General features: G+C 44.8%; 4 protein-coding genes, 1 non-coding gene and 2 pseudogenes across 19 annotated transcripts; 4 read left to right on the top strand and 3 right to left on the bottom strand.

Moving 5' to 3' along the window:
* The first annotated feature begins 16,142 nt into the window (after window positions 1–16,142).
* LOC100834230 lies at window positions 16,143–26,435 on the top strand (annotated as a pseudogene).
* Window positions 26,436–30,156: 3,721 nt separating this feature from the next.
* On the bottom strand, window positions 30,157–38,351 carry LOC100833305 (iron-sulfur assembly protein IscA-like 2, mitochondrial). Of its 6 annotated transcripts, none has more exons than XR_002960496.1 (7): window positions 38,024–38,351; window positions 37,394–37,524; window positions 37,090–37,198; window positions 35,794–35,883; window positions 32,690–32,936; window positions 32,516–32,597; window positions 30,157–30,381 (listed from the first exon to the last, which is right to left on the bottom strand). XR_002960496.1 is itself a non-coding variant. In XM_010239758.3 (5 exons), exons 1-4 carry the CDS (start codon window positions 38,195–38,197, stop codon window positions 35,800–35,802), a joined length of 498 nt encoding a protein of 165 aa, XP_010238060.1. In that variant the 5' UTR covers window positions 38,198–38,350; the 3' UTR covers window positions 33,040–33,430; window positions 35,794–35,799. The 6 variants fall into 6 exon arrangements, 1 of the variants encoding a protein (XP_010238060.1); XR_001407484.2 differs by having other exon boundaries at window positions 32,516–32,605; window positions 32,814–32,936; XR_001407485.2 differs by having other exon boundaries at window positions 32,814–32,936.
* Window positions 31,124–35,276, top strand: LOC100833612 (carotenoid 9,10(9',10')-cleavage dioxygenase). The gene is given in 14 exon segments (XM_003576365.4): window positions 31,124–31,355; window positions 31,566–31,712; window positions 31,844–31,946; window positions 32,043–32,302; window positions 32,385–32,564; window positions 33,302–33,380; window positions 33,474–33,555; window positions 33,715–33,777; window positions 33,862–34,000; window positions 34,127–34,454; window positions 34,576–34,640; window positions 34,719–34,874; window positions 34,974–35,078; window positions 35,081–35,276. Coding segments are annotated over 14 exon segments (1,929 nt in total). The 5' UTR covers window positions 31,124–31,181; the 3' UTR covers window positions 35,129–35,276.
* Window positions 38,352–39,823: 1,472 nt separating the features above from the next.
* TRNAY-GUA lies at window positions 39,824–39,910 on the bottom strand. Its single transcript is given in 2 exon segments — window positions 39,824–39,859; window positions 39,874–39,910. It is a non-coding gene; the product is annotated as a tRNA-Tyr (tRNA).
* A 1,039-nt stretch (window positions 39,911–40,949) lies between these two features.
* Window positions 40,950–52,270, bottom strand: LOC100846759 (nucleobase-ascorbate transporter 2). 10 transcript variants are annotated; one of them, XM_010239757.3, is made up of 20 exons: window positions 51,832–52,270; window positions 51,631–51,742; window positions 51,424–51,558; window positions 51,240–51,337; window positions 50,964–51,140; window positions 50,743–50,843; window positions 50,222–50,297; window positions 49,167–49,411; window positions 48,918–49,014; window positions 48,738–48,824; window positions 48,465–48,523; window positions 48,292–48,383; window positions 48,140–48,217; window positions 47,868–48,028; window positions 46,470–47,492; window positions 45,489–45,659; window positions 45,326–45,391; window positions 44,091–44,153; window positions 42,487–42,772; window positions 40,950–41,263 (listed from the first exon to the last, which is right to left on the bottom strand). In XM_010239757.3, the coding sequence occupies exons 3-15, from the start codon at window positions 51,515–51,517 to the stop codon at window positions 47,280–47,282; spliced, it is 1,578 nt and encodes a 525-aa protein (XP_010238059.1). In that variant the 5' UTR covers window positions 51,518–51,558; window positions 51,631–51,742; window positions 51,832–52,270; the 3' UTR covers window positions 40,950–41,263; window positions 42,487–42,772; window positions 44,091–44,153; window positions 45,326–45,391; window positions 45,489–45,659; window positions 46,470–47,279. The 10 variants fall into 10 exon arrangements, with proteins under 10 accessions (XP_010238059.1, XP_010238058.1, XP_024318596.1 ...); XM_010239756.3 differs by having other exon boundaries at window positions 51,424–51,552; XM_024462828.1 differs by having other exon boundaries at window positions 42,399–42,530; window positions 42,663–42,772; window positions 51,424–51,742; window positions 51,832–52,269.
* A 2,446-nt stretch (window positions 52,271–54,716) lies between these two features.
* LOC100846457 lies at window positions 54,717–55,855 on the top strand. The gene has a single exon (XM_010239755.3). The coding sequence runs from the start codon at window positions 54,896–54,898 to the stop codon at window positions 55,664–55,666; it is 771 nt and encodes a 256-aa protein (XP_010238057.1). The 5' UTR covers window positions 54,717–54,895; the 3' UTR covers window positions 55,667–55,855.
* Window positions 55,856–59,717: 3,862 nt separating this feature from the next.
* On the top strand, window positions 59,718–64,436 carry LOC100846150 (annotated as a pseudogene).
* Window positions 64,437–70,528: the final 6,092 nt, after the last annotated feature.

Genomic DNA, 70,528 nt, shown 5'->3' with positions numbered 1-70,528 from the left:
GGAAAGTTGAAGTCTACATTGACGACGCCTTCATCAAAAGTCAAATTGTGAATACCCATCCCAAGGACCTGCAAGAGACCTTCGACAATCTCCGCAAGTATGGCGTGAAGCTCAATCCGAAGAAGTGCGCATTTGGAGTTCGAGGAGGAAAAGTCTTGGGCTTCGTTGTCTCTCAACGAGGGATCGAGGCCAACCCGGAAAAAATCCGGGCCATCCTAGAGATGGTGCCTCCTCGATTCGTCAAAGATGTGCAGCGCCTAGCGGGAAGAATGGCGGCCTTGGGACGATTCGTCGCCCGGTCAGCCGAGAAGGGTCTTCCTTTTTTCAAAGCCTTGAAAAGCCTCGATAACTTTGAGTGGACCGACGAAGATCAAAGGGCCTTTGAAGAACTCAATACCTATTTGTCGACCCCTCAACTTCTCACGAGCCCAAAGTAGGGGGAGCCTTTGCTCCTATATCTTGCTGCGACCCCGGTCGCCGTAAGTGCAGCACAGGTGAAGAAAGAAGACGGGTCACAACGCCCGGTATATTACGTGAGCGAAGTTTTGGGAGGAGCGAAGGGTCGATACACTCTGATCGAGAAGATCGCATACGCCCTCCTCATGGCCTCTCGAAAGCTCCATCATTACTTCATGAGCCACACCATCATGGTGCCAACTACCTTCCCACTCAAGGAAGTCTTCGGTAACAAGGAGGCCACCGGAAGAATCGACAAATGGGCAATGAAATTGGCTCCTTTCTTGTTGGAACTCACGGCGAGAACGGTCATAAAATCCCAAGTCCTGATTGACTTCATGGCCGAGTGGCACGCTCCACTTGTCCCGCCCGTAGGAATCACATCCAAGACCGAGCCCCGCAAACCACATTGGATAATTAGGTTTGATGGCTCCAAGCGCCTCGATGGTGCGGGGGCTGGAGTCGTGCTCATTAGCCCCGAAGGCAAGATTTTGGAGTACGCCGCCCAACGCGACTTTAATGCCACCAATAACATGGCAGAATATGAGGCGCTCCTTCTCGGACTTCGATTGGCCAAGGCCATGGGAGTTCGACGCCTTCTCATCCATGGAGACTCCCAACTGGAGATAAACCAAATGGACAAGTCATATCAATCCCTTGATGAAAGGATGAAGAAGTATATCGAAGAAGTTCGCAAGATGGAACGGTATTTCCTGGGCATGGAGGCGCGACGTGTCCCACGGGGAGAAAATCACCTTGTCGATGGACTAGCCCGAATGGCCGGTTCCAAGGAACTACTGCCACCGGTGCTTTTCTTCGAAGTGACTCGTACCCTGTCCATAAAGGAAGAAGTCGAAACTCATGACGAATCTTCAATGACCGGCATGGTCATCGATAGTCCACCTTCTTCGATGACTTCTATTATCCACGCCTAGAAAGGTGAGGTGGACAAAGAAGAAGAAGACCCAAACGCCAAAACTCTATTTGCAAAAGCCGGGTTGTACGTCCTACTCGACGGCGTCCCACACAAGAAGGGTGTCACTGCTTTGCTTAAATGCATGCCCTTGACCAAGGAGCCAAACTCCTACCCAAGGTCTTCTCGGGAATATGCGGCGACCATCTTGCGCCAAGCAAGATCATGACAAAAGCCTTTCACTGGAGTTTGTATCGGCCGATGATGACACAAAGCTCAAACCCAAGGGGAGAGGGCTAGAGCATCCCAAGGGCTTGCTCTCGAGTGCTAGGGTCGAGCCTAGTCTCGACTCGACCTCGGGGACGCACCTTGGGAGGCCCAGGTTCGAGGTTCCGGGCATCTAGTACGGTCTTGACTCGAAGTAGAGGGATCGGGTTAGAATCTTGACGGTATCCTAACCTCGCTACTTGGGAAGATGAGTTCGGCCCAAGTCCGAGGCGGCCCCGAAAGATCTCTCGCTATAAGTGACTTGGGAAGACGAGCTCGGCCCAAGCACTTGGCTAACAACCCCCTCGAAGCCTCTCCTAACATAGGATTAAGTTGCACCCGCAGGATCGACCGAACCTATTAAAAAAAAGTCCCGTGAAATGGCTATTTGCTCGCAACGGAATGGACCTTCTCGGGCCCTCCCCTCGCACGCAACGGGGGCTGGGAACATGTCATGGTAACCAATTGCCACTTCTCCAAGAAGATCAATGCATAAGCGCTTCCCTGAAGGATTTATGTCGCAAGTCAACCAAAAGTTCTGGGAAAACATCATTTCACCGAAATGAAGTCCCGCAAGAATTAGACTCCAAGGAATTCATAAAATTCTGCGACCATCTGGAAGATGAAAGTACACTTTGCCTCCGTGGCTTATCTGAAGACAAATGGCGTAGTCAAAAGAGCCAACGAACTCACCCTCTAGGGGGCTTCGCCAAGCAGTCAAAAGTGTGATAAGCAAAGAGAAATACGAACCAATAGGCTCGTCAAAGCTGTGGTTTGAGGAATACACACCTCTGCAAGCCACTCCACAGGCCGGACACCTTCATTTTGGGTGCATAGGAGCAAAAGCAATGCTCTCGGTCGAAGTCGGGCGCCATGCGCTCACTTCAAGAGGAAAGGGCTCCAAGAAACCACCGCCTTCGCCTTCGTGAAAAATGAAGAGCATCAAATCGAGGAAACTTTCGACGGAGACCTCATGAAGCGTGCAACTATAAGCAGAGTGCAACTCGCTTAAACAAAACAAGGATCCGAGAGTGATTCTCCTCCGAGAAGACCTCGACCTGAAGCTCTGGCACGAGCTCGGCCCCAAGTGGGAAGTACCTTACCGCATCACGGCCAAGACGGAATTGAAGATAGCACACATGCCATCCTGAAAGCATAAAGGGATAACTCCTCATCAATGCATGGAGTAGGCAATGAGCTGCCACTTCTATGCCTAAAAAGGCCGAAGTAACCAAGGATGCGCCTCCGACCCTTCGGGAGAGTATAAGTGCCAAGCCAGCCATCTTCGCCAAGGGATTATAAGCGCCCTCGAGGCCATGTCCTCAAAAAGGAAGGGAAAGGGATGTGAGATCCTTGGAAAAAAATAAGGTAGCACATTATCATATGTGTTACCTTGGCATGTGTGGGCACTCAAAAGAGGCTCACCGTCGCCGAAAGGGAAAACCTTGTCACGTGGCATCGCCGCGAAAGTTTAATCCTCCTCAAGGAGAGTTGCTGCCCAAGTGCCGCTCTCCAAACTTATCATGGGAAGCCTACACCAGCCTAGGTATTTCCCATGCGGAATCACCGCAAAAGAGAACCTTATTAAGCGGCACTCCCGCGAAATTAAAATCCTCCTCAAAAAGAGTTGCTGCTCCAGTGCCGCTCGCCAAGGAATGCTAGGAGGCCTACGTTGGCCCAAAGCATCTCCTAAAATGTCTCCGGACGTAATTGTCTCATTGGTAACCCGTTCCTTGGTGGATCCTAGTGTGCCCCGAGGGCATCCACCAAGCAGAACCAAGTCCCTCGAGGACCGGAAGCTCCTTAAAACGCATTTAAAGAGAATCGTAAATAAGCAAGCTATGCATGAGCTTACTTACCTCGGAGAACCATGCTACCCATGTGCGAGACGTCGCACACGGACCTGTGTGATAGTAACCGAGTTAAGGCTCCATAATAATCGCGGGAAAACATAGCTTCCTGAAGTCCGAAGAGGGAAAATTCCGCATGAAATTTCCCGAACGGCAGGTCGAAATGTCTGGATCACTACCGGCATATATATCGATAGCGACCCTCGCAAGGGTAGCAGGATCCATGGCTCGTAACCATGACCTAAGGCACCGAAGCCGAGTCGTATCCCAACGGCGACAGCAATTGAAAGCACGATGTGTGAGTAATAGCGATCGATCACGAGCTGTACAAACTTGAGGAAACAAGATATTCCGCAAAGGAAGAAATGTGGTACTCACAAACACATGTTGAGATAAAGTTGACATTTCTGTTAATGTTAACAACATAGTGATACATGGAATGAAACAAATGGATGCATTGCAGGCATATGGCTAGCTACACGCAAGTCATAGGGCTATGTCAAAAGGACAATGTGCAAACGACATACGCAAGCATCAGAGGTGACTTGTCGACTCCAAGGACGACATAAGCTCATACCTCCCAAATACCCTCCAGAAGGATGAGGTTGGAAATTCATCACAAAGTGAGGAATTTTGGACCACTAAGTACCACCGTGCTCCCGAGGAACTTCCTCGCTCGACAAGGTCATCACAACCTTAAGGCTTGCCACGTCGGCCTGACTGACAAAAGTGCGACGAGGTTAACAACCTCCAGCAAGCCTCGAACCTTCCAAAGGTTAAAGGCTCATGCTAAGACTTCATGGCTCAACAACAAGAGTTTGAAGCAAGAAAGCCGCTCACCAAGTCTCGATCTTGGAGTGGGTAGTCCACGGCACCGTACATGGCTTGGAGAGAGCCCGATGCCTCCTCCTTTTTTCGTCGGCACCAATGTCAACTCCAGAAACACCGGATACAACTATCACGGTACCTAGAAAAGAAGGCAAGAATGGTGTCAAAACATTCACAGAAGGTGGATGAAGCATATAAAGGCATAAATGCTCACCAAAGATGGGCAAACGAGCTCGAGTTTTGTGACCAAGAGCGTCAATAACCCGAACGCCATAAAGGGTGTCGCCTCCTTGCAAAAGCTTCAGTGACATGGTTGAAACACCATCTTTCTACAAGATTGCCAAGCACATGCAAAACCCGTCACATGGTGCATAACCAAGTTGCGATGGCAACATACAAACCAAGTGAATCTTGCCAAGATCCGCCAGGGGGCTCACCTCCAGAGCAGCCGAATAGTCAAGGTCCTTGCTTCAAAGCGATTGGACTCCGCTGAACAAATCCTTCGGCAAACAAGACCTCGATTCCTTCGGGGCAAAGTACCACCAAGACTGTGGTCGACTAAAGTCCGCATTTGTCGCACCGGTGGCACCCGGGGTTCCACCACTGCACGACGTGTGGGTCGCATCGCTTGGTCCCTGGGAGGATCGCACCCTGGGCGGCAACATGCAAGCTGCCCGGCAAGCTACCAGCCCGGCAGGGCTAGCGGGGCTTCGGGGAATAATTTCGCCTGGGCGCTTCCTGGGAGGTAACTTGCCGAGAGGAGGCGTTCCCGGGCGCAGGTACTTGCTTCGAAGGCGGGGCCGAGCAAACAGAGCAGCAGCGCCACGTGGGCGCGCGGCAGGTGCCCAGTCTGCAGGGTCGCCAGAACGAGGAGTATAGCGCAAGACGCATTTAATGAGCTGACAAGAGGGGGGTTATCCGCCTAGTCAGGCAAAAAGTGGCTGCCCAGAGCTAGTTTATAGGGTATTAGACCCCTAGTCGCAGGGCTGGCGCTCTTGCATGTCTGCCAGCGCACCGAGGAGGATCTGCCCAAGCTCCCTGCTCGCCACTTGTAATTCATGCACCGTGGCACTTGTGATATCCCCTTGTGATATGGACATGATCTCCACGGATATGACCATTATAATCAGGTGAATTCAATTACAAAATGTTTTCAATATGTTACTTGTAAAGAGGCGGAGCTACTATCTTGTGTAATCTTCTTATATAGGCATCTTATTGAACTTTACAAGTCTAAAGTGAAGATGAAGTGTGATAGCCTGCAAAGGGAGATTCAAAGTGAAGCCTATCAAGTCTACTTTCTAACAAATCAAACGGCACATGATTCGGAGCTTACTAGAGAAAGATATCACGAATTAAAGTTGAATCCGATTCGGATCCGAACTGTCAGAAGACCCGAATTTGTTTTAATCACCCAGGCCGCATACGGAGTCCAAATCAAGCAAACAAGTACTTGTTGGAAAGGTAATTACAAGAACTTTCCAACGGATCTGGACCCATCAAGAGATTCGACTCGTGCTGACCGTGGAGGACAAAACAAGCGGACGGATCTGTTTTTCTGTTTACTAAAGAGTTGATGTTAGGAAAGTTAGAAATAGAGTTGGATTTCGACCTCCTTACTCAAGGTGGACTAAAATATCTCTCCCTCCTCCTTTATATACCTCATGAGCCCCCCTAAGGAGCCTTGGGTTTTGATTATATAAAGTTTAGCCATCTTTGCTACTTTCGTGTAATCGCGTGTGTCGGTTAGACCACCTGTTTTACCATCGTCAAGACACCAACTTATCGTCTCGTTGAGACATTGGTTTGATATAGTATATTCGCAATTTTAGATTGCATCCGCTATTTATCTTGTTCTTGCTTGTTCTTCGATTGCTTGCAGGAACAAAGACCTTCGTGGTCAGGTTGATCGTGCCCCCGCGTGATCAATAACCCTCTGGAGTTGGTGTATCGATTACTAAGGCGCTGACTTCTAGGCCGTAGTCGGATCGTCAACGTCACCTCCTACCCAAATCGAGAGTTATCAATCTCATCGAAAGATCGGGCCACCCGCACCCATATCACGTGGTATCAGAGCTTAAGGTTGCTCGGTGGGATTTTTCCAGTTTATCCGTAGTTTAGATCTGTTTTTACCTATCGTCCAGAAAAAGCCAAACAAAAATTAGAATTAGTTACCTTGTCCTATAACCAATCTGAGACTTGTAATTTTCACATTAGTATTTGCATTGTTGAATCTTTGTTGCATTAATTGTGTCGAGTTGCTGGATTAGATTGGATCGTTTTTCAGATTTTTTCTACTAGATCGAACTTGCTTTTGGTTTTCTTGTTCTTCGTGTGACGCAGGTTTCCTTCATCAATCTTCCGCCGCCAAACTTTCTGCCACACCACCGCCATAATCTCCCGCCGCCACCATATCTTCCACCGAGTCCCTCTTCGAGTCCTACACCGTGTCCCTCTTCTAGTCCTACATCGAGTCGGCAAGTTATAGTTTTCAGCCGCGAGTTCGAGTCCGAGTCCAATCAAGAGTGCTTTTGGAAAGTGTTTCATAATAGATCGAATTTTGTTTAGAGATCAAGTTGTTCGGAAAGTTGTGAAAAAAAAGAAAGGAAAGAAAGAAAGAAAGAAAAACGAAAAAAAAGAGAAACAGTTCGAGTCAGTTTCGGACCCGAGTCCGAGTAGAATTTTAGTTTCGGGTGGGTTTGACCCGTGTTCAGTAAAATGGACGTATCTTTTGCGTACTAACTCGGATTTGGACGTTCTTGGACTTTTTGGAAAGCTCACGACGAGGCACATCAGGAAATATCCAGGGCTTTGTCCTCCACTTTGACCCTAAAATTCGGTTTCTAAGGTGGACTTTCGGAGTTTCCAAATTTTGCATCCGTTTTTCGGCGTCGCTCCAGCCTAGTGTTTTTCAGTTTTCTCCACCGTCCGACATCCGTTTTGAGTGATCTTGCCCTTGCTGGAAAGTTTGTGTCGATACGCTTCTAACCCATATTTTTTCATATTTTTTTGAATTTTCCTTACAGCAGCCTTTGCTGTTCTTCGACAGACCGACGTACAGTTTTCCGATCCTTCTTTTGCGTGAGTTTCTGGGGTTAAAAAAAAGAAAAAGAAGAAGAAAAGAATAAGAAGCCAAACAGAAGGCCACAAAAAGAATAAGAAAAAAAAAGAAAAAAAATCCCAGGGATTTACTTGTTGTGCCATCTTTTGATCTATCTATTCCTACCTTTTTCAGTATCTAGGCTTAGATTATTTCTGTAATTCGTTCTTTTCGACTCCAGCAGTTAGGACTAGCATTGTTGAGCATATTTTCAACTTTGCATTGCTGATTTGATTATTTGCTATTCCTTGCTACTCACAAAAGCCTCCAAGCTCCATAGATTCTACACCTAGGTTGGTTTGTTACCGAGACATCGATACATTTAATCTTCGGAGGGCTTGGTCACGCCGCTGGCCATCACCTTCCTGTTTTGCATGGTAAGAACTTGTAAAAACTTGATTTTTAGCTTGAGAGTTGAGCGACTTGTAGCCACATCCTATTAGTTGATAGGAACATATTCCTGTGTTTTGTTTCTTGTCTTATACTAACCATGACAGGACTTACACGAAGGATGGAAAATAGGCCTATGCTATCAAGTGACCGACATGAGCGTTTTTCACCACATCCATCCTCCTCGTCTCTTGTTGACAATGGCAAGGCAAAGGTATATCGCAATCCTTGTAATGTCAATAATTGTTTTGGACCTTTCTTTGATGGAAATAATGATGTTGAAGCTTATATTGATTGGGAAATAGCTCTAATTGAGCAATTCACATGCTTCCATGTACTAGATAGTCATAAGGTTCAAATTGCTAGTAGTAAATTTACTTTTGCTGCTTTATTTTGGTGGAGTGAGATAGTTAGAGAAAACAAAATACCTCACACTTGGATTGATATGAAGAAAATCATGAGAGAAAAATATGTTCCTCCAAGTTATGCTTATGAGTTGCGTTCTAAATTACGACGTTTGACACAAGATAATAAAACTGTTGATGATTACTACCATGAGTTCCAAATTTTAACCTTGCGGTCAAAGGGTTGGGTTCGGTTTTTTTGTTGGACTAAGTCACAGTTCACTACTAGCCCTAGCTCAGAGTAGCAAGGAGCACTTAGCCAAAAGAGAGCATCCGGGGACCCTCCCCCGGCAACTTGTAAACACTCAATCTTTCAATAATACGAGCTCAGACAAGCAGAAGGTAGGGTTTTACACCTTCGGGTGGCCCGAACCTGGGTAAAACGCGCGTGCATGTGTTCATAGCGTTTTTGCAGGCCACGCATCGGCCCCGCCGGCGATCGCCGGAGCGATCCCCGTCGCCCTCTGCCGAACCTAAAAGGGGGGTGCCCGCGCACCCCCGGTGTCAAAGCCCCGTGCTGCGACAGCATCCCCAAAGGATTGGACTATATCGAGATGGTCCTTGAACAAAAGGAAACCCTGACTTCACCAAGTCAAGGTGCCATCATCTCGGTGATTAAAAAATCCTCACCTTCCATCTTACCTACAACATGGGTAATGAAGTGTGAGAGCAACACTAAAGAGCCCAGGGTTCAAGGTTTGTTGCTACAACCAAAATCTTGACTCCAAGAGTTAGGTTTGCGAACCCAAGGTTCGGGGCCGTCGCAAAGTACCATCACTCCAAGAGCCATGGTCGCGACAAAGAGCCCAAGGTACAAAAGTACCACTTAAAGTCTAGCTTCAAGAGCTAGCATGGCGAACCCAAGGTTTGGGGCCATCGCAAAGTAGCATAGCTCCAAGAGCCATGGTCGCGGCAAAGAGCCCAAGGTACGAAAGTACCACTTAAAGTCTAGCTTCAAGAGCTAGCATGGGGAACCCAAGGTTCGGGGCCGTTGCAAAGTACTGTAGCTCCAAGAGCCATGGTCGCGGCAAAGAGCCCAAGGTACGAAAGTACCACTTAAAGTCTAGCTCCAAGAGCTAGCGTGGCGAACCCAAGGTTCGGGGCCGTCGCAAAGCACCATCGCTCCAAGAGCCATGGTCGCGGCAAAGAGCCTAAGGTACGAAAGTACCACTTAAAGTCTAGCTCCAAGAGCTAGCATTGCAAACCCAAGGTTCGGGGCCGTCGCAAAGCACCATCGCTCCAAGAGCCATGGTCACGGCAAAGAGCCTAAGGTATGAAAGTACCACTTAAAGTCTAGCTCCAACAGCTAGCGTGGCAAACCCAAGGTTCGGGGCCTCCGCAAAGCACCATCGCTCCAAGAGCCATGGTCGCGGCAAAGAGCCCAAGGTACGAAAGTACCACTTAAAGTCTAGCTCCAAGAGCTAGCGTGGAGAACCCAAGGTTCGGGGCCGTCGCAAGGTACCATGGCTCCAGGAGCTAAGGTCGTGACAATAACGAGCCCAAGGTTCAAAGGTCCAAATTAAAGGCGATTGCCAAAGACCCACCTCGCCAAGCGAACATGAAACTCGCCTGAAAAAGATGACACGAAGAGATTAGTACGTGTTGCAAAGATTCCCAAAGAAGCGACTACGGAAAATCTACGGCGAAAGACGTCGCCAAGGCGTGCACAACCACCGGTCTAGTAAAAAAAAGGGGAGCCAAGCTCTCGGGCTGAAAAGCCCTCAGCCTTCCTACGCGCGCAGCAAAGGAAGAGGGGAGCCAAGCTCCTCGGGCTGCAGGCCGACCTCAGGCCAGCCCATCAAAAAAAAAGGGAGAGGGAGCCTCACCCCCGGGCCGCGGGCCCATCTCTTGTCCGGCCTGCCCACGCGAAGAAGAAAGAAGGAGAGACGCCGCCACCTGCAGGGTGCTCGACGAATCGCCTCACGGGGCACGCCTCGCGCCACGGTGCCTTGCCACGCACGCTCGCCTGTGTCCGTGTCGTACCGTCGTGCCCATATATGCGTCCTGCCGCTCGCATTCGCGCCGCACCATGCACGCTCGCATCTAGCTGCGTCCTTGCCGTGCCCCGAGAGCGCACGCCCGCTCCAAGCCGCGTGTGCCTGCGCCATGCCGCATGCGCCTGTCAATGCCTTGTCGCGCGTGCTCATTCCTGCTCCATGCCCATGCCCACGCCGTGTCACCCGTGCCCGCGCTTGTCGTGCCGCGCACTCCCATGCGCCTGCCGTGCCCGCATGTCGCACCTCACCGAGCGTCGGGCCTCCCTGCAGCATGCCACGTGTGCCTAGCTCGCCGCGTCGCGCGCCTGCCGTACCGCGTGCGCCCGCGCTCGCTGTGTCGCGCGCCCACCATGCCCGAATGCCGCACCTCGCCCTGCATCGGGCCTCGCTGCACCGTACCGCTCGTGCCCGAGCTCACTGCCCCACGCGCCCGCCGTGCGCGCATGCCGCACCTCGCTTTGCATCGGGCCTCACTGCACCATGCCGCGCCCACGGGTCGCCCGCAACTCCATGCCAAGCAATCACCGCGCCGCGCCCACCGAGCCCATTGCCGTGTGCGCTGTGTCGCACACGCTCGCGAAGGGTTCACCGTGCCCGCTCCCGTGCTTGCGCTTCACTCTGTCGTTCGAGCTGCTCGATGAAATGCCCAAGGGAACCGGTGGACGCCTAAAGGCATGTGAAGCTCCACAGTGAAGCTCCTTTCACCTCGGCGCGAGCAGGGAGAGCCACGGGGCTGACAAAGTTCTCACGCGAACAATTGCAAACAAAATCAATGCCTTGGTCCGAGCAGCCTCGCATGCTCCATGACCCCACGGAACTCGACAATGTGAAGCTTTTGCGGCTGTCCCTCGACGACCAATGCAACCTCCATTGCTGCTAAGGAGTGGCTAATGCCCCTGCGAGGCCCCTACATTACACCAAGCTCTTGAAGGAATGCCAGGTGCCGCCGAACGCGTCTTCGACACCAGGCAAGCCAAACAAGTAGGGTGTGAAGCTTCAAGGGACGCATGGAGACCCATTTTATAGGCCACCGGAGCCTCTAGGCGTCCGGGTCGGACCAACGGCGCGGCGACACCTCGTCGTCCTCTCTGCTGTCCAAGGCCAACAAATATTGGGGGGAGACAAGTTAACTTTCCCAAAAGGAGGAAAAGAGGGAGGAGCAGAGCCCTCCCATGCGGCCCCGACCGGGAAAGAGCTCCCCCGTCACCCATGGTGACGAAGCCCTGTGCAGAAGGAGAAAAGGGGTGTCAGTTTGACCCCCTCCCTTTTTCAGCTCGTACCAAGGAGGAAGAAGACCGACAGCCGTCCGATCTAGGGCGCCCGGCCACCCGCAGCCGTCCGATCATCCCCACTTAACCTGAACCGGCATTGGGCCCAACTGGGCCACGGCCCAGCAGTGGCCCAAGAAGCCGGCCTGCATATAAAAAACAAAAAAAAGCAACAACAACTGAGAAACGCCCCGGGAGGCGGCCCAGCATGCGCCCGCACGTGCGCAAGGCCGGCCAAGCTGGCCGACGAGGCCGGCTGGGTTCAAGGAGATTTGCAAAAAAGCCCAGGATTTTGGGAAAATTGCCAATAAGACCTCAAAAATTTCGGAGAGGCCCGCATGGCTCCTAATTTTTGCAAAAATAAAGTCCTCCAGGACCATGGATTTCTTGCAGAGGCCTCTAGGGTCCTGGTTTTGCTAAAATACCCCCCGAAACTCGATTTCTCGCAGAGAAAATCACCGTAGGCATGAAATTTCCCCGAAACACCTCCAAGGCTCCTGTTCTTCGCAGGAAAACTGCCAAGTACCTCTGTTTCTCACAAGGAATCTTGCTAGGGAATTCATCAAAGACACCATCACAGATACAAGAACAAGAAAAGGAATCAAAAGTCTCGCATCGAAGGTTGACCCGAAGGCATTCTCAATGCCTCCAGCTCAAGGGGCTACTGTTGTAGTAAAATAAAACCCTTATATGGGTCCGGCCGTAAATCCTACGTGGCGACTAAGTCAACATTTCGCAGCGTGAGTCAAGATGCCCACGTGGCGAAGTCAATCCTACATGGTAAAAGAAGACAAGTCAACAAGTCAAAGGGTGGAATGAGCTAGAGTAGGGGGCAAGAAAGGTGTGGGGATGAAGCTTTTGGTCCATGGTGGACCATGGACCAACCCTCACTTTCCCCGACATGATGCGCACAAAAGCTATATGGACCAAGGAGCTACTTTTACCATTTTGCCCCCATTTTTCTCTCTCCCTCAAGGGTAGCCATGGTCTTTTGTCATGGACCCCTAGGATATAAATACCCCCCATGGGGGCATGTATCATTCACTTTCAACTTGAATAAACTCAAGGGGAGAGGACTAGAGTGCTCCCTCTAAGAGTCGTTCTCGAGCGTCGCTTTCGACTAAAAGTTGACCGGCCTCGAGGAAGCCTTCCAGGGGACTCTAGTTTCGAGGCTCCGAGCTAACGTTGGTTAGCACAGGATCGAAAGAGAAGGGGTTGGGTTAGAGTTCCGAGGGTATTCTAACCTCAATACTTGGAAAGACGCGTTTGGTCCAAGTACGAGGACCAAACGAATCTCAACGAATCTCTCGCTAAAGGTGTCTTGGGAAGATCCGCTCGGCTCAAGCACTTGGCTAACAACCCACTCGAAGCCTTTCCTAACATAGGTTTAAGTCGTACCCGCAGGGTCGACCGAACCTGTTCAAAAAATATTGACGTGTCAACTTGTTGAAGTGTACGGCGACCTTCGCTATAAGGCCGGCGTGCACCCCCTACTTTTATACCCGCATTTGTGTCATCGAGTCTTGGCACCACTTACTCTAATTGTTGTCAAAAACAACAACAACAACAACAACAACAACAACAACAACAACAATTATTATTATTATTATTATTATTATTATTATTATTATTATTATTATTATTATTACTATTATTATTATTGTTATTATTATTATAATATCACAGTAGCCTCTTCTACTGTTTTCGTTCAAAAAAAATCCAAGGGGAATATTTGAAAAAAATGAACGAGCTCTAAGGGGGTTTAGGGGGATCGATGGGGGTTGGGCAAGTGAATTGAGCTTGAGTGCACACATGTACCTGACCAGTGGGCTCCACGTGCCAGAAAACCCGTCAAATGGCCTGAACTGACAGATTATGGTTTAAGTCTATCCGAAAAGTGACGATTTCATGAAATAATTAGCGGTAAGTGTGCTTCTTTGAAAAGAGTGACACAAAATGTGAGTTTTCTGAAATTTACTCTTTTTCTTAGTTCTGTCCGAAGTCCGTTTTGTTTCTGGGTTACCCTGAGTTCTACCCGCGCGCGTACTGACAGCACAATGTCTACGCTTGTAACCTCCAATGCAGTTAGGCCTGGACATTTTACTCGGTACTCGGAGAGTAGCTCGACTCGTTTGGTACTCGGCTCGTTAAGAGCTCAGCTCGTTAGACTAAAGAACCGAGTAGAGCACCTACTGAAACTCGTTAACACTAAAGAGCTTAACGAACCGAGCTAGAGAGACTTGCGAGCATGCTCGTTAGCTCGTTATCTGACGTCTGGCGGTCGAACCAAACACAATAACCCACGACTTGCTAGGCCTAGCACACCCTTCCGAACAGCCTAACTGCTTGAATGCGGCCCAAGCCCAAGACTCGTTAGGTCAGTCGAGTCTCCAGTCTCCTCGTCTCGTACTCTTGTCAAACTAATATTAGTCTTATTAGTGCCTCTGTATTGTAATGTATGAGGACACCGAAGTTGTATAATGGCTGCTAGTCTTATGAGTATTTGTGTTTAAGCCTGTAATGGTTATTAGTCTTATTTGTTATGAACTTATTATATAATGATGTACACATGTTTTGCTTGTCATTTTTTCTGCATAGATGCTACCCTTTTTTTTCTGCCGCTAACGAGCTTAACGAGCGCCTGACGAGCGCTCGCGAGCAGTAAACGAACCGAACCGAACAGGTGTGAAATCATATGTGATGTGTAACATTGGCAAGTGTTTTAGATGAAACATTGATGTGGATACTTTGGATAATATGGATATTTAAGTGATGACATGTATCTTGTTTGGACTTAGTGCTTTGCTAGTGGTGTGCTGATCCATTAGTTTCTTATGTGAAAACATGGCGTGAGTTGTGTGAAACTTACCCTGAGTCAAGTCGTGGACTTGTGCTCGTACTGGTTATTTGTGTGTTCGCTTTCAGGTGTTGCCGGAGCTAGAAGAACGTGGTCGATGACGGGATCGAGAGACGAAGCTTGGGAAGCTGAGGTCGAGGATCAAGGTCATGCGGGACGTTCGTGCGAAGGAACAATGAAAGTGAAGGTTACGATGATCCGGGAGGGCACCGGTTTGTCGTATGTTGTTTATACCAGAGATGTACGGTATTGTAGATATTCGATACGTGATGGTCGAGTTTTGAAGACATCACAAGAAGAGTTGATGGCATGAAGTGACATCGAGGTGAAGATATGTAGGTCCAGCCGTGGCTGGATGAGAGCTGTTTAAAGATTAAACAGTAGCGTCATCAAGATGGCGTCGGATGGAAAAGTGATCCACATGAAAGTTGTGCGCGTCGTCGATACGAACAACTTTGCTTTTGGAGTCATCTCAATCCGAGGTCGTATGCGGGCCCCACGGGCAAAATACTGACCGGGACAGAGGAGTCCGTGTTGGATTCGGATTCGGTTTAGGGTTGCGAATTTTCCCTTATAAATAGAGGGCATCCTAGCTAGGGTTTTCGCAAGGACGTGAAGGAGCTCAAAGCTTTGGATCTAGATCAATTCTTGGAGAGTTCTTGGATGCATGGTTGCATCTTTTGTAATCGATCGACATCGTTGCAATAAAGAGATTCGTTGGCGGTGTCATCTCTGTTCTTCTCGGATCTTCGTGAAATCTTCGTGCTAGATCTTTCTAATACTTTGGTGTAGGTTCATCACAAGTTCATAATACTTTGCTGCAGGTTTATCACGAGATCAAGAAAAGATTGCAATTAATTCATGTTTCTTGTTATTCCTCGAGTGGTTTTAGATTAATCCTCGTAACTTTCTGTCAGCTGTTACTATTTTGATCATATCTTTTGATTGGTAAGTCCGATTGAGCTGATTCTTGTTGCGTTGGTTAGATAATTTTAGTACCTTTCTTTTCCATACTCATACGTATTTTTTGGTTCATCCAATCAAAAGTTACGGCTGTTTTACTATCACGGACAGAAAGGTGATTTAGGGTTTGAACTTTCAGGAAAAGTTTTAATTTGCTTCCGCGCAATCATTCACCCCCCGTCTGATTGCCTATCTCGATCTCACAACAGGTTTTGATGTTCGTTAAGGTTAACGAGCTTAACGAGCCGAGCTCTTAATGAGCGAGCTCTTAACGAGTCGAGCATGCTCGTTAGCCAGGCCTAAATGCAGTGTGCAGACGAAATGCGTCAATGCAACCTCATCCGGGGGGAGGATCTCAAACAAACCGATACCATCTGTGCTCCAAGCCGTGTTCCGATCTAGCGACGTCACAGCCAAATTTGATCCCCCAACCAGCGCATTTGCTGCATACACTACGGATAGCTCAGTCCTTTACTATACAGATTGGACTCTAAAAATCCACTTGTTACAAACTCCCAACAGCAGTCCAAGAAGGAGCACACACAAGCATCTTGGGTGGCATCTCTTCCACTTTCTGTACTCGTCCCGGAACAAAAATTTCGTCGACCCAAAGCTCAGATTTTAAATGGATAACTGAAGTGCTCATCTGCGCCGCAGTATCATCCTGTGGCCAAACTGCTTTTGAGTGCCACCAACCAAAAGATGAAAACCATTTCGGAATTCGGATATTCCAAGACATCCAAAGCTTTGGATGCCCGTTGTCTCTACGCTCAGGCAAACCAATATTACGTACCGATGTGCTATAAATTGGGAGTAGTTCGGCTCGTGGTTGCAGGAATATTAGTCAGAATGTTGACAACTCTATCTCCTCGTATCTTCTTTAAACCCTCCCGTTCCCGTATCTGTCAACCTGCTTTCTCTCTCGGTGCAAGGACTTCGCCAACGTCTGTAACCTCAAATCCAAATACAAACGTTTACCAAAAGTTTTCTGACTTCTGTCCACAGAGAAACCATCGATTGTGAAATTACTATGTTCCTTACGGGCTCTAGATTTGATCTTTTATATTTTCATGATCAGCCAAACCAGACATTTGGCTTGTGATTTTGGAAATGTGATGGGCATCTTTGTCTAATGTTTTATGTTTTCTTGCTTTCAGCAAACTCCGTTCCAAGGGCTCCAGAGGCAGGTTTATTTCAAGATTGATGAAGCTTCAAAGATCCTGAAGAATGCGCGGCAGAGGTTTCTGGATGCAATAGTTGACTCGACCTTCAAATTTGCTGATCAAGTTCTGCTCCCATCTGAGGTATTTCAGCCCGGGGAACTCGTTATTCCATTGCAAAATTCCCCATCTGACTGTCTGTGAGTTTGCAGAGCAACTTTGCACCAGTTGACGAGATCAGTGGATCCATAGAGATACTCCAGATTGAAGGAGAGATAGCTCAAGATTTTCCGGAGGGCGTATACATCAGAAATGGTGATCATCTAGATTTTTTTTGTGAATACCGCAATACTATCTCTGTTCCAAAATGTAAGACGATTTTGTACGCCAAAATGGCCTACCAAAACGTCTTGCATTTTGAGACAGAGGTAGTAGTAAATTAGTGCAGCAGAAGAAAAACAAACAGTAAGATAAGTGTCAGACGATTATAACAGGTTCCAATCCCCTCTTTGGTGCCCTACATTCGACTACCTCAGTGTTTGGACAGTCCAGAGAGATATGGGTCGAGGGCGAGGGTATGCTCCATGCCCTCTACTTCACCAAGAACCATTCATCTTCTTGGTCCGTCTCATATGCCAACCGCTATGTGCAATCCGAAACACTGTAAGATTGAAAAAGCTCGCCAGAAACCATACTTCCTCCCTGCCGTCGAGGGTGACTCAGCAGCTATCATGGCCGCCTACATTCTCAACTATGTAACTAACACATCGAGCGGCATGTAATCTTTTTCGCCTCGTATGTATTCTTGGGCAACTTATTTGGCTGTGAAAAAACCGAAGCAAGGTAACTCAACAAGCCTGTGAAACTCTTGTCTGACCAGCATGATGCTGTCTTCAGCCTCAAAAGTTCGAGCGTCACTTCGAACACGTTGTTTTCTTTGTTAGCTCCATCATACAAGGGTATGTTTCTGTCCTCCAACAATTTTTTGAACTGAGCAGACTCTGCCTCATCTTCGGGGTCCTCCAGTTGGTCCCGTAGGTACGGGTCATCTAACATTTCGGCAATCCTGCCACGTGGAGGTACTTCACCTTCCACATTAGCCTCCTCATCGACCCTTGTTTCTTTCTCGAAATCATTCGTCAGATCATACCGCAGAACATCATCATCTTCGCTACCGCAACCGACATCAACCGCATCCTCCCCGTGACAAGTTCAGCGAGAATAACCATCGACAAAACCCGATGCCAGCACGTGGATCTGAACATCTTCAGGCTTCATCATGCACGTGTTTCCACATTTGCGACATGGGCAACGCATCATCAAAAGTCCTTTTCGTTCCATATCACCTTTCGCGACTCCAAAAAGACCGTCCATTCGGTTATCCATTGAGCATTGATTCTTTCCTTCGCGTACATCCAAGAACGATCCTTCGATCTACAACACAATACACAAGAAAACAAAAAAGCAAAATAGTTAGCCTAATCATTGACAAGGAGATTAATGTGCTAATTAACCGGAGCTAACTAAAATTTTGAAATTAGAGACATTCGGAGAGAAATTGGAGGCCGGCGAGAAAGATCAGGAGGGAGAGAGAGCACGCAAGCGAGAGGGAAGCTCCAGGCGACGAAGAGGATGCCGCATTTCGGCCGGCGGCCGCTGAGCTCAAAAATTTTAAATTGGGAAAATTCGGAGAGAAATTGAGGCCGGCGAGAGAGATCGGGGGGGAGAGAGACATCGGGAGGGAGAGGGAAGCTTAGGGCTCGAAGATCGGAGCACTCCGGCCGCCGGAGCTCCAAAAATGGAGCTCGGCGGCCATGGCCGCTCGCCAGCCATGCAGGCGGCGCCGCCGGCGCGGGGGGGAGGGAGGAGGGTGTACCTGGGGTGGTCGCCAGAGGCAATGGCGCGGTCAGGCGGCACCTCGCCGTCGCCGGAGAGGAAGTGGCCGCAGCTGGTCCGTCACGACACGCGGCGCGACCAGCTGCGGCTCCGCACAGCGTACTTAATACGCGAGTAACATCAGTGTCGGTCGAGGTTTTCTCGACCGTTACTGATAATCGTGTACACATCAGTAACGGTCGAGCTGGTCCGACCGTTACTTATGCATGGCTCATCAGTGGCGATCGCCACTTAAACGACCGCCACTGATGTAACTCGCGAGCTATGAGTGTTCATCAGTGGCGGTCGTGTCGCGCGACCGCCACTGATGTGTGGCTGGGCGGGGACGGCCGGTGCCCGCTCGGTTCATCAGTAACGGTCGTGGCCGCGACCGACACTGATGTTCTTTATCAGTAACGGTCACGTCGGACCCGTTACTGATGTTGCATGGCATATAGACTGTTTTGTAGTAGTGCAAATCCACTCATTGTATGTGCAGTTTATCAGAAACTCTAACTTGAAGTTCGTGAACATGAAATGCAGCTGAGGTTTGCCAAAGTGAACAAGAACATCAGCAACACAAATGTGTTTGAACACGCGGGTAGGGTGTACGCCGGCGCTGAGAGCGATCATCCCCACGAAATCTGCATACAGAATCTTGAGACAGGCAATACCTAGGACCTCGGCAGGGAATGGGATCGGCCCTTCACAACTCACCCAAAGGTATGGAGGTGATGGGTTCGTTGCATGGAAAACAAAAATTTTCCTACGAGATGTGCGGAACAAACCCAAGATCATATCTAGTAGATGTAAATAATGAGAGGGATAATGAGCATCATACCCTCGTAGACCACAAAGCGTTATGATCACGGGATCGTTGTTGGCGTGGTGGAACTTTCGATGAGATCAACCTCAGTGCAGAAACGACGGCACCTCCTTGGTATCCACACGTTCAGCTTCACGTCGTCTCCTCCTTCTTGATCCAGCAAGTGAAGGGAAGAGGTCGATGAGATTCCAGCAGCACGACAGCGTGGTGGTGGCTATGGTGGACAGCTCCGCGGGCAGGGCTTCGCTGCGCGCTAGAGAGGAGGAGGAGAGGGGCTCAGGGGATAGAGATCCAGCTGAGGGCATGGTGTGTCCTCTCCCCCTGCCCCTCCCCTCTATTTATATAGGGGGTGGTGGCCAGGATTTGCCCCTCCTCCAAGGAGAGTCTAGGGCCGGCCAGGGGAGGAAAAGGAGTCCCGGGACTCCTTCCCACGTGTGGTCTTCCCAGGTACGTGGTTTCCACCTCGTGGTGGAGTCCCCACGGTTCCCTCTCCCCTAATGGGCAGGCCCATTAGGAGATAATTAATTAGATTGCTCCAATTAAATTCATATAGAGGTCCAATTAAATTCTCAGGAATATTCCAGAACATTTCAGAACCTTCTGAGAACTTGCGGAACCTTCTAGAATATTCCCGGTCAATACCGGAAAATATCCCAAACTTTTCTGAAACCCTGAAACAGCTTTTCCATATATAAATCTTTATCTTAGGACCATTTCGAAGCTCCTCGTGATGTCCTGGATCCCATCCGAGACTCCGAATCAATATTTGATATCACCATCTATTTATCTCATCGAACCCTAGCGACATAAAACATTAAGTGTGTGACCCTACGGGTTCGAGAACATGTGGACATGACCGAGACACCTCTCCGATCAATAATCAATAGCGGGACCTAGATGTCCATAATGGTTCCCACATATTCCACGAAGATCTCATCGGTTGAACCACGATGTCGAGAATTCAATTAATCCGGTATCCAATTCTCTTTGTCTCGCGATATATTATTTGCCCGAGATTTGATCGTCGGTATCACCATACCTAGTTCAATCTCGTTACCGGCAAGTTCTCTTTACTCATACCGCAATATAATATCCTCGTGACTAAACACATTAGTCACATGCTTGCAAACTCATTAGGATGTTATATTACCAAGAGGGTCCAGAGATATCTCTCCGTCACATGGAGTGACAAATCCCAGTCTTGATCCATACAACCCAACAAGCACCTTCCGAGATACCTGAAGAACACCTTTATGATCACCCAGTTACGATATGACGGTTGATGTCCACAAAAAGTATTCCTCCGGTACTAAGGAGTGGCATGATCTCATGGTCTAAGAAAATGATACTTGACATAATAAAAGCATTAGCAATTTAAACTTAAGTGACACGATCAAAAGCTATGCTTAGGTTTGGGTCTGTCCATCACAGCATTCTCCTAATGATATGACCTCGTTATTAAATGACAACACATGTCTATGGTTAGGAAACCTTAACCATCTTTTAATCAACGAACTAATCTAATAGAGGCGTATTAGAGACACGGTATTTGTTTATTTATCCACACATGTATTTAGTTTCCTGTTAATACAATTATAGCATGGATAATAAACATTTATCAAGAACAAGAAAATATGATAATAACATATTTATTATTGCCTCTAGGGCATATTTTCAACAGGAGGCCACTAACTGTTTCCTGCATTAGCTGCATGGCTAACATGATCATGTATCTGCCACAGAATCAAAACTATTTGACAGTACATTCCATACAAAGTAATCGAAGAACCGAAAAGAATCAACAAACTGTTTCAGTTACTTGTGCTGCAAATTTATTCCATCTGACGGCTCAAAACTTAAATGATTAATGGAACCCAGGTGTGACATGAAATGAGATGCAGTACATATGCAGAAGTTATCTGGATGAAGGGGGGGGGGGGGGGGGGGGACAGACATGTGACATCTATCTATCATCTGTGTTACATATCTTGCTTAGGAAAACATGCATTTTGCACGATGAGCCATCACGGCTAATATTCTATGTAACTACAGAAAAAACATGCAGCACTTATCAGTACCCACTACATATAATATACTATTCTTTACACAAACATATATGTTGCAAACAATAATGAATAGCTCCCAACCAAAACAAACATCACTTTGCATACCCAAGTATAATCACTTTGCTACATGTTTTAAAATGCATGCACATGGTGTTGTCTTTGTCCGCTCTGTTTGGATGCTTTAAGCAAATTTGTTCAAATGGCTGTAGGTAGTTCCTGGAACAGGGGAGCTTGTAATCTTTGGTTCAGGTGCAAAGAGACCTTTCCTAGTTTTTGGGGTTGTCTCTGGTAATTTTACTGTACTTCTCTAGAATTATATACCATATTCCCTGTGCCAAGGTCGAAATCAAATTATAACCATAAGTCAAGTTTAATTTGACTGCAGATGATGGAACAAAATTAAAGCATAAAGTTGACCTCAAGATGGGCAGATGTACACTTTGTCGTGACATAGGAGTTACTCTAAAGTATGCCGATTCAATAAGTATCGTTTGCTCCCTGTTCTTTATTGACCTCATTGCATACTACTCCCTCCGATCCATAATAAGTGTCTTGTACAACTTTGACACTTATTATGGATCGGAGGGAGTACTTATTAAGTTTGACCTGTGACAGAATAGTAGATTTCAGTAAACAAACCACTTACTATTGACATCGGTGGAGTCACCAAAAGCGGTCAGTAAGTATTTGAGATAAACTTATGCCAACATATATAAGCAACTTCTTGATTTGCAAGATCAAAATAACATATTTCCTCTGGCATCTAGGCTGATCAAATTTGAGAAGGATGGTTATGCAAGAATCGGGATTATGCCCCGCTACGGTGATGCAGAGTCAGTTATGTGGTTCGATGTTGAACCGTTCTGCATGTTCCATCTTATCAATTGCTTCGAAGAGGGTGATGAGGTACGTAGTATTCTATGAGTTCTTAGCTTTTCTTCAAATACTTTCAGTGTGTATTTGCTTAAAAATTTATATTTTTTCTATCTTCAACTCAATCAAAACTAACTGCATCACAAATTCCATCCTTCCTGGTTACCAAGGTTATTGTCCAGGGCCTCCGTTCAGCTGACTCCGCCATACCAGGGCCAAGACATGGGCTGAATAAACACGATATGCTCCCTGAAACATGTGACCTTACAATAAATGGCAAGATCATGAAACAAGGAATTAATGAGAAATTATTCTCTCGCCTATATGAGTGGAGACTAAATCTGAAAACAAAGACTGTTTTAGGAGAATATTTGACTGGAACAGAGTTATCCCTAGAATTCCCAATGATTAACGACCAGTACACAGGTGTGCATCAAAATTATGCCTATGCACAAATAGTGGATTCTGTAACAAGATCTGCTGGCACTAGTGAAAAAGGTATTGCTAAAAATAAACCGCATTGTCCGTACATTAATGGCTTGGAATTTGGGTGCATATGTCTAGTTTGCGTTTACATTTTACCGTACTATGCATCAGACCTTGACTTTTATTATATCTTGCAGTACTCCCAAAATATGGAGGTTTTGCAAAACTATACCTTGAAGAGAGGGACAATGTAATTATGAAGGTACGTATAAATGAGCTTCGTCTATCAGCTCAGTTGTTATTTAACAAAGATGTCCTCAATAAAATTCAAATTGTAAACCAGACATCGGCAGAAGATTTAATAAAGATGGAAAATCATTGGCTTGGTGAAGACCAGTTCTGCTCTGGAGCATCATTTGTTCGAAGAGTTGGTGCCTCTCGTGAAGATGATGGGTGGATAATTTCTTTTGTACACAATGAAAGAACTAATACATCTCAGGTAAGTTTTCATTTTAACATACTATACACACACCGATTTCAATATGGAAGACAAGACTGATTTTAATTATTGACACACCATTTATGTCATATCTCACAGGTTCACATTATTGACACCCTAAGATTCGAAGGTGCTCCTATTGTCAAAATAACATTGCCACAAAGGGTACCCTACGGCTTCCATGGAACTTTTGTCCATAACCCTAAAACGGGAGTATGAATACCAAACCAGCAGAAATCTAGACAGCTTAAAATTTAAATATAGAATTCAGCTTTTATAAGTAGAGCATAGTTTCTTGTACCTTGTATGGTTAACCGTACAATATAACATGAATTTCTCCATGCAAATTTTCCGCATGGGTGAGTGAAAGTTATTAGTATTACAGGCTGCTTTGTAGATTATTTGACGGAGTTGCTTGTCAAAGTGTGAGGAAACTGTGTTCTGCTAGCACCATAAAATGGCTTCAGTTCTAGCTGTCTCAATTGTATGTAATTTAGCATCAGGACTTAAATATTTTGTTGTATTGAAAACTTCCATGCCAGTATCCTGAAAAATAATGTGTTAGATATTTAAATTTAATGCAATTAAGCCTGCAGCACAATCTGAAGGGAACATTCGACCTCGACATTAGAACAGGCCATCGTTTTCTGATACCAAACTGGCACAACCCAGGGTTCTCTATATAAGAGGATAACCAACAGGTCTACAGTAGTGCAATGTAGGTCAAGTGCTAAGACCCAATTGGGTACTCTATAATAGTATTCCATGTTCACAACGTGAGGGACAGAGCCACTAAACAAGTTCAAAACTAACTACGAATGCTGAGTGTATCAGTTCCTCCACATGATCCACAGTTGAACCTTTCACGAAGTCATATGAGACATTGTCGACAACCAACTTAACACAATTATTTCCAAAAGACCCTACAGTTAAGCCTTTACTAGTTTACTCCTATAAAAAAACTAAAGTGGTGGCAGTGGTAAGTCATCTTTTGACAGCGTCATTTGCTTTCGTTTTTGGCACAAATCATTGAGATAAGAACGAATATGAATTACATGATCTAAGACAATTGATAATAGTACACCATCATCGTTATACGTGTATTGGTGCCTTTGCCGAAAGCCCGAAGGAATGCCTTCGGCAAAGCCCGATGACTACAGCAACGTGCGCTTGTTCCGGTAGTGGGGTATTGTGCTAGTCTAAAATAAATGAGGCATACCTCTATAGCATGTTTAAGCATTATGGAAGTACCAAGTTAAATTTAATGGGTCCCTCTTGGATTCGTTTGCACCATCTCGCGGTTTACGGCAAGGTGACCCATTATCCCCATTTTTATTCCTCTTTGTGGCGGATGGTCTTTCAGCACTTTTGCACCATGCTACTCAGATTGGCAGAATTGCTCCTCTTCGGGTCTGCCGGCGGGCACCTGGCATCTCTCATCTTCTTTTCGCAGATGATACTCTTTTATTTCTGCGTGCTGATCCGGATGAGGCTGCTAGTGTCCTGGATATAATTCATAGCTATGAGAAGGGCACCGTCCAGCTTATAAACCCGGCCAAATGTTTCTTGTTCTTTGGGAAGTCTTGCCCTGATGCTATGCAGCAAGCTATCAGAGATGTGCTTCATGTCGTTGATTCAGAGTTTGAATCGAAGCACCTGGGTCTACCTACACCAGAAGGTCGTATTAACCGTGGAAAATTCCAAAATCTTCAGGCCAAGTTGCAGAAGAGGCTCCTATAGTGGGGAGATAATTATCTCTCTGCCGGCGGAAAGCAAGTTTTGATCAAGTCGTTTGCGCAAGCTTTGCCGACTTATGTTATGGGTGTTTTCAAGCTCCCTTTCTCAGTTTGTGAAGACCTCACTCGTATGGTCCGCAACTACTGGTGGGGTGCAGAACAAAGGAAACGAAAGACCCATTGGATGGCTTGGGATAAAATGGTTAAAGCTAAGTCGCACGGCGGAATTGGGTTCAGAGACATGCGTGTTTTCAATCAAGCACTGCTCGCTCGTCAGGCGTGGCGCTTAATCGATAACCCTGACAGTCTTTTTGCCCGAGTTTTGAAGGCTCGCTACTACCCACAAGGTAATATCATCGATACCGTTTTTATTGGAAAGGCTTCCTCCACTTGGCAGGCTATTGCTTATCGCCTCGAGCTGTTGAAGAAGGGTATGATTTGGAGGATAGGAACCGGGGATAAAGTCAGGGTCTGGCGAGACAATTGGCTTCCCAGAGACCTGCACCTGCAACCTATCACTCAACAGGGAAGATGTCGGCTGAGGTGGGTGTCGGTTTTCCTGGACGAGCATGGCGCGTGGCGGACTGATTTGCTGCAGCGTTGGTTCCTTCCCGTGGATGTGGACACGATCAAGCTTATTAGACCTTCACCACGTGCTGACAGTGATATCCTTGCATGGCACCCTGAGACCTCTGGGATCTTTACTGTTCGCAGCGCTTATAAGCTGGGCATGAGCCTCTATGCGCCTGAGCCGAATGCAGGTGCGACAAGCATGAGACCTGATGGAAGTAGGTCTAGCTGGAACTTCATCTGGAAGGCGCCGGTACCACAGAAGGTGCGTATCTTTGCATGGAAGCTTGCCACTAATTGTCTTGCAACTCGGCGGAATAAGAAGGAACGACATCTGGAGCTGATGAGCACTTGCCTGGTCTGCGGTAACGGCGAGGAGGACTCGTTTCATACTTTCTGTGTTTGCCCGCCAGCGCGTGCGTTGTGGGAAGCTATGGGCGATTGCTGGGGCATCCCGCCGGTTCAGACTGTCCGTAATGAGGGTGAAGAGTGGCTGTTGATTTTGTTGGCCAAGGTTTCAGAAGATCAGCGGACCATGATGCTTATGATGCTTTGGAGGATCTGGTATGTGCGGAATGAGATCACCCATGACAAGCCGGCGCCGGCAACGTTTGCCTCGCAGAAATTTTTGCAAAGCTACGTTGATGTCCTGCTTTCTCTGAAGAAAAACCCGGCTGCTGATCCAATCAAAGGGAAGCAAGTGACTGGTGTCCATGCAATCCCGCGTCAAAAGTTCAGATCAAATTCTACACCTGAGAAGGTCTGGGAGCCCCCGCCGGAGCACTGGGCCAAACTGAATGTTGATGGCTCGTTCACTGAAACAGGTGAAGCTGGTGCTGGGATGCTGCGTGGCCATGATGGCCAGACGATCTTCAGCGCTACACGCTACCTGAAGAGTTGTGGTGATGCACTGGAAGTTGAACTTTCTGCCTGTATGGAGGGAATTGCTTTGGCCCTCCAGTGGACTAATCTGCCGCTCATTGTCGAGACGGACAGCAGCCAGGTCAAGCTGCTCCTTGAGAGTAATGGTGAAGATCGTTCTAGATGCCGCAGTTTGGTTTTGGAGTTCGAGGAGACTGTTAGCCTTAGGGAGGGAGATTGTGATTGTTAAAGTTGATAGATCACAGAATAGGGGTAGTCACGATTTGGCGGCTCATGCCAGGTCTAGCCAACGTACTTACTGTTGGTTAAGATGCAATCCTTTGCATCCTGATGTAACCCCTGTTTAATTAATATATCTCCTTTCTTTGCAAAAAAAAAAGCATTATGGTGGCTAGTCTAAAATAAATGAGGCATACCTCTATAGCATGTTTAAGCATTATAGTGCCAAGCATAGTGAATTCTGCCTACCCAAGAAATAGGAAACCAAAGATCCTCCTTCCTGAATGATAACCAATTGATTGAACTCCCGAAAGATTTACAGTTGTTCCACAAAACAAGGCACATACACATACACAAACTGAACAGTTCATTCTTAATAAGAAAATGATACCTGCTCCGTAAAAAATGAAAAAAGAAACGGAAAATTTTGCAAAAATTATCCCATGGAAGCTGTAAACATTGAGGAAAGCTATTACTCCAATGAAGAGATGGGGAATAGACCAATACGGACGCAATTATCAATCTTGCTGAGTGACAGCGACCTCTGGCTCTGCCGCGGTGTTTCAGTTGTCGGGAGCGGCCAAACGACGGTGGTTAACGCAAATACAGCTGTTAAATAAAGCAGCAAAGGCGGTAGAGGAGTTGCGGCGTCGGCATCGGTGCCCGCCTCTAGTACGGGTGGCGCCGCTGTAGAATGTGTGGATCGAAGAACGTTTTGGCGGTGACGTGGAGCGGGATGCGTGAGATCCACGCACAGCCGCTACGTGGTGTAAGTTCTTTTAATTTCTGATTTTTGCTTCTCCTAAATTTGGGTTATTTAGGACAAGTAAAACCGAATCTTCTCCGAGTCACTGTAATAAGAGTCTAAGACCACTTGCATGCCAATAATAATAATAATAATAATAATAATAATAATAATAATAATAATAATAAGACCATCCGTAATTTATGTTCTCCTAGCACGCTATCTTAGATGGTGATATATAGTTCATAAAAACAAGGACATGAGTAGCAGGCAACTGTTAATAATTTGACACATGTCATCTGTAACCAATACAATAGCTAGTAAGTATGGTAATTTCAGAAAACCAGAAAACAACAGGTTTTGGGTAGGGTTTCGAGGACACACAGGTCTAAGAGTCTGCAACAGTTTGCCATAGATTTTGGTGTACTTTTTTTTTTTTCAAAAACCCCAAATTGCTCGGATTAGTGCATGTGGCAGCAAAACGAACAGTTCGAGTCTACATGCAAGACGCCACGTCATACGGTCTCTTTTTTACTCAATCCCTCGCATTATGCTATATTTGGACTCAATTCCAAATAACATCTAAAAAAACAGGTGGCCGGCGGCCGGCGGTGCGGGGCTGGGGAAGGTCGGCGGCGGCAGGATGGGGCAGGAGGGGGGGGGCGCGGCGCTGGGGTAGAGCGTCGGCGCGGGGCGGAGGCCGCTGGTGACGGTCCGTGCGGGGGAGATCGAGAAGGCTCCATGCCTATGCAGGTGAGAGGAAGGAGGAGGGAGAGGATTGTGAATAAAGCGAAGACGAGGGGGCTATGTGGACAAGTGAGATAGACAAAAACTACTACGTAAGACCTTACATGTGGGCCGGTCTTGTCGGTTTCGCTGTCAGAGGCACTGATCCGAGCGTTTTGGGTGAAGTGAAAAAAGTTACACCAAAACCTATTACAACCGTTGCAAACCCTTAGACCCGTGTCTCTTTGAAACCGTAGCCTCAAAACCTGTGGTTTTCTGAAATTTACTACTCCCTCCGTACAACAAAAGATGTCTCATGTTTGTCAAAATGATCCGTTCGACCAAATCCGTGAAGCTGGAGCTGTCCCAAACACATCGAGCTCACACTACTAGTTGCACGCCACATACGTGCTTCATCTGACTATTAATTTATATCCCACTTCTCTTCTCTTTCTTTTTCTCTCTCCTCCAACAAAGCAAAAATACAATATTTAATCTCGTATAACCACATTGCATCACCTTATTAAAATTTCTCTAGAAGACATCATTCACAATGCAAGTTCTTTTAATTGTTGTATTAAAAAGGGTTGCATTAATTAATTTAGTAATCATGATGGCATGTGATTGGAGTAATAAATATGTTTGCCTATATCCACTTGCAAGAGTTGTATTTCTCGGAAGAGACAACTTCCTTCTCTTTCTTCCTTAATCAGCATGTCATGTGATCAGCAAAATGCTTAATATAACGTGCTAAGACATTATCGTGAGAGGCCTAAGTAAGATATAAGCCATTTGGTCTTCAATTTGTGATTCAGATCTAAGCATTTAGTTTTTTTTTATCTATACCATTAAGTTTTTGTTAGAACCAATCTGTAATCTACCCCATCTCGAATGGACCACAGGCAATTTCAAAAAAGAAAATCCTTCGGTGAAACATGGAAGCAACTCTCACTACCACAAACCGTTTTAGCCCTATCGGGAATTTTATTCATGTCAGGCCCGCAATTGGCCAATGGGAGAACATAACATATTCATGGCAGGGATTATTGGTCTTGTCAGGCCCACAGTTGACCGACATTAGAACACAACATATTCCTGTCGGCCTGTTAGAACCACACAGGAAAATATAAACTAGCGATGAGACTACTAGTTTAGAAGCCTAAATGAATTTACTTTGGGGCTTATGGGAGAAGCTGGGGGAGGTGCACTTTCTGGGAGAAGCTGAAATTAAGCCCAAAAGAAGGTAGCATTTGTAGTACACAAGTAAACAATTTGTTATTTTCTTTAAAGAAAGTTGGACTCGTACTACTTTCCGTTAAAAGAAATCACACCTTTGCTACCTTTGTTTCTAAATATAAGATGTTCTAATCTTGTCTTAGTCAATTTTCTCAAAGTTTGACTAAATGTATAACAAATTGTAAGGGTATATTTTGAAGATATATATCATGACGAATTTAATAAAACTAATTTAGAGTTGTAAATGGTTACAATTTTTCTATAAATTTTGTCAAAAAAATATAAAAATATATGACTTAGACGAAGCTCGGATATCTTATATTTAGAAGCAGAGACCATATATTTAAGCAAGGATTGACACACTGTTACGTGGGTCTGCCTTTTCAGTGTTAAGAAATGCAAGGAGTTAGGTGATGCAAGATCTCCTTCGATCGGTGCTTTGTGAAACATGAGCCAAGCATTAATTGTACAAAAATAGTTTTAAACCCACTAAAAAAATAAAGGAGGCACTAAGAACGGCTTCACGTAGTCATCAAGTGGTACGAACGATTTGCCACGACTCACAAAGTCCGTGGTTTGTAAATTCCAGAACGGTGCAGAATGCAGCCAAAATGTCAATGCAACTTACTGCAGAGGATCTCAAATCAACCGATGCCATTTGAGCTCCAAGCCTCGATCTAGCGACGTCACCAAGACAGATGTGATCCACCAAGCAGGATAGCATTGTTGCATAGATTAGTACATTCTCCTTTCCAAAATATGAAATGTTATAAATTTCTCCTAAATCAACATTTTAAATTTTTTGACCAAATTTATCGAAAGAATTCTACAGACAATTCTATAACTCTATTAAATTGATCATTTTTTATGTTATACTTATTTGATATTGCAGATTTTTATAAACTTGATTAAATTTGAAGAAGTTTGACTATAACATTTTATATTTGTGACATGAAGTATTTACACATCTGTTTTTTTAAAGGAGGGCAACCCCGGCCTCTGCATTGATCGATGCACACAGTCATCAATTATTTTAATCATTCAAAGCACATGTCTCAACGTTACAACTGAATACAAAAGGATAAAAGGATAAAAATCAACATCATGCCAGCCTAAGACCTGCGCGCCACCCAAACAGGCTGAAGAACTCATGTGCTACCATCTTCGAACGGTGCAACCAAATTCCACAGACCCCCGCGCGAAGCAGTAGGGACCAGGAACGGAGCCATTGGGACGCCTAAAGAACAATCTGCAAGAAATTAGACACTTTACTGTTATAAAAAACCAAATCATTCCTATAATTCCATATAAACCAACAAACCACACAAGCCCCTACAAGCATAAGCGATTTACGTAGATTTCCCAAGCCATCAACCAAACATATTAATGATACATGAGGGAGGAGGTATATTAAATGCCACAAAGACAGTTCACCACACCAAACAGGCCATTGGACATTGAAAAAACAAATATCGAATGGTTTCATCATGATTAAAAAAACACATTTCTCGCTACCGCCCAGTTTCTTTTGGCCAAATCATCTTTGGTGAGCACACCCCACGACATAAATACCAAACAAAAAAAATAATTTTAAGAGGAACCTTGAGCATCCAAATAACTTTATGCCGAAATTTACGCGTCCGTATCGTACCTATGCCATAGATTACTACTTCTCTTTTCCGAAGAGAATCAGCCCGATTAGTACTTCTTCTAGTGCCATCTACGTTGATCAACCAACTAGAATTGATTGGACTCTGAAAACCACTTATTAGAAACTTCCAACAAGCTAAGAAGAACACGTAAGATCTTGGGTTGTATCTATTCGTACTTCTAGTACTCGATCCGCACAAAGTTTTCAGTTTGGCCGGCACATGTTGGCGTCAGTGAAACCTCGAAGCCAACGCTGCGATTTTAAATGGATAAAACACCCCTTGTCACCATGTGTCCAAACTGCTTGAGTGCCACCAACAAAGATGAACCAATTTCGCATATTCCAAGACGTTCCCGGCTTTTCCTGCCCGTTGTCTCGACTCCCAGCAAATATTATCGATGTGCTATAAATTGAGGTCAAATTCTTCTCATGATTGCAGGAAGATTAGGCGTGTCTCTATCAGAATGTTGACAACTTCATCCCCCCGTACCTTTAGACCTTCCCGTACCTGTAGACCTGCTTTCTCTCTGAGTGCAAGAACTTCGTCGAGCTCTATAACCGCAAATTCAAAGGTGAAAGGTCCCTCTCTCCTCTCTCTAAGTCACCCGGTTTCTGTCGGTCGAGAAACTGAACATTTTCTTGTGAAATTTCTATGTTCCAAGCAGGCAAGCGGGCTTTATACTTGATCTTTTATCTTGCGTGATGAGCCAAACCAGGAATTTCATAGGTGCTCTTGGAATAAATGCTGTCAGGGGATTCTAATGTCTTCTTTTTTGTTTCAGAAACCTTTGTTCCAGGAGCTCCAGAGGCAGCTTTCTTTGAAGATTGATGATGCCTCGCAGATACTGAAGAATGCACCACACAGGCTTTTGGATGCAATAGTTGACTCAACCTTCAAATTTACTGCTCAGGCTCTGCTCCCATCTGAGGTATTTTAGTCCAGGGAACTCAGCCATTTTCATTGCACTTACCCATGTGGAAATGCTTAAATCGCAAGCCAAAAACTCATCCGTTCTTAATTTCTTGCAAAAATTAATGACTGCATGTGACAAGTTTGCAGAGCAACTTTGCACCAGTTGATGAGATCGGTGGCTCCACAGAGATACTCCAGATTGAAGGAGAGATACCTGAAGATTTCCCGGAAGGCGTATACATCAGAAATGGTATTCCTCTAGATCTTTTCTGGTTACTGCAATACTAAATAAGTGCAGCAGGAGAATCGCAAACAGCAGGCTGATAAGTATCTGAAATTATAACAGGTTCCAATCCCCTCTTTGGCGCCCTACATTCAACTATGTCAGTCTTTGGAGAGTCCAATGAGATATGGGTTGAGGGAGAGGGCATGCTCCATGCCCTCTACTTCACCAAGAACTGTTCAGCTTCTTGGTCAGTCTCATATGCCAACCGCTATGTGCAATCTGAAACATTGAAGATAGAAAAAGCTCGCCAGAAACCATGCTTCCTCCCTGCAATTGAGGGTGACTCTGCAGCCATCATCGCCGCTTATATCCTAAACTATGTAACAAACACTTTGCAAACCCACATTTACATATGTTCTGTATCAGAAATCCTAACCTGAAGTGAGTGTACATGCAATGCAGCTGAGGTTTGGCGAGGTGAACAAGAACATTAGCAACACCAATGTGTTTGAACATGCAGGTAGGGTGTACGCTGTTGCTGAGAGCCATCAGCCCCAGGAAATCTGCATACAGAATCTTGAGACAGGCAATACCTGGGACATTCATGGGGAATGGGATCGGCCCTTCACAGCTCACCCAAAGGTATAGACGACCAGTAGCACTGTCCTGGATAATCTGCATCGCTAATAGCAATGGTAACTCAAAACATGTATAGAACACAAGAGCAGAACTACTATCGAAGGGTAGTAAAATACATAATACTGCACCTTTGTAAGTAACTTTCTGTATCTTGATAAAGAAAAGCATAGTGATACATCCGCCAGGGAAACACAATTATTTAACAACACATGCAATACAATGAAATTGAAGCACCAAAAAGAATCAACGTACTGTTTCAGTTACATCCATGTGCTGCAAATTTATTCCATCTGTTGGCTCAAATGAATAATGGAGCCCTGGTCTGACATGAAATGAGATGTAGTGCCTGCAACAAAAGCTTATTCCAGAAGTTATCTGCATACAGGGGAGAAAGCAGCCATGTGACATCTATCTATCATCTGTGCTATCGTGCTTATGCAAACATGCATTTTGCAAGATGAGACATCACTGGTTAATATGCTATGTAACTCAAAGAAAGATATGTGCAGCTCTTATCAGGGCCCGGTACATATATTTTAAAAATAACACAAGGTAGTCTATTTTACACATGTACACAATCATGTATGTTGCAGACAATAATAAACAAATTCCAACCAAAACACACATCACTTTGCATACTAAGTATTCACTTTGTTCCACGTTTCCAAATACATGCACATGGTGTTATCCCAGTTGGATCCATCTGTATGCTTTAAGGCAGTTTGCTCAAATGACCACAGGTAGCTCCTGTTACAGGGGAGCTTGTCATCTTTGGTTCAGATGCAAAGAAGCCTTTCTTAGTTGTTGGGGTTGTCTCTGGTAATTCTGTTTTACTTCTCTAGAATTGTTAACATCTTCCGTTGCCAAGCCTGAAATTAATTATAACCATCAGTAATGTTTATTTAACTGCAGATGATGGAACCAAACTAAAGCATAAAGTTGACCTCAAGCTGGACAGGTGTACACTTTGTCATGACATAGGAGTTACTCTGAAGTATGTCAATTTAAGAAATATCACTTGCTCTCTGCCTTTTATTGACTTCCTTGAATACTATTTATTAATTTGACTTGATGGGCGATACCAGAATAGTCTTAGACTAGTGAATTCTAGTAAACAATCAAAACATTCATAAATTTTGTTTTCTTGATGTAGGTACAACATAATCCTGGATTTACCACTTACTATTGACATTGGTAGACTCACTACAGGCGGTCAGTAAGTATTTCAAATAAATTTATCCCAACAATAAGCAGTTGCCTTAATTTGCAAAATCAAAATAACATGGTCCCCCTGGCATAGGCTGATCGAATATGAGAAGGAAGGTTATGCCAGAATCGGGATTATGCCTCGCTACGGTGACGCAGAGTCAGTTATTTGGTTTGAGGTTGAACCACTCTGCATGTTCCATCTTACCAACTGCTTCGAAGATGGTGAAGAGGTACATAGTTTGATAGTATTCTATCAGTTGTTAGCTGTGCTCCATATAACAATGTTTACATGTTTCTTATCGTCATTCACTCCAAACTATCGCACTACAGATTTTCATCGTTTCCTGGTGACTTAGGTTGTTGTCCAGGGCCTCCGTTCAGCTGATTCCATCATACCAGGGCCAAGACTTCGGCTAAGCAAACATGATATGCCCCCTGAAAGATCCGAGCTTACAAGATATGGCAAGACTATGAAACAAGGAATTAATGAGAAATTATTCTCTCGCTTATATGAATGGAGATTGAACCTGAAAACAAAGACTATTTCAGGGGAATATTTGACTGGAACAGAGTTCTCACTAGAATTCCCAATGATCAACAACCACTACACAGGCGTGCATCATAGTTATGCCTATGCACAAATAGTGGATTCTTTAACAAGACCTGATGGTAGTCACGAGAAAGGTATTGCTAAAAATAAACCCCATTTTCCATATCACCAATGGCATGGGCATTGGATCGATATGTCTATTTCTGTGTTCACAGTACTATGCATCACAGGTTAATTTTTTATTATATCTTACAGTACTCCCAAAATATGGAGGTTTTGCAAAAATATGCCTTGCAGACAGACAGAATGTAAATAAAGAGGTATGTATAGCTGAGCTTGTATCAGCTGAGCTACTCTTTAACCAAGATTTCCTCACTCAAATTCAAGTTGTAAACCAGACCTCGGAAGAAGATTTAATAAAGATGGAGAAGCATTGGCTTGGTGAAGATCAGTTCTGCTCTGGAGCATCATTTGTTCCAAGAGTTGGTGGCTCGCATGAAGATGATGGGTGGATAATTTCTTTTGTGCATAATGAAAGAACTAATAAATCACAGGCAAGTTTTCATCGTAGCTTGTAGCATACTATTACAAACCCAAATTTCCATGTGGAAGAGAAGGAAGTCTAATTTTGATCATTATGTGCTATCTCACAGGTGCACATTATAGACACCCGAAGATTTGAAGGTGCTCCTGTTGCAAAAATAACATTGCCACAAAGAGTACCCTATGGATTTCATGGAACTTTTGTTCATACCAACCTGTAAATGGGTGCATGAAGACCAAACCAGCAAAAAAATGGACAGCTTAAAGTTTAAATATTGAACTGGGCATCTGTAAGTAGCATAGTTTTCATGTGCCTTGAATGGTTATCGTACAGTATAATTGTAATTACCATCAGCTTTGTAGGTTATCTGATCGAATTGTTTCCCAAGAGTAAGGAAACTGTGTTCAGCTAACATGAGCATATGGCTGCAGTTCTAGGTGCCTAAACTGTATACAATTTCCCATCAGGACAGAATCACTATAAACAATTTTTCATACTGAAAGAAAATCCAAATCAAATGCCATTAACTTGAAAAATATTGAGCTAGATATCTAATTATAATCAACAGGACTTGCAACAGAATCTGAAGGGAATAGTCAACTTCAACAACTGAAGAGGTCATGACCTCTGATACGAAGTTGACAGAATCCAGGGAACTTGGGGAAAAGCCATGATCCGGAGGAGTCTGAGGGCCAATGAAGCAAATCATCTGGAGGGCTAGCCCATGTTTCCGATGGGTATGCCCCCTCATAACACAAGTGCACAACTTGCAAGTGACAAGCGAGACACAGAATTCAGTAATGCAGTACAGTACATAAGATCCTAAGGTGCAGAAGAAATAGCAGGGACTTATCTGGAACTGGCAAAGTATTATAGTCAATTACTAAAAAATAATTATATTCTGCAAAATCAAGCCTCGACAGGCTTACCTCTCTTCAAACTAACAATGCTGAAAATAAATTAACCATGAAGGAACTCTTGCAACTGCAGCCTCCAACCGCACTTGGATTTGTTGACACCTGCACATCGTACAAACACAAAGAACACATCATTCCTTAGCATAGAACAATAGGGTCACAGTCAAAATGGCAGATGATACCACTCTTAAGTCCTAATAATTTATAAATGAGTAATTACAATCATGTCAAATGTGCATATATTTATTTCTTCTAATGAGCCTTCTTAAAAATATCGCCTAAAACCAGCAATGATATTTGATGTGTTTATAATCTCAAGAACATAAAAGATGCAGATCATATGAAATGTCTATATCATGATGTGGAGAAAAACAACTGGTGGTATTGTTAATCCTGTTCCTGGCCCGAACCTCTTATTGAGCTGTCTAAAAACTATCCCTCCTATCTATATATGTTAGCAAGGCACAAACTTTTTGCATTTTCTCGGAAAAAAACTCATCATTTGAAAATTTGAATGTGATATTATATCCCTGAAGAGAGGATGAGAGGTCATAACTCGCAAGGAACCATAAAATTAAAATGTAAATAAGACCAGATGCTCACCTGCCACACCGGATAGAAATAAATGCAGTCTGATCAGCACTAACTAAGACTTTTCAAATACAAAAGGAGAAATTGCATGCGGATTGATGAGCAAGTTTTAGATCAAATTTGATAAACCACATGAATGCTTTGCATTTTGGCACAAGGGATTTGGGCACTCTTTCAAGACAGGTCAAATGCCAACCATATTTCAAGGGTGAAAAATCACCATCAAGCCGAACCAAGCATAGCTTGGATGGTCAGCCAGCAAGGTATGCTGGCAGCCCACCAGAGTTCGATCCTCGAAGGTCGCACTTTGGTCACTTTGTAAAAAATATATATCTATATACTGTCGGACTGCAACCTCGCAGCTCTTACAGTTTAACTTCAAAAGTCACCACCAAAGCAGTGGCATATTTACTTGAACCATACTTAGGTGGTGGGCTACCTGAATTGAGAATATACTATTCTCCATTAAAAAATATAAACATATACCGCACCTAAGTGTGTAGGACATCAGCCATGTCCACTATAAGCTCAAAACGGAGCAAAGGAAATAATTCTTTAAATAACATGATAACCAATACAGACTATAATGTAGGTCACTAACGAATAGTATTCGATGTTCAAAGGAAATTATTCTTTAGGACCCAATTGGGTACTCTCGATTAGTATTCCCTGTTCAGAAATTGAGTGATAGAGCCACTAACGAAGTTCAAAACTAACCACAAATGACGAGCATATCAGTTCCTCGACATAGTCAACAGTTGAGCCTTTCACAAAGTCATATGAGACATTGTCAACAACCAACTTAACACCATTCTTCTCAAAGACCCTACAGTTAAATAAATAAAAAATGAGACATGCATCTGTAACATGGTTAAAATTATGGTGGTTAAGATCCATGCTTCCCACGAACTGTGGTTAAGATCCATGCTTCCCACAAACTCACTTCTGAGATTCCTTGCTTAATTTTAAAAATACTGTAAAAAAATCATGAAAACCTCAATCTGTAGCATAGACAACTAACCTATCATCTGAATTTTTCTTGTCATCAAGTGCGAAGGTGTATTGGAATCCAGAACACCCACCAGCTTCAACACTCAAGCGCAACATGTTACTCTCAGCGGACGATTCTTTGGAGTGTAACTCTTTCAATCTCTGCAGCAAGCAAAGCCCATGAGCACACACCGAAGAATATAACAACTTAACTGCAGAACTACAACACAGAAAATAAATAATATCAGAAATGACACCTTTTTCCTTATAATAATATTTAGATCATTTTAAGCATGCACACTATAAATACGTATTACTTGCAATCTTGCAGGCTACATAAAAAAATACAAACTCAAATTATCCTCCCTAAATGTTAACCCCGTTCCTCGAAAAAAATGATCAACTCGCTGAATTTGCACCGTTATTTCACAAATAAAGTTACAAAACACAAATACTCCCTTCGATCCATAATAAGTGTCTTGAATTTAGTACAAAGTTGTTGGAGGGAGTACATGATTTCATGGTTAATTTTAATAAGAAAATGATTATAATTGCTCCGTAGAAAATAAAAAACATATCCCCAAATTTCTCCAAAAAATAATCCCTCAAGCAGTAAATGTGGAGTATAGTTACTGAAATGAAGAGACGAGTATAGACCTACACGGACGCAATTATCAGTCAAGCTGACGGCCTCCGGCTCCACCGGCGACGGTATCTCGGCATTGCCAGCGGTGGAGAAAGGGGAGGCGAGGAGGCGGTGGTTCGCGCGGACGCGGCTGTTAAACAGCAGCGCGAAGCAGCGGAGGAGTGGGGGCCTCGCCGAGGCCATCGCCATCGCCGCCTGCCGCTATTACGTGGTGGCAGCGCAGTTTAGAAGAAGGCGGCCGCGCGTCCGAGCTTCGGTGGATGGATGGATACGTGGTGGCGGCGCAGTTTAGAAGAAGGTGACATGGGCTGCGGGGGCTCCAGGCGCTGCCTCTGCTCGCGGTAAAGTTCTTTCCTGATTTTCTCTTCTCCTAAATTTGGATTATTAATCTCTCAAAAGAAAAAAAAAACTTGCATTATTATTATCTCTCAAAGAAAAAATTGAGTAAATTGATCGCATGTCTGTAACTTTGCGACACTTGGTTAAGGTTAGACGAAGCATGACTTGCCAGGGTCAGACTTTCTTTTGTGATTTGCCAAAACGAGAAAACATCTTCGCCGGCGAAAATCTGTGGGTCTCCTCGCCTTCTACTAGAAACAATATATTTCGGATTGGATTCAGACGGATAGTGATCGTACGGTATTATATTTTATTTTTTAATCGGATTCAGAAACGGTGGATGCAATACGGATGCGGAAATAAATATGAAATATGCTGGATGGTACTGATTCTGTATCCTATTCCGAATCTGGCTAAATTATCCGATATACATATCCGACCGGATAGACGAATTCATTTCCTAGATCATATCTGACCGGATCCGGTAGGAAATTATCTGATCTGGTTTCACCCCTAATTTAGATTCAGTCTCTTTGTTTCGATCCAGTTTTCTTAGGTTTTAGTATGAACCACACAGGTATCTAAATAAAACAGAAACATGAGCTTTTGTTGACCTAAACTGGTAGGATGCATTGCTCCATGGGACGTGGATGGTAATGTAAAGATCTCTAAAATGACATGATAGATATGCTCAGATGCACTGATGGCGAAATGGGGTCGTGTGTTGGGAAGGACTTTGTATGGTTTTGTAGATCTACAATTAGGGGATGCGGATGGAGAAAGCATATTAATGGCAGTTATTGTTAGCTCTTGACATCTAACTACCAAAGGTTGGTCATAGTGGGAGTAACATAAAAGTAGTATCATGTACATGATACTAATCTGTGTTTTTTTAGGTCATACTAATTTATGTTACTACCTTCATAATGCATAATACTATAAGCGTAGTCTCAGTGCCTTCATTTATTATTTTACAAAAGACATCATATCTTGGAAATCGTTTTGTTACCAGTATTATGCTGCTACTACTAACTCTTTCTTCATTTAATGATATGCCACATCAACCAGATGCTTAGATGGCATTTCATGATACCACATATGTTACTAGCACTATGACCAGCCTAAGATTTAACTCAAGTAGGTAGGGAACACCAAGGAATCCAAACAACAGCAGCTTTATTGTCACTGACATATAAATGTAGGCGATGCCATAAATGTAATGGCTAAATTTTGCCATACGAGTTTATGTAATCTAGTGTTACCGACATAGAGCTTGTCAGTTCTATCACCGCCTGCGTGCATAGTGAGATCCAAGCGGATGTAACCTTGTATTTTGGCTCTGACCAATGCATAACACCTGTTTCAAAAATAAATGTGTACAAGGTATGAACAAAGAAGCATTTGTTTGTGGACGAACTTCAAGAAAGTGCAAGAAAATCAAACTTTATTCTCGACTTGAAAGAAGTGGCTAAAAAATCCGACCTACCGGATTCGAACCAGTGACCTAAGGATTAATCTGCAACGCACTACAGTCCTCCGCTCTACCAACTGAGCTAAGGTCGGCTTACAAATTCTAGAAGGAATAAATATATATATTCAGCTATTCCTGTTCTGGGGGATATTTTTAGCCATTCATGTTAGCGACTTCTTTGTCTATCCTCCTAGATATTTGCATCATCATGTGTGCTACACAACCGTCATGATCAGTCCTGCATGCGAGCTCCTCAACGTGAATATCGTGCATATTCTATCACGTTAGTACGGAGTACTAAAAATAGCGAGGACTAAGGACAATCCATGGTGATTTGTTGGAGGGGGGAGGCGCATCGGTTGTTTTGAGGATTTGCTTGTTTGTTAAAAAAATAAGTGGATTAGTTTAGATCGTCTTCATTAGCCATGCGACATTCCATAAACGCATATAGAATCTATTGATCTAAGCTAGTTATACTTTCTCTTCTTTTCATGGTGTTACATTGCAGGACGTGGTTATTACATCTGCTCCTGAAGTCAATTATGTAGATGCCCTTTGCATCATTGCTGCTGTATGACCAGTACTCCAGTTCGTACTGTATTTACCAACTCCTAGTCCTATGATACATTGATATACCCTCTTTGGAATTGATAATTCGTCAATTAGGTACTGCAGAGCTAAAGAAACATGTGTCTTGCTCTTGGATGTTCATGTTGGTGGCATCACACAGGGTAGAGGGGGAGCCGCCCAAAGCTCTTGAGGGGTTGGTCCAGTGCAGCCAAAGCCACTGAAAGCGCAGGCCTTACATTGCTATAGTAAATTTCTAAGGACGGCACTAGGCTTGTGCACTATTAGGGGGCCCATAGGGCACACCCATATACGGTAAGTCTCTTGTCTCCTTTTCTAAAATGGAATTATTTTGTCTCCCACCGGCCCGTAGATCCCCAGATGTGCTTCCAGCCTACCTCGCCGTCGCGCGGCCGTGCGGCATCATCCGGCCAACTCTCGCTAGGCTATAAGAAGTTGGGGAGAAAAAGTTGCCCCTTCATGCAAGCAAAAAAGAAGGCAAAAAGCAAAAGCAAATATTAGACAAAGCTCACAGAACATTTTCTAAGCTTCTAAGCATTCCAGTGCTGACAATACTCTGGTAACTCTTTTCTTCCAAATTGCATCAAGACGTACAGTACAGTAGGATGGTTTAATAAACCAATGTGCCAATGCGGGATTCAACAAGACAATGCCTCCTCCAGATTCAGAGTAGCAAATCGGCTTTGTACATGTTAGATAGCTCCTCCAGAGGAGTAAGGACCCAAATCTATGCTTATGTCAACTGCAAGAGGACAACCTCCAGTTTCTACTGCACGTATAGTATACACTCTTCACGAAGATCTCCATGCTTGACCAATAATTTTCCATCTTCTTTTGTGAATATATCATTTTGTAACCTGCACAAAAAAAAGCAAATAAAGATAAGTTCAAAAGGTGTAGTGTAATTCAAGCATACATGGTGGATACTATTAGTTGTCTGTTTTGCAGAAAAAATCATAAGAATTGACAAACAGGTTCCAGGCTTTGCTTTCAGTTGAACTATCTAAATTTGCCTAGTGAGAACCTGGTGAATGGATTAATTGTCTGCAATTCAGAAGCAGGACCAACTCAGAATATATATCATTATTCGGAGTTTCTAAGTGGGGCACGTGCCCAGGCTTCTCTTAGCCAGCGGCGCGTGTTCGCACCGTCCGATCCTTTTTCTTTTCATCTAACGCCCGCCTTTTCTTTCTCTCCGATCTGTTCTCTCCTATCGCAGCCGCCAGCGTCCGACCTCTCCCAGCCCCCGGCGCGCGCCGCCGCCTGCTGGAACGGAGCCGTCTCCCCTCCCCTACCCCCCATTTCTGGCACGCTGTCCACCAGCCATCGCTGCATCAGTCTGCAGGGACAAGCGACGCCTCTCCCTCCATCCCTCTGTCATCTCCCTGCGATTTCTTCTGGCATCAACGAAGCCATGCGCCAATGCCGGAGAGGAGCGCCTCCAGTCCCTGCCACGTCCCATGCGCCGCCGACATGCAACGGTGCCGCAGAGGAGCGCCTCCAGCCGCTGACGCCACGCAGCAGAAGCGACGAGGTATAGTACGATCTACGCTACCTCCTTTCCGGTCTCGCCAAGTTCTCCTACAGTGATTTTGATGCGCCCGGGTTGGCCATGCAGGCACTGGAAAGGAGGTAGTCGTGGCCGTGCATGCAGGACCCCTCGAAGCGGGATTCACATGGCGATGGCCTAGTTTTGCTGCCTGCTGGCTATGTCTTCAAACTGGGATTCACATGGCGAACGGTTGGTAAGAGACTGAGTGCGACGTGCTGATTAGAGCTAGCTAGTTGTCTTGATCGGCTGAGTGAGTTCGTAGTATACTAGTGTCTTGGCCTTTATCTTGGCTGATTTACTACTACTCAGCAGATTCGAGAATGTGAAACATTGCCTCTATTTTTGTAGTATGCATACTAAAAAAATTAACCCGGCAATTAATTGGAAACAATTAACATGGCAAGTAACTATAGTTAACGTGGCAAGTAGTCACAATTAACCTGGTAATTAGGTGCGGATAAGTCGGTAAATAGGTGTGGACAACCTGTCAAATAGACATAATAAATATGGCAAATATATGCACTTAACTTGCAAAGTAGGTGTGGACAACCTGACAAGTATGCATAAGTAACCTGCAAGGTAGATGTAAATAAGCCAGTAAGTAGGCGTGGACAACCTGGCAAGTATACATAGTTAACCTGGCAAGTAGGCATGGTTAATCTGGCAATTGGATGTGGATAAGCCGGTAAGTAGGCGTGGACAACCTGGCAAGTATGCGTAGTTAACCTGTAAAGTAGGCATGGTTAATCTGGCAATTGGGTGTAGATAAGCCGGTAAGTAGGCGTGGACAACCTGGCAAGTATTCATAGTTAACCTGAAAAGTAGACATGGTTAGTCTAGCAATTTGATGAGGATAAGCCGATAAGTAGGCGTTGACAACCTGGCAAGTATGCATAGTTAACCTGGCAAGTATACCTAATTAACCTGGCAAGTAGACACAGTTAACCTAGCAATTGAGTGTGAATATATAAAACGTAATTAAGTAGGCGTGGACAACCTGGCAAGTATACATAGTTAACCTGGCAAGCAGTCACGGTTAACCTGGCAATTGGGTGTGGATAAATCGGTAAGTAGACGTGGACAAACTATCAAGTAGACATAGTTAACCTAGCAAGTAGGCGAAGTTAACCTGGCAATTGGGTGTGGATAAGCCAGTAAGTAGACGTGTACAAATTGTCAAGTAGACATAGTTAACCTAGCAAGTAGGCAAAGTTAACCTGGCAATTGGGTGTGGATAAGCCGGTAAGTAGGCATGGATAACCTGGCAAGTAGGCGCACTTAACAGGGCAAGCAGGCTAAACCGGTAAGTAGGCATGGACACGGGCAAGTAGGCATGGTTACCGTGGCAAGTATACACAGTTAACCTGGCAAGTATGCACAGTTAACATGACAATCAGGTGTTGATAAGCCGATATGTAGGCGTGGCCAACTTGACAAGTAGACATGGTTAACCTATCAAGTATATATAGCTAATCTGGCAAGTAGACACGGTTAACCTGACAAGTAGGCATGGATAAGTCTCTAGTTTGACACGGACAACCTGACGAGTATGCATAGTTAGCCTCGCAAGTAGCACACTTAACCTGACAAGTAGGTGTGGACAATCAGGTAAGTAGGAGCGGATAAACTGGCAAATTAAGTGTTTGATAGATCTACGAGTAAGAATCGGGAAATCATGTATGTGGTGTGTGAGTGAGAGTCATCCTGCTATAGGGAAACTATTGTGGGTCGATTAATTTGTACATACCAGATCTTCTAATTTTATATGGTGTGAAATATCGCTGCATGTTAGAAGAAGGAAAAAAGCTAAAGCGATATGGTTCGAAGCACCACGCTGCTGGGCTAGGCTGCTGGACGCCTGGCTGCATCGCGACTACACGAGCTAATGTGCGTACAGCGTACGCCGTAGCTGGACCATACGCAGCTGTCTCGTCTGGTTACGCGCGGCCGTATGCGCTCGCGCGGAGTTGCCGCTGGCTAAGGTTTGGTGGGCACGCCGCTGCGTAGTCTTCTCCATCACTATTATTAAATGGTATGATGGTGAAAAGTTTTGATGCCCAGAGATGCGGCAAGAGGTATAGTTTAAGTAGATAACTTCTTAACGTAATCAGGATCAGAACCATGATACATACCGCTACAAGGCGAGATGCCTGTCACGCAGGCATATGCAGAATGCTAACATCAGGGCAGTCTTCCTGCATAAGGCAAAACCGATAGAAGATTGTATTAATGATGCCTGACGCAACATGAAGCAAAAGAATAAAGCCAAAACAGACAGTACAAACTTGATAGAACGGCACTTCTGATGATCTGATCAATAGATCAACAAACTCTCTAATAAAAAAGGTGGTTAGTCCAGCAACTTGCATCCAGGAAAGCAACTATCTAATCAAGAAACATAGGAGAAGCAGCTGGAAAACAAATTTTGATCAATACACAAGCAACTCTTCAATAAAAAAGGTGGTTAGTCCAGCAAATTGCAATCAGGAAAAACAAGTATCTAATCGAAAAGGAGGAGAAGTGGCTTGTAAAACAACTTCTGATCAATAGAATAGCAACTCTCTAAGAAAAAAAGTGCTTAGCCCAGGAACTTCTAATTCAAAAGTTAGTTAGTCTTCTTGCAACTTACGATCAAATGGTGTGGTTAGTCAAAGCATCTTCCGATTCAAAAAAAGTTGGTGGGTCAAAAGCAAATTATGATTAGGAAAAGCAAATACATCGGAAAACACAACTATATTAACCGTTATGCAGATATGTCAAGCAACTATTTATAGCTATTAGAGAAAGAAAATACATCGGAAAAAGGCATATACTATGGGTGTTATGGGCACACTGTCGTTACTAAAAAGCAACAATATCGACTGCTATGCAGCTATGTCAAGCAACTATTATGCTATCAGGAATAGCAAAAAAACATCAGAAAAGGCAAATACTTTGGATGTTGTGGGCACATGTATCAGTAAGCAAAGAAGCAACTATATCGACTACTATGCATATATATCAAGCAACTACATGTGGAAAAAGAAACTACATCAGGAAAAAAAGCATACTATGGGACAAAAAAAAGGAACCACATTATGGGCACATGTGTTAGAAAAAAGAGAGAAAATCAACTATCTTGACCGCTATGCACCTATATCAAGCAACTACATATGCTATTAGAAAAAGAACCTATATGAGCTTAACTTTCTTGGAAAAAAGAATACTATGTGGCAATAAGCAACTATGTCAGCTTATCAAAGGAACATATTTAGGCAACTATATTGAGACCATAGAACAAAAAGCAACTCTAACCCAGGTTGATGTACACACATGTATATTCAGGCGCCTATATTGAGACAAAAAAATGAAAAAAGCGGGTGATTACCTCTTGGCCTGTGCGTCTAGTACGTTTACCATTAGCTAGAGCAATCTCATTGTTCTCCAGGGGAGACTGCACACAATGAATCCCATGAGAACCAATAAAAGGCAGAAATATAGCGATAGTTAACAGAGGGCTTAAAAGCGACTTTGGGGAACAAAAACCACACCTGCACTATGTAGTCACCCTCCGGAGCAATTTCTCCCACATTATCAAGCGCCTGGGTTTGACCCCAAGAGATTTTTGCCTAGTACGACGATGACGATGAATTAAATCTCTAGATTTGTCTTCTTCAGACACTCCCCCACTGCCTCATCATCGACTGCATTCATGATGTCCGCTGAAATAAAACATGAGACAAAAACACACAGGGAACAAAAAATGTAAGGAGACCGAATTAACCAATTTTGAGCATCAACCGGAATTGCCGTGTAAATAAAATGTTGAAACAGTACAGTAGCTCCACCCAGAGTTGGCAATTGTAGAAAGTATTAGTCGGGCTCCAAAAATAATGTTCTAATCTGCATCAGCTGCATTTTGCCATGTTACTCGGGCCAAAAATAAAAGCAACACATAGATGTGCTCTTAGGGGGGAGGGGATTAACTGAAGAAGCAACATCTAATCGCCTCACCCGTGCAACAAAGCAGCTACTAAGGGAAAGGAACTACTTCTGAAGCCATGGTCTACATCGCCCCGAAAAATCCAGCTAAAACGACACAAGAAATCCACAGCAGCTACTTCGGAAGCAATTGTCCAGATCGCCCAAAAAAACCCAGCTAAAACGATTCTGAAGACCCAATCATTAACTCTCACCAAAATTGCTTAGGTCGCCGCGCTCGATTCTGGCCATGCTGCTCGGAAAAAATTGCTTAATTACAAAAGCGAACTACAAGGCCGCACCTGCCCCCAACAAGCAACACTGCACTAAAAACTACATTCTCATAGGACTTTAGTAAGCAACTTATAAGTACATGAGAGTTTATAGGCGATTTCGTCAACACGCTAAAAGCAATGTTAGAGCCCCTACAGCAACAGATCTACGGATCATATTACATGCACATCGTGTTGCTTGGATGAGGAACAACAGAGGATATCAGGTGCGAACAAAAAATGCCCAAAAAATAGGGGACAAACGAGGAAGGACATGACCTTCAATAACTCGCTAGATGTGAAGGCCGTAGTCGATTCCCCCAACCAGTGGTCGAATGCGTCAACCCCGTGAAGTCGATGCGCCCGTGGTGGTCGAGGTGACTCGCAGACATGCTTCCGGCTAGCAGAACAGGAATCAGCGATGCAGTCGCCTCCGCATAGCCCCCACGAACTCCCCGTGCGACATGCAGAAGGAACCGCGCCCCACAGCCTCGCTGTAAAATCTCGCACCTCGAGATCAGTGAGCAACCCCCGCCACCGCACGCCGCCGAATCCGCAACTCTGGACACTGGCTAGGACCGACCGCGCGGGTCCGTTGCTCCTCGGCGAAACCCAGTTAGCCGGAATCGCTGCTGGAATCGAAGGGGAGAGAAAAAACAAGGACGGCGAGGGGGAGAGCTTCAGGTCGGGAGAGGAGATGGCAAGATGGCGATGGGGAATGACCGAATGAGGAATGGGGAAGAGACAGAACCATCGGGGGGGCACTGGCTGACATATGGGCCTAGTACAAAGCAACTACGCATCTCAGGGGCTGCATAGGCACTTTCAAGCAATTAGGAATTTCTAATATTCCAAGTCTTGCGAAAAATAAAAAGATTTATCTACAATTCCAAGTCTTGCAAAAATAAAAATAAAATCTATCTACAATCGACAGATCAGAGAGAAATTCCTCAGTCCTTGCTTGTAAAACTGCCAATTCTGTTGCCTCGGCTTATCTTCTGATACTCCATGAAAAGCAAACAACGCTGAAGCGCAACGATTGCTTCATTCCTACTCCGTTTGAAGTACCAGGACCGTGGAAGCTTCTGCTCAAGATGGTGGGAAAAACCTGTTGAGGTTGAATGGCAGGGTGTAGAACTCTTTGTTCCTGCTGTCCCCTCCGAACGTCCGGAACCGCGCCCACCATTGCATCCCTCTGTCCTTCGCCGCGTCTCTGACATCAAGTGTGTTGTCAAGGAGTACTGCAAAGATGAGGGCGACAGTTGGCGGGGACGAGAAGATGGTGTTGATGTAGTCATTGAACTGCACCAACAAATAGTAATGACACAACTCAAACTCAACTTCATAATGATGTAGATGAGACTCGTGCATGCAGGATTGCAGATAATTGATATTTTAAGGAAGACTGACACTGAAAATCATGAACTTTGCGAGACCATCTTCTTCTTTACCAAATTATGAGTTTATATGACATAACATTTTTTACCATCCATTAGAAAAAACATTGTGTCACCATATTGTGCTAGATTTTTTGTTGTTGGATGCCATTTAAAGTCAGATTTTGAATCAGTACTCTTGTGGGAGTCCACATATAATGAAGCCTAGTTGCAATCTTGTCATTGCAAATTACGGGTGTGGCAGTCCTGAGGATAAAATGCTAGATATAATGTTACGAACCCATTCAGCCTTTGTGTGCGCTGGGCCCTGTTGACCACTTGCCAAATACCGAGAAAAGTATTCCGGTATAGACAAGCCAAGAAAAAGCGAAACGCCAACAATGAAGAGATTGCGCATAGAATTCATGTTGGTGAACTGCAGAAAAGATAGCCCGACGGCCGCTGGAGATACAACAAAGGAAAAATATTAGCTTAGCTGTACATTCAAAATCAAGAGAACTCAAATACTACAAGGAAAAAAAACATCTTTACTTTGCCTGTTAGGACACTTACCGACAATACCAAACATAACGCAGTATATGGCAGCGAATATTCCGAAAGGAATGGAGGCAAAAAGTGCTCCGAATTTTCCTAAAACCATGACATAATCAGAACTCTGAAAAATCCAACGGTCATGTAGGTTCCTGCCTAGAGAAAAATGTTACCTAGTATGGAGAAGAATATCATGAAACCAGCAGAAATCTGTATTACTCTCCTGCTACCAATCCTTGTAGATCCAAGAAGACCAACATTCTCACTGCATCGCAGTTAAACATTCTGTATAATGTTAGGCATGCCAATACAGAACGATCTTAGAATAAAATTCAGATGCACTCACACAGAAACTGTAGAGCCAGTCCCAGTGCCAAATAGCCCATCCAGTAGGGTACCAATTCCCTGAATGCAGACATATTTGAGGAGAAAAGGAGAAACATTAGTCAGTTAATCATTATGTTATTTCTCTTCTGATAATGTCAGCAGTGCTTATTGAGCAGTTGTACAACTGTAAATAATTGACTGACAGTTCGAATTGGCATTCTTGGGAATTGCTGGACTTTAAACATATTGAGAAAAACTCTATGAGTGGCTATAGGAGAATACCAGAACTAACCTGCCATCCGATGCCTCTACTCAGAACATATGCTGGTGGGGGTGTCGCACTTGCCAACCGGGCAGCAGCCATGAATGCTCCCGTTGACTGCAGAAGTCCAAATCAGACGGAAATATGAAAAGAAAAAAAAGCTGGTGAGAAAACTTCAAGATCATGTATTCAACACAGAAGTGATGGTACCTCTATTAGTGACACCACCACTGCAGCCATCATGCCGAATGCATGGTCTGCATTGAATGTTGGTGCGCCCCATTGCAATGGGAATGGAATGCTTATCCTGATGATAGTGAAAATTTAAATGAGAAATGTAAACTATGAATGAAAAAAAGGGATATATGTGTGTGTGTGTGTGTGTGTGTGTGTGTGTGTGTGTGTGTGTGTGTGTGTGTGTGTGTGTGTGTGTGTGTGTGTGTGTGCCAGTCTACAAACCATAATGCGGAAGAGATGAGGTTGGAACGGTCTGTTCGGCAACTCATCTGGGTTCGCAGTGCAGTGTGGTTGTATGCACCACTTGCTGTTAGGATGTGGGCGTATACCCAGAAAAGAGCTATGCAGATCAGCATTGAGAACCTCTCCAAAATTGGAGCATGCCGAACATGTACATGTTTGAGGTATTGGGAAAGCGCAACAAATAGGATGAGCATTGGAAGGCCAATCTCCACGCATTTCCCAACCTGTAAAATGTTCTTTATGAATTAGCTCAGAACACAGTAAAGCGCAACAAAAATCCATGCTGCTAGATGTCTTCCCCACATAAAAAACAGAAGATGCCAGAGTACGAAGATCTTGCCTGAGTAAAGATGAACAAATAATTCTAATGTATGCCTTTTAACCTTCTAATTGTATAGCAAACTCAAATACAGGAACATATTTATAGTGACATTAAATGTTTCTCCAGAAAAATTAGAAATACCAAATAGAAACAATTGTTTTTGGTAACTTGATGTGTGTAAGACCTTTTGCTTACGACAAAATTACGGCACCTTTTCTTTCTACTGGATTTTCCATCGAATTCTCCAAGGCGCAAATCCCAAACCCATTTTACTGTGGAATCATTAGTTCGGCTTTGCATCGTACCTAAATCGTACGAGAAGATGTCGTACGTATAGCAAGCAGGGTTGTTGTTTTTGTACTACGTGCAACAGTACATGTGTATTAATCAATAAAATTATCTCCACAGCAGCAGATCGTCCTGCCAGGAATTTTATGAGAACTCCTGCTTCCCATAAAAAATTACCTTATTGACAAGTGTTGTTAAAGTTAAATTGTTAGAAAGAAAAGAGAGACTCATGCTCCAAATGAACATTGATAACAATAGACAATTTGTACCATAACTAGTAAACTAAACCAGCTCTGAAAACGTTTAAAAATGGTAAGACTGATTTGTTTTTCTGGGAGCATGTTCCTCAGTGTGATGAGTACCAAACATTGAAGTGACTGATATTGTTGTGTAAAGAACAAAGTAAGGCCGCTAGAGCATTTACCTCTGGGAATCCTCTCTCGAAAAGGCCAAGCCCCACCAATGAAACAACCGGAACCATCGCAAGTGGGCTAAAGAACCTGCAACATGCACGTCCTACTGTAATGTTTTTATTCTTGCCGTGGATTCGAAGGTAGGAACCATGTCCCAGCAACTTTTGGTTATTTTCCCCTCCCTTTGATTAACATGTCAGCACATTACACTTTATCTAAAGTGATCCCCACTATTCAAACTGATGGACAGTTGGACAAGTACAGTGAATGGATAACAGAGAGGCCAGGATAGTATTGTAAAGAATCAACAAAAATGAACCATGTATTGCCTATGTGGTCCAGTATATCAACACATGCCAACATGTCAAGCTAAATCACAAGAAATTTATCAAATGATCCACCAGGTGCAACATATGAATTTTTGCTCGCTACTAGGATTCTGGCATGAGCCAAGAAAATATATGCTTGAACATAATATGTACTGAAGAACCTATCATACATCAGTTAGATGAAAAGTGTGAGATTCTTGTACCTAGAGCATATTGCCCACAACTGGCTATAACCAAGAATTATCTGAATGCTTGAGGAGACTATCAACGCACCCTGTATGGCTCTCATTGTCTGCATGAATCTCTGCAAATAGGTTAAAAGTGAAGCTGGATAAATAACAAGAATGCATTTGTAGAATGGTCTGTTGAATTTTCCATAATTCTGTTTGTAAGATTAAAAATGCAGAAATATCATTGTACTTACAGTATGATCATCAGCTATTTGTCTGAGCGAGCGATCATTGATTATGGAGAGGATTGGAATGACAAATGCATATGAGCCGCTAATTACAGTGGGAAGGCGAGTGCCAAATAGTGTCTGTAGCAGTGTTTTTATCCCAGTCACAAATAGCAGTGTTTGAACCACTCTGGCCTTGTCATGCTTTGGTAACCAAACAAACAACATTTTGCAGTTAGATTATATTGTGCCGACTTAAGGAATGAGCGAACTAAATAAATAAAATAAAAAGGAGATTCTCACATCATTTCCACCCATATGAGTAACCAAGAGTGTAGGGATCATCACAGCAGTTCCCAGGGACAGAATGTAATGCTGGAAACCCAAAGAAATTGCCTCTCCTGAAACAACACACAGACATTAAAGATCGGCAACACAAACCAATGCGTCAAAAATAAAAACACTTGAAAGATAAGATGTCACAGACCCCATGAAGGATTTGAATCTATGCAATACTCAAAACCCTGCAGCTGATCCATGGGTGGATGATGGACCATCTCCTCAGGCTTCACTTCAGCCATTTCTCAACCTAACTCTTTTTCTGCCAAAAGATGACCTAGCCCTTGAAAGGAATATGCTCAAGATGAACTATCCTTCAGCTTGGTTAATCGAAAGGGAAGAGGCAGCAAAGAACCTCAAGAATTTGTCAGAATGCTGGCAAAACTCTAAATCAAGAGGAAGACCAAATTAGGAGATGAGGAGTGCTCTTCCGTTCCCAAGATGTGAAGTAGAATCTCTGTACTAATCTGCAAATGGAGAAGCAACGATCTGAAGCTATCAAAATGTAGGATTAATTAGTTACGCAACAGGACTGAAGAAATAGATAATCAAGTACCTGTTGGAGATGCCACTTTTATGCTCCTAAGGAAATCTTGAGGCAATTGCGCACCAGGAACCCAAAGGTGGAAAGCATTCTTGAACAGCGCAAATCACGAGTTGAGGGAAATCCGGAGGGGAGCACGGTAAAACCCCAGGAACCGTAGGCCGCGGGAGACCACGCGCAGATGGGGGACAAATGTGTGCAGCCGCAATGGAGGTCTGCTGCGAAATTGGGCAGAGATCGACGGAAGCAAACAAAAGAAGTTGTGCTGCCGATGTGCTTTATAGTGATGTGGGATATATCAAAGAAGAAGAAAAGCGGAAAAGATCAAAAGAGGCTGCCATAAAAAGGCGTAGAGCGAGTGCGAGAGATGAGTGGGCAACTGCACTTTCTGACTCCCTCTCTCTCGCTCACTCTGTCGCTCATATCCTTCTCTCTCTCTCTCCCGACGCAAACAAAGCATCAGTTTCTCTCTCTAGTTAAGGCTGGCAAAAGTATCCGAGGCCCGAGTTAATGTTTTGTGTTGCTGACATAGAGTGATTAGCGGTGAAAACGTTTTGGTGGGGTTTAACCGTTTAACCCGTCGTGATATCTGAGACAAAAATGCCCTCGACTCAGACGTGCGCACGGCGCTGTAACTTTAGGTATTGGGAGGCCTGAGCGAAACGTTTGACAAAGTAAAATCGACTCTCGGTTCGCTTTGGTCACTCTTCATCAGTACATCCAGATACGGTTTCTTGTCATCTAAGTGGTTCATTTGCTAAAAACAAAGTGGTTCATTTTAGTCACTTTATCCCCTGTCTGACGTACGTAGTAGGAGTAGTGCTTATTTTAGCGAGGCGGGGTATTTTGACTATGTTTAACCAATTGACCTCATGAAAGCAAAGTCACCAGGTAACAGGATGCCCTCCATTCTCAATCCAACGGTTGTGCATTGTCTCACCTTTCCCAGCCCAGCAAAGGCTGCTAATCTTAGCCTATGTGATGCGGTGAGGCCTACTTGGAGAGGGGGGGGGGGGGCGGGAAATAGAAATTTGCACTGTGTTTCAATTGAGAACATATACAAACACTCTTATTAGATCAACCACTTCACTTTTTCCTGCCGCTCGATTCAATGAAAGACCCCATTTTAACTGGACAATCTGTTCTTATTTCAGTTCGAGGGTTCTTTGTGACATGACCCTTCTTGTCTGGCGTTTGCCGACCCTCCTTGGCACGCAGTTATCTACATGAAATCGTCTTCTCATCAAATTTTACTTCCATTTTTGTACTGGCTCCAATTCATAATAAGTGTTGCTGATTTAGTATACAAAGTTTTAGTTTACCCAAAACTACCCATAATCATCCAAGTTTCTAAATTTCTTGCCAACTTAAGGTAACCAATCATAATTCACATTATCCCCACATGATAACAAATACATACTTGTTGCTAGACATCTGGATGCAAAACAGAAGAAGATGGAAACCTAACTTATTTTTTGGGGTTGTGCCATTCATTGAATCTTAACTGGACTGCACAAATCATGAATAAATACGATTGAATATTTTTGTTTATGGACATCAAAAAATTTGAGAAAGAGAGAAGATCTCTTTTACCAACTATGTAGATGCAACACTACATGGAGAACTGGGAAGATCGTCGAGGAAGATGGCGGGCGCCCATGGATCGCCCCCGATCGCAACGAGGAGAAAAGAAACACGAGCAGACCCCCATTAAAACCTCCCGCGGCTGCTTACACACCAAAATTCTCCTTTTCGGTACTTTGCTCCCGAACTGGGAGAGAAATTTTGTAAGTTTAAGTTAACTTGTAATCCATGTCAGGAGAGAAATGTGTAAATTCCCCGTATATCATTAATGAAATCGAACTACAAGTTTGATGTTCAGCAGTTCGGAAGAGGTTTGAAAACTGAAAGGAAATGCCAAAGCATACCGACATAGGCAGTATGAACTGCCCTAATCAGAACTCGGCCAGAAACCAAAATGAAGTCCAACCAAACATCAAGGTCCATTGGTCAGGCAAGCCAACGCATCCATGTCTCGCCACGAGCTGCAAAAGTTGAGCCCCCAGCTCCATCTTCTCCTTAACTCCTGATTTCTGAAGCCCCGCCCAGTAATTGATTCAGTAACTATGGAGAAAACCAAATTAGACGGATCACTAGGATAAACATTTTGAAAAAAAGGCTAAATTCCTAGCTTTTCAAATTGACCAACATAAAGCAGAAACCCTAATTGCGAATAATCTACGATTTCTACCAGGGAAATGCAAAATCACTTTAATCTCCAAAGTGAAAGGATGGGCAGACAACAGACTCAATATGCTAGACCTGTACATTGTTAGAATAATCTTGTTGTATGAGTCCGTTTAGGACTGGTCCGTCCTGAGTTCGAGTAGTAGCACTAATACGAGTCTAATTAGCTTTGCACATTAAGTTCTAGTCCTATTAGCATTAGGTGATTTTGGGTGTATATATAGATGCACCAGGGTTAGCTTTTGTAACGTGGGATTTAAATTATTGAAAAGAAATAAAAAGAGAGCCACGACAGGTGCCTCTGACCAAATAAATTCCCGATCATGTGCATCTTCATGTGACTGGTCTTTGGACAAATCCAACATACATTTCGATAGTCCTATCTCACTTTGATGTATACCTCTAAAATTCATTTGCACGTAAACCTTACTGGCTTGTGTAAGAAATTTCTTGTTGATATACATGTATATTTAAGTATTTCCGTCGATTGTACAGCTTATCCAGAAAGCACAGAAGCCTGCACATTTCAGCAACCAGCGATTAGTGTGCACGGTTGGGCAGCAACGGTTGGTGAGCTGCTACGTACACACTCTACAATAAATGTTTATGCAAACAGCCGATCTCAATCAGTCGTCGTCACCTCATATGACCGAGAGGGATCAGGAATTAACCTCTTTGCTACCTTAGCCCTTAAGCAACATGCCTCTTTATAATACCTTCAACTTGGAAGTTCCAAGGACTCGCCACAAAGTGAATAAAAGTTTCAGATAAGAGAAAGGAGCAAGCCAGTAAGATCACATACGGAGTACATATAAAATTCAGAGCGAGAATGGTGGCCGTCGGCCCGATCACCTCTGCCACGGCCGCCCACCACGTGTTCACCGTGGTGATCGACGGCGCGGAGGAGACGAGCATTCACGAGGGCGTGATCCGGTGCAGCGGCGGCGGCACGCTCAGCGTGGCCAGCCCGGGCGTCCTCGAGGTCAGCAGGCTCAAGCACGTGGCCGTGCGCGGCGGCGGGGGCGGCGACGTCCGCTTCGCCCGGTGCGGCTTCGCGTCGGCGGAGGCCTGCGGTGCCGCGTCCTTCCACCGGTGCGATGCGGTGCGCGCCGTGGACGTGGCCGGCGGGGTGAGCGTGCGCCGGTGCCGGTCCGCGGACGTGGAGCGTGCGGGTGGCGCGGTGAGCATCCGGCGGTGCAAGGGCGCCGCGCGCGTGCACGGCGCCGGCGGGGAGCTCCGCGTGGCGCGGTGTCGTGAGGCCGACGTGGGCGGCTGCCCCGAGGTGTCGCTGGGCCGGTGCCGGGAGGCGCGCGTGGACTGGTGCGGCGCGCTCGGCGTCCAGCGGTGCCGGTCCGCGGAGGTCAGCCGCTGCGGCGCCGTGCGCGTCGACCGGTGCGGCGAAGCCAACGTGTGGAGCTGCGGGAATGTGATAGTGCGCCGTGGCAAGGTGAACGTGGTGGAGGCGCATCAGCCGCAGGTTTGGCACCAGAAGTTAGCAGAGCCAGCCTACTCGGTGCCGACGGAAATCATGACCAAGGGAAGAAGGACCTGCCTTAAGAGCACTCCTATGGTATTCTACGACTGTTTGCGTACTGCTTAGCACTCCGTATTATGTATTTCTGTGATATATAATGCTGTATATTTATGTTCTTATTTTGTGAAGTACTGGACGAGTATTTGGTTCGTGTGCAAGTAGTGAAGCAACAGTATTGTGTAAAACGATAAACAAGTTTGTTATCTGTACATTTTGTGTCGATTATTGACGTCCATGTTGTGCCTACACTTTAAATTCGTTTGATGGGGTTTTCGGAATTATAAGGCCTTCTTTGATTCACATGATTCCCAAAATGCAGGATCAAAACGGCATATCATGTACTGTATTCATGTTGAATACTACATGAATAGGATGATGTTTGATTGTGCATAGAAAAAATATATGATTCACACAAAGAGGTTGGAATAAATGATTTGTTTCCTATAAAATCTAGTACGGATTGATCCTAAGAAAGAAATCATCTGGTTTTCAATCCTTTAGATCAAACAATCCACGTAGAATTTTTTTCTAAAAGATTAGAATCCAATGAAAATCCTTTGAATATAAGAGGACCTAAATATTCAGGCAATAGGAAACACTCCTGTCACTCCATGGTAGGGCCAGAGCTTAGGAAAAAACAAAGTAATCGGGAAATCCAAATTTGATCTATAAGTGGAGAAACAAAAAGATAATTTTAGGTATGAACGGTATGACGTGCAATTTGCATTGTGTGCTTTCTCTTTTTGTGACATCATTAACAACCCAGATTTTTCCTTTTTTCTTTTCTATGTGCATATCAATTTGAATTTGATACTTTGCATGCATTATACATAAAATATTATTCAGGGTCTCAATTGTATTAAAAAAAATCATAACTTTTTAGCAGTGATACTATGCATTAGTAACACAATAATACCTCAACTGCTCACCGGAGAGCGGCCACAAGGGTCTTCCCTTTCCGGCATGGACAGAATTGGATGGTGGACAAGGTGGGCATTTGCTAGGGGGTCTTCCCTTTCCGGCAGTGGTAAAACAAACCAAACCTCCAGGTGACTCCCCCGCGATCTACCCCCACCTTCGTAACCAACCATGTGCCCCTCCATTTCCTTTAATCACCTGCCATTTATTCCTTAACTGGTTCCCCTGATATCTCTCTCTCTTATATATGTGTCTCCTGACGAAGTTGGGACTTCGACAATGTACATATTGGTGGACATATATTTAGGAAAGATTTCGAGTGTATGTGTTGGCGAACTCGTCGACTAACAAGGACACATGGAACATGATTTACTCAGGTTCAGAGCCCTCGAAAGGTAATACCCCCACGTACTGTTTGTCTGATCTGGTATTGATGAGTTGATTACAAAGGGTTACCGCAGAGGCTAGATGCACAGATTCGATCTGGCGAGTGCATCTAGACGGCTTCTATCTAGATTGGGTGTCCTTGGCTCCCCCTCCTGGTCCTTTATATATGCAGGAACTCAGATCTCAGGTAGAGTCCAAGTCGGTTACAATGAAGACATTTACTCTAATTAAGCTTCCTTATCTTGAGTCATAAGATTTGGCATATGGACTCCTAGAGTCATAGTAGGCTTCCTTGTGGGCCCCCAGCTGGGCCGTAACGGGTATACTCGAGTCGAGTACGTGGTTAGTCATAACCACATCATCTCCTCTCTCACACTAGCCCGCCCCCAGCTCTCCACAACGCCGACTTCGGCACCTCCAAGCATGCTCAGGCGCTACCGGTCCTCGCAGCCGCTGCCACCGGCCTCCTGCTTCCTCCACGCGCAGCTCCTTGCAGGTCCGGCGTCCGCCTCCCCATGCCATGGACAGGGCCTGATCCGGTCGCCCTCGGCCCCACCGGCGCCGGATATGGTTGACCCGCCCCCAGCGCATCGGTCTGGCATGGCAGAGGAGCAGTTCCTGGCTTCCGTTGTGGACGCCGCCAAGAACGGCAAAGAGGCACGCCCGCGGTCCCTTGCGCCTCTTTGAGGCTAGTCCTCTTGGCCGCCCGAGCTCCCGGCGCCGTATCTTCTGTTCTGGCTGCCGTCCTTTGGAGCCGGTGGTTTCCCTTTGAATCTTCTTGTATTGTGATCTTGCTTGCTTTGTTGGATCTATTGAGTACCATCATGTACCATGGGTAGATGCCATGTACTAATTTTTTTTTATGAATGTTTCTGCTTTGGCTTTTCCTGGTACATGACGCACAATTATGTGTTGACGTACACGGTACTTACAGATGATGTATTAAATTAATGGGTACATGATGAGGTACTCAATTTTGATGAATGTTTGCGCTTTTTTTCTTGGTACATAAGAGGTACATGTGATATACCATATGATGTATTCGTCTCATAAGTTCATGTACACGGTGTACTTAAAAACTGATAAGGTACATGACGTACAATTATGAGTGGATGTACGTTGATTTGAGTACCATCATGTACAACTAAGTATTGAAGATCTACTCTTCTTGTTTTTGCAGATGTTCATACTGTGATTTGAGTATCATCATGTATTCTTGTTAGTACCGATGGGTACATAGATAAACGAGCAATGTAGCGTGACTCTCTAAAATATATACCGATGAGTACATTACATGACACTTTGAAATTTCAGCAAGAAAATAAAAGAGCAGAGAGAGAATGAAAGAATAATAAAAAAGTTGTCAGTGGTCACATCCAAGAGAGACAGAGAACTGACACAAGAGAGTCCAAAAAGGATGCATGCCTGACACAAATACTACTTTTGGTTGTTAACCAACTTTCTCTAATTAACTAAGAGGGGGGAGGGTTGGAGAGGCTGGGCGGTACGAATACGTGTACCATAGAAAAGTAATAAAATAAAACATTATAACAATGCATCTTTGGATTGAAGGAATCAAAAAGGGTATTTGTAGGATTTAAGCCCATATGAACTTTATAGAGGTTCTTTGGTTCAAAGGAATTGATCCTCCAAAATTCTTATGGGTTGTTTTCTTACACACCTATTGGAATTCGAGTAAAAAGATATGCACTTCCTTGGATTGTAAGGACTAGAAAGAGTATGAACATGAAAAATACAAGATTGAAATGCCATCTACATTGAATTCCTACAAGATTTGAAAAACGCGGAAATTTTGGAAGTGGTGTTTTTGGATGGTGCACATGAAATGAACATAGTGATTTTACGGGAATTATAGAGATTAGAGAGATGTAGAGATAAGATGCATAGACCTTCCAGAAAGGAAAAAAAGAGAGGTTTCAACTCACATTAGGATTCCTATGGAATTCCCCAAAAAAAAGGGATCCCTACGGAATTGATGCCAAAGGAATCCAAATAGCTAATGTAGCAAAATATCCTAACAATAAGGATCCTTCAAAATTCATTTGAGAACCAATCTAAAGAGGCCCTTAGACCTCTTGAAAAATTTCTTTGTGTGTATGACAACCATGTCGTGCACTAGTTTCTATATAAAGTTCATGCATTTTTCTATGTTGCAACTAAACAACGTGTGCTGTCTGTTCCCGTGTTTGCTGTCATGTAAGATTCACTGTGCGGTGACATTCTATTCCAACATTTTTCCTATTGCTTCATTTGTAATTCCTATGATCAAAAGGCACTCGCTTTGGACGCACCATGTAATTTTAGCGAGTTTTTATCCAGAAATATCGCAGAAGAGAAAGGAACGAACTTCTTCGGGTTTGGACTATAACTTGCCATACGGGCCAGGCCTTTAAAAAAGACCGACGGCATGGTCCGGCTTAGGCTCGGCGTGGCATGAAGTTAAACGGGCCCATGCCGGTCTGTGACCCGATTTCGGCCTTGCCTGGGCCTTGAGCCCGTGAGCTGGCAGCCTGGCCCGACACCACCCGTTTAGAATTTTTCTCTTTTACTTTCATTTTACATTTTTCGGTGTATTTCCTCGCGGACCGCCAAGCTAAATCGCCCCAGGCCGACCTGACCGAGGTTTTGGGCCTGGCAGCCTGGCACGACACAGCCCGTTATACAAGGGCTTAGGGCCCTAACCGGGCCTGAGCTGGTCTTGCCGAGTTTGGGCCCGTTGGCCAGGCATAATTTGGCAAAGAGTCTTTTGCTAATCGCTATCCCACTTCCATTCCCGGCCCCATCTTAAACAAAAAAAAAACAGACCCACCCACCGAATTCCCCGTACCCAAACGGAAGAAGCAAAACCCTTGACCTATACCGGCCGCCCTCGCCGGCCTCGATCCACGGCGGCGGCGGCGGCGGCCTGTTGTGGGCATTGGCCTTCCCTCCTATCGGTTGCACTGCCCTGCTTCTCCGACTCCGGCGACACCTAAAGTTCGGTAACAGTAACCAAACATTGGCCTTCGCGTCTTGCGGCTGCCTGCGCGGTACATCGCCGCCCTCCTCTTTATTTTTCTCCAAGGTTGAATTGGCCAAGAAACGTTTCTTTCATGCGTTTGCGTGTTGATTTTTTGCACAATTAGGCATCGGATACGTCAGATGGTAGGAATTTGGGGAAGTTTGTATCAGGATCGCAATGGGAGATTGGCAGTAACTGATTCATTGTGCCATGTCTGAAACCAATTAGGTGTACGATTCAAGGTGAAATTTGTCTTCCACCGGATTAGGGCTAAAATAACCTTGCAGAAGTTGTTGTCACAATAGTTGATCTCGAATTCTGGTGATTTGGAACATATTTGTAAAACATTACCACAACTATTAAAGCTATTTTGATCTAAAAACTATCAAAGCTATTGATATTCTACCTAGCAATACCGTGTCTCAGTTGTGTTTATGACTTGTATCCGTATGTTAAAGTTCCTGCATATCTGACTCTGGAACTTTTTCCCACATGTGTCAACGTGACATGTAGAATTATCTTTACTATATGATTAAGAAAAACATGGCTTGGTAGCACCCAAAGACGAGCACTTCAGTTTTTTAGCAATGGATTTCCAGGTGCACTTTATTGGCACCTAGACTTTCTGCAATTCTCATAAGTATTATTAGAATTCTGTAAATAGCAGTTAGCCTTGCCCCTTTTTCGTTGTTTTTTCACCTAATAACCATATGTGAGAAATATTTTGCCCCTTTGTGTGCCTGGTCGTTTTCCAATCATACCCAGCATCTAACCTCACACAAGCACTGCCCAGATCTCCCTCATGGCGCTGCCTACCCTTGCAGTATCATTGCCTAGCTGGATCTCTGCTGCCTGCCCTCGCATGACCATAGAAGCAAAGAACAAGCATGATATACAGAGTACAATCCACATAGTACCATTTTCACCTGATTTTGCGTCACCTGGTTCTTTCAAACACAAATGTACTAACACATAATCGATATTTCTAGTCCTAGTCATGAGAACATTCCAATCTATCTTTTACTTCTGCAAGCTTTGCAACCACAATGTTCCAACGACCAACCAATTTCAAATTGCGCGCAGCGAGAGGATCGGATAAGAGCATCACTGCCGACACTTGTCAGGATGCTCATGAACTTGCTGTGGGGCGTGGTAGTCGTATCTTTAGAGGTAGAAATGGACGTGTATTTCAATGTGTAGATGATGTTTGATTCATTGCTATGGAGGTCATATGGTGGGGAGAGCCGCGGTAGAATCATCTGGGCAGGTGGAGCGATTAGACTGCCGAGAGGGGCGACGAATGAGAGGAGGAGGAGGATACGCCAAATGTCAACGGATGAGTGCTATGTGAGAAGAGGCCATTGAAGGAAAGGGAGAGGCTTGTGAGGCGCTAGATGAGAGCTGGAGGATCGGAGCCCATGAATGCAGTGCCTTCAAATGGCAGGATGGTGGCTTGGGGGTCTACTTGGAATGACTGAACACAGGGTTGACTGGTCCCCTCTGAAGGAACCATTATGTTGGGTTGATGGAGTACCAACAAAAGATAAAGAAGTTCAGATACTAATTAACTCTACCAAGAAACTTTAGCACTACAAAACTAATGTGGTGATCTGCAGTTGCTACCAAACCATTTCCTTGGATTAATCTATCACGGAGAAATTGTGGTACTTCAAAATTCGTTGAAGAAAATGATGCATCTTCCCTGCTTAGCAGCCCTGCTACTTCGAAGGCTGAGATAAATTAGGCAACTGCTGCGATTCTGTCTGCCTGTAAAGTTTGAGATACATTATTATTGCTGCTCTAGTTCTATAGGTTGCTTCTTTTTCGTTGTGATGCTTGAGGTCTGTGGTGTGCCAAAATAAATTTATAGCCTAGTTTTTTGTTTGTTTGTTTAGGTTCATCCAGTTTTCTGTATACTAATTTGGAAGATAGCACCATATTTTTTGATGTTACCTTGTGAGGATTTGGTGAACTACTACTCCCTCCGATCCATATTACTTGTCGCAGCTCTGTCTAGATACACATGTATTAGACGTGTTTCATTGTGTAGCTTAGCTGGACAAAGCTGCGACAAGCAATATGGACCGGAAGGAGTAATATTATTCTCCAAAAAATAAAACGTTGAAGTACTATATTGTTACTATGGTGCATTTTTTACATAATTTGACATCTCAGTTTGACAATTGATTATTTTCCAGGTATGTGACACCTTCCAACACACACAGTACTACTCTCAGTGCTGATTGCCAAACTATGGTGGTGTGCTGGGAGATCATGTTTGAATATTGCTGCTGACTGTTTGAAGCTACATCCACGCATAGCATTGGAAGAAACTTCAGTGACAAGAAAAGAAACAGCCGTTGGAAATTTATATCCTTGGGTAGGTTCAGACCGTCATTCCTCATGCAAAACCCACTCATTTGATCGCATCAAATTCATACAAGAATTTCTCTTATTACAATGAGTCCACGTCCGCCTGGTGGTTCATTAAATCGTAAGCATTGTCCAAATGAGCCAACATCAACACCCAGTCATGTTAATTTTTGCCACCCACAATTTCCTCAGCATATGCAATTTTCACAACCGCCGTATGCCATGAATATCCCCTTCCAGCAATTCCCGCAGCAACCCCTGTACCCACCAAATGTCCACTACGTTGTTGTCCAACCACAATATGCACCATACTCTCTACCACCGCCGCTGCCGCCTCCGCAACCTGCTTTGGTTATGCGATCCACGTCAGTCTCGGATTCAGGTACCCCACACGTGGAAACTTGTCCAGAAGAACACGGCATTGATAATGTAGACAATGATGACAGTGCTGAACCTGAGCGAACTGCTAGGCGATTAGCATGGACGGAGAAGGAGGACATCAGATTGGTAAGCTGGCCTATTCATTTTCCTTTTTGTGCTATTAGGATCTTGTAAAGTTACAAAGTTTTTTCTAATATTTGTGTGCTCTAACTACACATTAGCGCTTGGTTGAATTGCTCCAAGATCAAGAAGTATGACATGTACTGGGAGAATGTTGCGGCAGCATACAACAGCACCACCCCTAGAGATCGTAGAAGGGAAGCAAAACATTTGAAGTGCCATTGGCATAAGATAACCAAGAAGATTGCCTGCTTTGATGATTGCTGGTGCCAGGTCAAAGCAAAATATCCTAGTAGCCTATCTGACAATATGCAACTGATGGACAAAACATGGGTGATGTTCAATGAGGAAGCACGGGCAATATACCTTGAGGAAGAGAAACATTGTTTTGCCTTTGACCATTGCTGGAAAGCTGTCTGGGACCAACCCAAGTGGAAAGCTTACATCTCGTCTTTGTCCTCCAAAACTACCAAGCTGTCTGAGTCTGGGGACTACACGTCGTCCACTGAAGATACTGAAGATTACCCTGAAGAGATGGATGAACAAGGTTGTGCCACAGCAAAGGAGATACATGAAGGTAAAGGTAAGATGCCATCTTCGTCAGAGGTCGAAAAGGATATCCAATGCTCAGTGGATCTTCATAACACACTTCAGGTGAATCGAGAAGAGATGACAGGTGTTCAGCTTATGCACTCAGACCAAAAGCTTGAACTGTCCAAATTAGAGCAGACAGAAAGAGCGGACAACAGCTCCTTCATTTCAAAAAATCAGCAAGAATTGTTGATGGCTGATGCTGCGTGGATCAATGAAATTTCAGCCCGGGAGCGAGCTGTTGGCTGGTAATTTGAAGCTCAGCGAATTTCAACATGGGAGGGCATTGAGGGAAGACGTGGCCAAAAACAGAACACTTGGACAGGGTTACAAGGAACTAGACTATGGGAGAGCAACAGTTAGGGAAAACATCCCTGAAAAGGAAACAGGCCCACAAGTTTGTAATAAGCAAGAACATGGGAGGGCAGTGAGGGGAAATGCTCCTCAAAGTGAAACACCTACACAAAGTTGCAAGGCGGCAAAGCTTAAACGTAAACGCAAAGGCAAATCAGTACCTTGTTCGTCTGAAGTGCAGGAAGACATCAAACGTGCAGTGGATCTTCAGATCATGCTTACGAAGGATCGTGAGAAGATGTCAGAAGTACAGCTCCGTCTCTCGAAAGAGAAGCTTGAATTCGCCAAACTAAAGCAGCAGGAAGCAAAGGATAAGAAGGAAACAACACTTTACGATAAATACTCGGAGCTGTTGATGTCTGACACCTCGAGGTTCAATGAGTTACAGAAGGCTGAGTATGAGAAGGCGGTGAGACGCATGGGTGAGATGTTATTTGGTAGAGATGACAACTAGCATCATTTAGATTTAGTAGGTTATGCTGTACACTTTTTCTGAACTGCTATCTTGAGCAGCAGTATTGGATTGTGTAGAGTATGAGAAGGCGATGAGACACATGGGCGAGATGTTATGTTGTAGAGATTGGTAACTAGCGTTTGTTATGTTGAACACTTCTAAAGTGTTAAGTATAACAGTGATGGAATGTAGGTGGATGCTGTTATACTTGTTAACTTAAAACCTTTTAGCTCTCACACTTACACTGAACAACTTGCTAGCTCCCTAAATTGGGAGAATGGCATAGTTTGATGGCTGATCAATTGAACTTTAGAAGGTTCTGCAATCTAGCAAAGCCTTATTAGTATATAAGTAGGGAGATGGAGAGGCGTCGGTGCGTTCATTTCTGAGTACAGGAGATTGATATCATCATGAATGGAGAGGATCGCTTTGAATAAATGGGTATGGTACTCCGTATGACATATTGGCATAGTAGTAGTTTTGATGCCGTAAAGGAAATGAACTTGTACGTTTCAACGTACATTGAGCCTTTGAGAACTGCTCAACCAAAAGAATTCACAGCATTTGGTAAAAAAAGTAGAGGGTGTGCGCTTCTGAGGATTTACTTCGACACCTGAAACAATACATTTTTATCCAGTTTAGCTGGTCCTTGGCAACCGAATAATGATTGATAAGATTCATGCGCATCCACATTCCATGACACTTGTATGCAAACACAGTTTAGCTGCTCCTTGGCAACCGATTAATGATTGATAAGTTCATTATTTTAAATAAGATTTCAGAGGAAATGATTAGCAAAGGATAGAGTAACAATTAACAAAAAAATTAGGGCCTTATTCGGTTTATAAGATTTTGAAATTAGGAATAGGAAGAGTAGAGGATTGGGATGTCATGCACTTCATCCTGTGGAGTTTTCCAGAGCCTCAATGCCAAGAGTCTTTAGGAGTTATGTCAATTTGGACATAATCTTTATGAATTTAGTATCTCTATTCCTGTGGAACAAATGCTACATATAAGGAAATCCTAAGCTTTCAAATCCTCTAAAAATCCTACAAACCAAATGAGTCCTCAGATTTGCTTAGTTACTTAGAAGAACTAATGAAACCACACAATACAAAATAAAGGTGCTCCACATCCCCCTTCATGTTCTCTATAGAGTCGACGGGATGGCGGTCTCATAGCTTCGAGCCTACAAGTCCTTTTGTAAAATGTAGACTTGCTTTCTGTTCAGTTCTCCAAATCATTTACCATTTATTGTGTAATGACCTCAACTTGATTTGTACTGTACTATAGTGCATAACCTCATTGGGAATACCTATAGAAGTTGACAATGCACTATCACGTCTAATAACACCACAGAACCTACACTGCTACGGAACAGATGATCGCAAATGGATGAAAAACCTCATTGCACAGGGAGGATTGGCACATCACCGCCTACTTTCGGTTGATACGCATCACACACAGTTGCCCTCCCTGGGCGATGTAGCACCATATCGCCTGGTTGATGAGCAAGATGAACCATATGCAACGAGAAGTAAACGGCCATCTCTGAATTAGTGCTAGCAATTAGTTTTTTCCCAAGCTGTAGACGGTACCATTATGTATCACACCAACCAGCATTTTCAGATGTCTTCCAACCCTAAAACGATGGACCTAAAAAGTCATCTGGAGTGAGATCTAGACATCAACTAATTTGTGTGCCATCAAAATTAGCCAGAGTAGTATGAATTTCGTAAACAAAGAAGGTGCAGAGGTTTTTGTTGATAAGGAATTTTGATGATTCAATGGAAATGATGATGGAAGGAGTGTAGCTCTATGGAGAGGACGATGGAGGGATCAAGAAAGATAAGACGAATATATAAAGAGCGTCAGATATGTTGGAATAAATGGAATTAAGAGAATGTTTTTGGGCTATTTCTTCGGCCATTCCACTACATTTTTATTAAATTCAATGAACAACTCAAGATAACATGACCATAAATTTTACAGTATCGCGACCAATGGACATAATAATTAGATCAATTTAACTAGTCAACGACCCGAGCAGATGCACCCGCTTGCAACAAAAGCAAATATAAGAACAAATGTTCTTCAATAAAATAATAGTAGTAAGTCATAACACGCTAACATTTGATATCAAATCAGTTTGCATGACTGTTTTCTGCCGGCCCCACCATAATCGGCACGGCAATGTTTCCTTTCCTTTTTTTGTAAGATGATTAGTTTAGCCTTGATTCCTCGCATCTCTTTGTAACCCCAACCCACTAGAAATTAAATCGTAGGTTTAACGTCTTGTGTACTATCTCATAAATACGAATTATCTTTTTAGTGGTAGGCGTTTCCGTACACCAAGCCTATAATGTGGCAGACATCTGCATCCTTTGGAGCAACAAAGCGGGGAGCACTCATAAAGTGTTGTTTTCTTTACAACAAACCCACTAATCATAATGAATTGTTCTAACTAGCTAAAGTGCGATCGAATAGATCAATTTGACGCATAGAAAAAAAAACAAACAGAGAATTCTATTTAACGTGACTAAGAACTTTTTACAAATTAAAATATGTGTGGAACTCTGCCAGTCGATGCAATTTGATTCTTACAGAAATATGACTTCAGTTTGCAATATTTGTTGTGAAGGCAACACATGTGCTTAGTTTTAGGGGAGTGGACAAAAGATGTGGACAAAGAAGATAGGGTGGGACTAAGCAAAAATGCCTATCAGGACCCGAGCTGCTGGCATCACGTTATCCTCGACGCTACTAACGCCTGGAGATCCAGAAAACTGGGTCCACCCGCATGTATTCACCACCGGCCCAACTCGTATTTCGTTCGTATTCAGTAGGACACCAACGGTGGCTTGGTCCATGTTCCACTAGTCCCATCCTGACCTTCCCGTGCCTGCATCTGTAAGTTGGACCAAACGCGTGGGATTCAAAAAGGCCCATCTATGAGTTGGACCAAAGGCGTTGCAATTAAAACAACCCAAACCTAACCCCACCCCCTACCCATTCGACTCCTCCAGTCTCTCCCACACGAACTCATCGCAACGGGATCCGCCGCCCCCCAATCAGATCTCCGCCGCCGCCCGAAACAACCGGCCAGGAAGGAGCGCGACCGTCTCTTCCTACGAAGCTGCATCTCCTACCTCCCCGGGATCGGGAATCGCCGCCACCTGCTTCGCCATAAGGAGAATTGATTCTTCTTATCTTCCGCTGCGGCCGCAATCTATTCTTCTCCTCTTCCGCCGCGGTGAGCTCGAGGGGCGAGCCGGATCTGCCGTGGTCAAGATCGTGCGCCCGCAGACGCCATCAAGATCGCGCGGGCCCGCGCGGATTCTTCTCTTACTCCTCGGACGCTGTCAAGATCCAGCGGGCCTGTGCTGGTTCTTTTCCCTCCTCGTTCGTAGCCTATATGGCGCGAGCCAGGTGCGGGCTTGCCGGTGAGAGGCGTGAGGCAGAGGCCTGCCTCGGCTAGGCCATGTGTCGTGGTGGTGTCACGGCAGATGCCATAGGATGGCTTATGTTGGGGCCGATGGACGAAGGAGGATCCGGAGGAGGGAGGACGTGATGAGAACCACGCACGAACACAAGAACACACACACGATTTACCCAGGTTCGGAGCCCTCTTGTTGAGGTAAAACTCCTACTCTTGCTTGGTTGTATTTGCCGAGATACCAAGATCTACAATGGTGCTCCTTGAGCAGTTTACTTGAGGAAGAAGAAGAAGAAGAAGGGGAAACCCTAGATGACTAAGTGACATGTGGACCAAAGGCTAACGTTATCTTTTACGGGCCCCGCTGAGCACGTCCTTCGGTTCCCTATGGAGCGGACGGCAGGGACAAAGAAGCTTTACTTTTCCTGGCGCCCGGCAACACGTACAGAGACCACGCGCCGACTTCCGTCACCGATTCTCTTTTGGTGTTTCTTTGCGCAGTCGCCTGACATCGGGACGTAAGCAACGACTGCTTTCCTGTGATAAAGAGGACGCTGCTTTACCTTGCGCCATGTGATAAGGATAAGACCGTTGGCACATCTCGGCGCCGGCCGAGATCAGAGTACTTGTGCTTATTCTGCAATCACATAAGACAAGATAGAGGTGCTGGCATATACGCAGTATGCCGGCCTGGTATTGGTTTGGCTTAAGGATGCCAACGCACATGTTTGTGCCGGTTTTGCCTTCGTCATCTTGGCTAATGTATGTCGTCTTGACCCTATCCGAGGTCATCCCCCCGACACTAGTCCTCGAAGCTGTTGCGGTCCGGTAGGAAATTATGTCGGGCCACGACAGTTTTCCACAACTCAAGCCACCAACACCTAGTAGGGTTTAGCTCAGGTAATTGCCGAGACAACCCCTAGTTTTAGCCGAGATCAGGCCACTCCGACATATCTTATCGGCGTACTTACTCAACCCTGAGTCGAGATTCTTATATTCCTTGTTGCCGACAGTAAAAAACTTGTTTCTGCCGACATTAGCACCACCTGTCTCTTGTACTCTGCGCTCTGCTTAAATAACGGGAAGATAAGACCCGGAATATTGTCGGCGCGCCTTTTGAGGCGAGCGTATCGTCCCATCGGACAGTAAAAACTGGCAGGTCATTAAGAGGGGAATATCGGTTCCCACGTGGATCCTTATCCTCCGGATTCGACGGGATTAACTGCGCCATGTCGCGCAGTAACCGAGTGCATGCGCCGTTAATGGGGTTGAATGCCCCCGTGATCGTGCGTGGCCTTTCAGTTGGCCACAGAGATCGTGGGCGCGGAAGATCCGCACCCCATTAGTGCGCTGCGAGTATAAATAAAGGGAGGGGGCGAGGGTGAAAACCCTTCACGTTCCCCCAACACTCTCGCTCTCCTTTGCTCTTCTTTGCTCCTTGCGCGCTCCGCCATTGCCGCTAGCTCCGAGCTCATCTGCCGCCGTGCTTCCTAGCTCCCAGCAACCGAGCTCACCGCTGCATCCTCGCGCGCGCTCGCTTAGCTCTCCGCCGCCTCTTTCTTGCCCGCTCGCGCCTTGCGCCTCCGTGTCCTCACCAGAAACCCTAAACCTAGATCCAGTTCGAGCAATGGCGTCCTCCTCTCGTGATGCCACCGCCGCCGACTCCGCTGCTCAGCACACCGAGGAGGAGACGGGCTCGGAGCGAGCCGGTAGGGAAGGGTCCGATGTTTCGCCGGCGGACATCGAGTGGCTCTGCCGCACCTGTCGGATCCCGGAGGAGGTCGAGTGTCGGATGCCCGGCGACGAGGTCGTGCCGACGCCCGAACTCGGTGAGCATGTTGTTTTTCTTGCTCATTTTGAACGAGGGTTTGCTCTGCCGGTCAACGATTTCACTAGGAAATTCCTAGATTTCTTTTGCCTTCTGCCGCACCACCTTCCGGCAAACGCCATCCTTACTCTTTCGGCGTTTGTCATTTGCTGTGAGGCTTATCTCGGCCTCTGGCCTTCTATTGACTTGTGGGCCAAGTACTTAATGTTCCGGCCCCAAGTCCTTCCCGACAGAGACAATCCCGGCGTCATTAAGACCATGACTCAGTGTGGCGCCGCTACCGTCATACCCCGCCGAGGTTCAGCCTTCCCTCGGATCCATGGTCTTGAGTCCTGCAAGAAATGGCTCAAGACTTTCTTCTACATCAAGAACTCCTCCGACACCGACAAGATCAACTTGCCGGGATTTGTAGTCGGCCCTCTGGAGGAGAAGAAGAACTGGAAGTACGATCCGAAGGATAGTCTTCCCGAGATCAACGAGATTCATGCCGGCATCCTTGAGCTCAAGGCAAACGGGATGACGGCCGACGATCTGCTGGCAACCTTCGTGTACCGGCGGTTATGCCCGCTCCAGCGCGGACACATAAGATGTGTTTCTATAGCGGCCAGTTTAACCCTAACCGGGTCTCAACTATTCGGCTAGACAAGGCTGAAGTCCGGCACCGAGTTAAAGCGATCGCGAAGACGAGCTTGTCTGAGCGCTGGTCCTGGGGTATGCCGGCATTCAGCCGGAAGCACCGTCCGCCCCCGGTAAGTTTTTGTTTGCATGTCTCTTCTGTTCTCATCCGACATGATGATTATGCCGGCTTTCATCTGACAATGACTTATCTCGGCATGACTTGATTCCTTTCTGCAGAGTTTTACCCTTCTCGCAACGAGGACGGGAATTCCTCGGACAAGCGCTTTGGGAAGCCGTTGCCTTCGGTACGACGGGGGCCGGCATGAGCGATAGGCATATGATCCTCCGGACTCGGAGGATCATATGCCTATCGCTCATGCCGGCCCCCGTCGTACCGAAGGGAACGGCTTCCGACATCCTCTCATATTTATTAGAACACTTATCAT

This window comes from Brachypodium distachyon, chromosome 4 (assembly GCF_000005505.3).
Source record: "Brachypodium distachyon strain Bd21 chromosome 4, Brachypodium_distachyon_v3.0, whole genome shotgun sequence".
Classification (NCBI taxonomy): domain Eukaryota; kingdom Viridiplantae; phylum Streptophyta; class Magnoliopsida; order Poales; family Poaceae; genus Brachypodium; species Brachypodium distachyon.
The sequence above is the reverse complement of the archived record's forward strand: the minus strand, read 5'-3'. Positions and strand labels throughout refer to the sequence as shown.

Excerpts from the sequence above, each read along its gene's own strand:
- LOC100833305 (XM_010239758.3), bottom strand. The coding sequence starts at position 38,197 with ATGGCGATGGCCTCGGCGAGGCCCCCACTCCTCCGCTGCTTCGCGCTG. Across the intron at positions 37,525-38,023 it reads TGACTGATAATTGCGTCCGT|AGATTGAAAGAGTTACACTC; the intron begins GTAGGTCTATAC and ends TGCTTGCTGCAG. Across the intron at positions 37,199-37,393 it reads AAGAAAAATTCAGATGATAG|GGTCTTTGAGAAGAATGGTG; the intron begins GTTAGTTGTCTA and ends ATTTAACTGTAG.
- LOC100846759 (XM_010239757.3), bottom strand. The coding sequence starts at position 51,517 with ATGGCTGAAGTGAAGCCTGAGGAGATGGTCCATCATCCACCCATGGAT. Across the intron at positions 51,338-51,423 it reads AGATTCAAATCCTTCATGGG|GAGAGGCAATTTCTTTGGGT; the intron begins GTCTGTGACATC and ends GTGTTGTTTCAG. Across the intron at positions 48,524-48,737 it reads GTAGAGGCATCGGATGGCAG|GGAATTGGTACCCTACTGGA; the intron begins GTTAGTTCTGGT and ends GTCTGCATTCAG.
- LOC100846457 (XM_010239755.3), top strand. The coding sequence starts at position 54,896 with ATGGTGGCCGTCGGCCCGATCACCTCTGCCACGGCCGCCCACCACGTG.